Here is a 72,089-nt window from a genome sequence, read left to right on the forward strand (position 1 = left end):
TAACCCCTAGAAGTTTAGTGTGTTGATCTGGGAAGATAGTGGTACCATTGTTAGACATGACAGAGAAAGAAAGTGTGACAGATCTGTTAGTAGGGGTGAAGAGTAGAACTTTAGTTTTATTGGGGTTCAGCAGTAGGCATTGGTTGGCAAGCCAGTTCTCAATATTGTTGAATGTATTTTGGGTTAGGGCTTGCAGTTCGGATGGGGAGGTAGCTGAGCAGATCAGAGTGGAATCATCTGCATATTGAATGCAGGTAGCTTTAGGGATAGCAGTATGAAGGTTGTTGATAAAAATAGAGAAGAGTAGTGAAACCAGTATGGAGCCTTGAGGGACACCAAGTGTGAGAGGTAGCTGGCTGGAGAGTTTGCCCTGCCATAATACTGTCTGTTGTCTACCAGTCAGGTAGGAGTGGAACCACTGGATTTCATGCTTATTGAGGAAAATAGATTTGAGAGACATAATGAGAAGTTCATGGCTGACCATGTCAAAGGTTTTTGATAGGTCAAGAAAGAGGGTGGAGGATAGCCTATTGTTATTCCTATTTTGATTTATGGTGTTAGTAAAGGAAAGGAGGGCTGAGGTGGTGCTATGGTTTGGCCTGAAGCCATGCTGGGAGTTAGATAGTAAGTCATTTCATATAAGCTATTGAATTAGTTGCTTGTGTACACATTTCTTCATTATTTTGGCTAGGGAGGAAAGAACGGCAATGGGTCTATAGTTGGATATGTCTGTAGAACTTCCACCTTTGTGGAGTGGGATGACATGGGATATTTTCCAGAGGGAGGGGATAGCGCTTTCGGATAAGGTTCTGTTGACTAGGATAGATATGAGATATGCAATGGCATCTGCCGCTATTTGTAGGTATTCTGCAGGGAGGAGGTCAGCAGCGAGGGTGGTAGGTTTTAGTTTTTTTATAAGTGTTTTGATAAAACTAGTGGATACCGGTTGGAAACTAAATTGGGGGTAATTGGTGGGTTGGTTAGGGGAGTGGTTTAATTTTGTGGGGGTTAGTTGATTTGCTAGGGATTGTATTGTTTCAGTAAAAAAGTTATTATAAGTGGTCTCAGGGGAGCTATGGGTGTGGCTGGCTGGGGTTGGGGTGGTAGAATGACCTGGATATAGAAGTTGATTTAGGCCTGCCCAGAACTTTTGAGGGTGGTTTTGGTGTTTTTGTAAGAGATTTTGGTAAAAGCTTTTTTTTGTCTAGTAAAACAGATTTTTTAGTATCGTTCCTGAGTTGACGATATTTTAAATGGTAAAGTAGGTCTTTAGTTGATCTCCAGTTGGCCCGAACTTTGTTCCTAGTTTTGATTTTAGATTTGATATCCTTTGTGAGCCATGGCTGTATTAGATCTAGATTTTATCGTACATGCTGGAGCATGGGAATCAAGGGGGCTTAGGAATTTAGTGTTGAAGTAAGCATTAGCCTCTTCTAGTGGTAGATTTTTTTTAGTTTTGACCAGTCAACTGTTTTTAGTTCATTTAGGAAAGTTGGAGTATCAAAGTTTTTCCTGTTTCTAAGTGTTTTATATTTGGTCTGGTGGGGGTTTCCTGGCTTATGTTTAATGATATAGGTTAGTAGATGGTCACTAAGGTCATCAAGGTAAGTGCCAGCTGTGTATTGTTGGAGTTGATTATTAACTAGGATCCAGTTTAGGATGCTTTCCCTGTTGGTCAGTTTGTTTATCCTGGTGGGAGAGGTTATGGTCTGTTTAAACCCAGATACGTTTATTGGGGTGTGGGGGGTTCAGTGGAGCAGGGGTACCAGTTGGTGTTGAAGTAACCAAGAACAATTGTTTCTTGGGGATAGGTATTGGATAACCAGTGAAGGATATCCTCCAGAGTATTTAAGTTGTTGCCTGGCAGAATATATGTACAGACGATGTTCAAGCATTTATTATGATTGATCAGTAGTTTGGTTATGAGGAGTTCTGTATTATTGAATTGAAGTGGTTGAATAGCTTCTCTATTAACAGTTAGAGTATTTTTGTATAGGACTGCTATCCCACCTATCTCACTGTTGGTAATAGTAGGTTTTAGCCAGGTTTCCATAAGGCACATAATGTCTGGGGAGTGGGTTGCTAGGAGGGCATGTAGGTTGTGAATCTTATTGTTAATACTTCTAATATTCAGGTGAAATGCTAGGAGGGAACTAGTGGAAGTAGAAAATGGTAGCATGACTGTGGGGGTTGTGGTAGGGGAGTGAGGGTTATTGGGTGTGGGTAGGCCAGGGTGGGCCAGAGTGGATGGGCCGGCATTGGGATGAATGTCTCCGTGCATTATAAGGTTATAGTGACAGGATACTCTTAGCTTTAGGAGTTTATTTATAAGTTTTATATAGTCTTTGTCTTTGGGTTTAAGTTTAGTGGCTCTACAGGGGTGATATTTTGTTGATGGTGGTAGATTTGGTGTGTTGGGGATGGTAAAGTAATTGGTGTTATGTGTAAAGTTGTGGGTGGCTGTTTGACCATTTGGATAGTGAATACTATGGACAACTTCATTCCTTGCAATCAATGTCAAAGTCTTCCCTACCAGTATGTCTAAAATTCCTCTCTCTCTGTTATTTCTTACTTATTTACCAGAATTGCCCCCTTTAAACTAAGCGTCACCTGCAGACACAAATATTTAAATTATTTTTTTCAGAAGAGCCAACCCTCCCAGTCCTGTTAGGGAACATGCCAAGTTGGTGGTTAGTTTCTCGGAGTGTAAAATGTTCAAACACTGTTGCCTTTTTCTCCACTATTGTACAACCGCAAAGTTTTTATATATATATATATATATATATATATATATATATATATATATATATATATATATATATATATATATATAAGTTCTGGGGATGTGGAGACTGTCTCTCCAATGTGAGGTAGGTACAAAGGGCTCAGTGAAGGTAGTTATGTTGAGTAGTTTTCAAAATACTTTCCATTGCCAAAAGTACCTTCTACAAGTGAACATGATTCTTCCTGTTAACACCCCCAATCTCATATCTAGATATCCCTGCCTTCACTATACAAAACATAAATTCTGACTTTTTCCTAAACTGTTTGAAAATTTTCCTGCTTAAGAAACTCCGGGACCCCAGGGCACTTCAGTACTGAACTGAAAAAAACAGCACTGAGAACAGCCACAGATGTAATTTTTTTGTGTTATTGTTTACTTGTTATTCTGGAATAAACAAAATTGTCTTTCTGCTATCATATTAGGCAAAATGGGGAGATACACTATCACTTAGGACAGAGACAATTGGTCTGTAACCTGCATTTTATTTATAAAGTTGCAGATTGAATCTAATAAGTTTTAACAATCAAAACAACACAAAAATATTGTGCCTTCCACTTCCCCCTACTAACTAAATATACCAGCTCCAAGACTGCACAACAGCAAGGAAAGGTGCAAATTCCCAAACCCCACTGTACCATAATCACACACACAAAGCAGCCAGCTGGTTGACAAAGAAGTAAAAAGACAATGCCCCAATACAGCCAAATACTCAAACAAAACAAATAAAATAAAACACTCAAGAGTATATATTGCAGGAAATAAAACATTTTAATATTAAGTGCTTTCATTCATAGTTAGAAAGGACTTCATAAGAATGACAGACAACAAATGCACATTTCAAAAACATATGCAAAATGTCAAATGACCTTGGTTAACAAATAAACTACATACATCATTATACCTTGTTATATTTATCAGATAAAAAATGGTTAATAGATAAAAAATCATTTAAACCAGATTCCTTGTCAACTACAAGAAATAACTGCCAGTGTAATTCTTTGTTTAGTAAATAATTTCCCATATCCCCACCACATTCAGAATCTAACACTTTTTCCAAAAAAAAGAAAAATAATAGCAATAGTTTATTAAAATTAGGGCAGACAATCGTATATTTAGCCAAGGTATTACATTTCATAGCATACAGATGTTAATAAATTGTGTTTTTGACCTATTGAGAGTTTTGCTCACAAAAAAAACTGGGACAAGTGGTGAAAACAGCTAAATAAATTAAGTTGTAAATGGTAGTACAGATTTTTTAGTTTTCTTTTAAATACTCCTTCACTTCCATATATTTTAGATGTTTCTATTTATAAGAATAACTTTGACCAAATTTGAATCTAATATATTCAGAAAACTGACTTTTTCTAATTCTTATGCTCATTATGACACTGGTCATCCTTTACGAATGAAATGCAATGCTGTCAAGAAACATTTTGCTCATTTGTCCTATTTGATTTCTGACGATGATGATGATGATTTCTTTAAATTACAAATGGTTGTTCTAAACAAATTATTTTTTAAGTAGGTCACATCTGGCTGACTTGCTAGGTGGTATTACATAGAACATTTTAGATAGAAAATTTGAACCTTTTGCCCCAGTATTAAGGAAAGCTGTTTATTTACTTAGTTTATTTATTTATTTATTAACATCTGATTACCAGGAAAGTTCTCCTAGGTAGACACCCATTTTCAGAGGAGGCCTGAGTTGGAAAGCTACAAATTATTACAAAACATTTTAGGAACAATAATTTTACAGTCTTCAAAAATAAAACAAAACATCTGCAGTTTAAGTAATTGTAACAAATTAGACATAATATAAAAACATTGGTTAAGAATCGATAAAAGATATATGACAATCATTTAATATTTCGAGAAACTTTACACAGTTTGTAGAGAAATTAAAGATAAGTTAGTCTAATATTCATTTGGGGATATAGTTTAGCCTGGTTTTGAGCAAGAACAGAGCCAGATTTTAGCTAGGAAGTCTTTCAGAGAGGTTTTGAAAGATGGGAGGGAAGGTATAGACAAGAGGGATACAGGTAAGGAGTTCCAGGCCTCAGCAACCTTGTATGAGTACAGACAATTGGCAGCAGATTTGCTAGGTTTAGAGATGGGAATTTCTGGTCACTTGATCACAATGACCAACTGGGAACATAGTTGTGTAGAATGTTTTTTTAGTGCTGGACAGGCAGATGGATGCTGGATAATTTTATAGGTAGTAAGAAGATGAGTATATAGGATGTTACTAGGCTACTGACCCAAGGGTCTTTACAAGCCTAGCCATTAAATCCCAGTATAATACTAGATGAGAGATACAATCTATGCCCAAGATTTTTCTAGCAAGGACTACCCATGTCCAGGAGAAAAGCCGGGGCAATCCCCAGCAGAAATTTATGGTTTTCCATCCAGTCATCCAGGTTGTGCTTAAACAGGGTCATGGAGGTGCTCTGCTTGATATGGATTGGAAGCCTATTCCAGAGGAGTGGCAACTGTGAGAGATATATCTGTCTCTCCAGCAGGTCCTGTTTATGTTGCAGGCTAGATTGAAGTCCCTAGAATGGGTGACCCTAATCCCATTTGAGTTATGGATGTACAGCATTTCCATTAGATTTGGGTCAGAGATAGCCCTGTAAACCAGACATAAGTTGCCTCTAAGTAGTCTATGCGCTAAGTACAGTCACAGCAAATTCAGTCTGTCTATATAAGATGTGCTGGAGATGCTGAATTTTCTTAGAAATCTCTGAGATCTCTCAAGTTGCTGCAGATGTCTGGTATGGTACATACCAATGAGAGCATTATATTCAATAATAGGTCTAATGAGGGATGAGTGCAGGGGAGGTATAAATTCTTTTGCTCTTGTGCTGATGCCTTTGCTAATCAGGTGTGCAATGTAGAATGCCTTCCTCATCACAGTAAGCACATGGTAGTCAAAGCTGAGGCCACAGTCAACTTGTATTCCCAGGTCTCTCACTACTGAATTGTTACTTAGGGTATTATTGTTTATTTTATAATCAGCAGGGACATTGTTTTTAATGAGGGGAATGATGATGCATTTTTTAGGATTTAGTTTAAGAGCATGGCTTTGACACCAATCATTGGTCTGAGTAATCCCCTTTTGAAGTACCCTGACATCACTAGGGGATTCAATAATAGCACCTAATTTACAGTTATCCGCAAACTTGGTTAGCCACAGCCTCTCCATTTTGGCCTGGACTTCGGAGAAGTATATGCCAAACAAGTGGGGGCCCAGCACTGACCCTTGTGGGACCCAACTGGTGACAGGTCTGCTGGTAGAGTTAAAGTCTCTCACTTTGACTGAATGTCATCAATCTGTGAGCCAGTTTGCAACTCACCTGACAACATATGGGTTGATATTCAACTTGGTTAATTTGTTAATGATGCCAGAATATGGGATAGTGTCAAAGGCCTTGGCCAGGTCAAGACAGGCTATTTGCACAGCTTTTCTCTTGTCTATGGCTCTGGTCATGTTCTTGAAGAAGTCCACTATGTTTAGCAGGCATGACCTGCCCTTGACAAAACTGAAGTGGGATGGATCCAGGTTTTGGAGGTTACCTATATCCTTATTTATGAGGTCCATGATGTTTTGTTCCATTGCATTACAGATGAGGCTGGTTAAACTTATGGGTCTATAGTTACCTGGGTCTGTTGCCAAGCCGCCCTTGTGGAGGGGGATAACAGATGCTGTTTTCCATTCAATGGGAACAAAGCCACTACTCAGGCTGCGGTTGAATAGAACATTAAGAGCACAGCCCGGAATGCCATCTCGTCCCATGGAGGTTGTGTTCTTAGCCTTGGAAAAATCACTGATGACATGCTCATTGGAGATACATGGAAGAGGAAATGATGAAGGCATGGTTTGTGGTATGCTTGGGGGAGATAGAGGGGTGAAATTTTTGCCAAAACTGTCGGCTAGCAGGTTTGAAATTTCCACAGGGTAAGTGTGTGTGATGTGATCCACAATTAGTTCAGCACACATCTGAGTCCTACCTTTTAGGTTGCGGACATAGCTGAAGAAAGCCTTATGGTTCTCCTTGGCTATGGTTGTTAAATTTTTCTAATCATTGCTCTTGGAAGATTTTATGAGTTGTCTTACGTGCTTGTTTAGGCTGAGGAGGGTACTCTTCTAGTTCTGGCATCTCACTTTTGTGTTTCTAGACAGCAGTTTCTTTCAGTTATTGTATAATTTATTAATGCTAGACATCCACCATGATGGTTTGTTTTTTTCTTGAGGATCTTGCTTTAATCCTATCTGGCACAGTTGTGTCTATACATTTGTGTAGATGCTTATACAGGGCATTAGTGTATACCTTAGTATAGCCGTCGATGCCATCTGTGGAAACTGGAGCTTGGAAGTCAATTATTCCTTCCCTTAGGAGGGTATAGTTAGGTTTGGTGAAGTTTTTTAGCCTGACTTCTCCTTTGGGGAGTTCTGGTGTTATTGCTACTTCAAAAATGACTGATTTATGGTTGTATTTAACCAGTGCACTACACTTGAGGTGTTGCATCTGTCACTCATATTGGTAAGGACCAGGTCTAGAATATTGTAGCCCCTTGTGACTGCTGCACTATTTGTTCCAGGGCATTTGAGTTAACAACAGATGCTGCATTCTAAAGACATGCTTCTGGAGAATTTCTCCCCGGGCCTCCACTGAAAACAGGATCCGTGGAACCTATTCGGACTTTCCCGGTCAACAAATGTTAAATAAATAAAATAAAATAAAAATAAACAATGTCCAGGAACTTTTGTGTATTTGAGTTTAGGCTCATATAAGTTTCCCAATTAATGGAAGGATAGGTGAAGTCACCCATGACTAGGGTGTTAGTTTATCTTAATTGTCCCAAGTAGGTCTAAATAAGCTATAACTGACAATGACCTGAAAGGGGGGGGGGTCATACCTATAGTAATTTGGACTTGGAGTAGCTCCATAGAGTTTTTTTTATCTAACCAGTCTAGAGATATAATTATCTTTAATGAAGATAGATACTACACTTCCTTTGGTTCTCACCCCTTCAATTTGTGGTCTGAAAGTGTGGAAGGTATTGTAGCTTGCAAGGTTGGGGTACTTTCTGCGGCATTGAGCCAGGTTTCTGTGACTGCACAGCCATAAACATCTTCCAGGGAGTGGAGTGCTTCCAGAGAGTGCAGTTTCTGATTTAAAATCCTAGCATTTAGCAGCATGATCCTTAGTTTCTTTGTGTTTGATACCTTCACTTCAGGAATATTATTGTTGTGACCATACCTAAAAAGGCATTATGGGAGTCGCAAATGCCTTAGCCAGCAACCGAAAGCCTAGAGGTGCCAAATGAAGAACATCTCTGGCAAAGCAGCGTGGTCTACCCACCATGTCGTCCCAGGCTGACAGGAACTAGATCCCCTTAGAATGACACCAGAAACTAAGCCAATTATTGAAGTCAGTCATTTTCTGTTTATATTGTGGTATCATCCTAAGTGAGGGTAAAATTCTGCTCAAACCTAGGGACATACCCACCTGGACACATATTCAGAGAGTTCAATCATGTCTGTATTCATATAGTCCAGAGATGTACATCTTAAGTCATTCACACCAACATGAACTATGACAGAGTCATAACGATAATTGTTGAGAGACTGGAGTGCATGTGTAATCTGGTGAATCCTTGCACCAGACAGGCAGCTGACTGTAACCTTCTCCTCGTTCAACCTGGTGGGTGGGCCATCTGTATGTCTCACTATAGAGTTACCTATAACTAAAACATTTGGAATAGTTGTGCATTGGCTTAAGGGTTTATTTGGTGAGACACAGGTGCTAGTGCTTTTATGTGTATTGGGTGCCTTGGGTGTTGTGTTAGGTGTAGCATGTTTGTATTTTGGAGGTCTCTGGTGTTTAGGTAGGTTTCTGGAGAGTATCTCTGCATATGAAGGTTTATGTCTTGAATGCATATTACAAATAGGAGTAGCAGTGTGTGGGTTGAAAACCTGTTTAGTGATGCTGTTCTGGGCATGAGAGAGCAGTGATTCTGGATTCTTAGTGTAGCAGCATCTCTCGCAAATTGTACTTGAGTGATTTAGGAGTAAGGGGTTGTCAGTGTACATGAGGCAGTTGCTACACTGCCTCAAAAAACCCATGTCCACCAAGTTGGCAGGAAAAACAGAGGGAAACTGACAGTCCATAATGTAAGGTTTGAAGCTGGTATCACAACAGATAAGGAGAAAGAGATGGTGGTACGAGGCAAACAGCTATTTTAGGGTGACTAACCTATGGGGTGTACATACCAACTATGTGTTAGTTGGTGTGGCAGTTCTAACCAATTTAGGCTTTTCAGTGCTATACAATGGTGGGTTCTGGAAGGGGTATGTGCTGCAGATTTAGCTACTTTGTTATTGCATTGTTCAAGTTTTCAGTTTTGGGAAGGCTAGAGGTTAGTAAGGATGGGAGTGCCATAAAGAAGAGTGGGGATGAGATAAGTAGTGACAAGTGTAGTTTTAGTTACATTGGTGAGAAAGTTTTGGGCTCTGTAAAGCATCCCTTCTTTTTGATGAGTTTTTCTTATGTAATTTTGAATATGCAGCTCTAACATAAGATTATCATCCACAAACACCTCTAATAGTTTGATATGAGAAGTGACTTCTGACTTTAGTGGTTGTATTATCAAGAGAAAGGACTTTACACTTTGTTTTTTCATGAGAGAGAAATTTTGGGGAAAAAAGTAGTAGTTTCATCTTTTTTGGGTTGGACATGAGTTGTAAATTATGAAGCCATGTTTCGATACCTGTTAAAGCTTCCTGAGTAATTTTTTGGAGGTGTATCATGTTATCAGATGTGCAAATGAGAATAGAATCATCTGCATATTGTATTAGGGTGGCCTGTTGTGTGGAAGTATAGCGGGTGTTGGTGAAAATGTTAAAGAGGAGGGGACCAAGGATAGAGCCTTGTGGTATACTAGTGGTGACTGGACGGTAAGAAGAGAACGTGGAGTGTCATTTTACTGACTGATACCTATTGGACAGGTAGCTTTTGAACCACGGAAGGGTGGGCTTGGAGAGACATAGTGAGGACATTTAAAGTAGAGGTTTGCTGTGACAAACTGTGTCGAAGGTTTTAGACAGGTCTAGAAATAAGGAGGAGATTCATTTTCCATTATCTATAGCTTTATTGACAGTATCTATATAGGTTAGAAGGGCAGTGCTAATACTATGGGAAGGATGAAAGCCAAGTTATGTAGAGGATAGGAGCTCTTAGGTTCATAGGTTCATAGGTTCATAGGTTCATAGGTTAGTTCTCTTCTTACAGGAGATAGTCTAACATTTGTTTTCGAATAAATTTTTCAAGTATGTTGGTGAGGGGAGATGAGATTGCTGTACGTCTAAGGTTATCAATGTCTGTTGAATTTCCTTCTTTGCTCAAAGGGAAATTTGTGTGACTTTTTACAGAAAGAGGGAACGTGGGATTCCTGGATTGACATAATTATAAGGACTGAGACATAATAGGCAATTTATTTATTTATTTTACATTTTTTTGACCGGGATAGTCTGACTGGATATATGTCCATTTTCAGCGGAGGCCCAGGGAGAAAAGCTCCAAACATGACAACATTTACATAGAAATTCTTCATGATCATTATCAAAATAAACTTATTAACAGACATAGCTAACAACATCTTTTGTTGTTGTTCTTCCTTTTCTTTCAGCTTTTCCTGGTTAGGGGTCACCACAGCGGAACTCCGGTCCGCTAATGATTGGCATTTGATTTTTTACGGGCGCTGAGGTGCCAGCTCAACGCCCAACCTTAAGCGAAGGCATGCCCTTTCTATGCATGTCTTTCGAACGCGACTCAACCACGGGGAGGACATGCAGACTCCACACAGAAGGCGCTCCAGCCGAGAATTGAACGAGAGAACCTCTTGCTGTGAGGCAACAAAGCTACCACTGCACCACCGCGGCTTCTAACAATACCTTTTGTATACAGATTAATTCCACTGTACAGTGACCGTACATAGAAATGGGTAGTGATTCTAATGTAGAAGTACTGAATAAATATTTAAGTATAAACATGTTTTTTCCCCATAGGCAGTGTATTGCTTTAGTAGAACTCATAGGGAAAAAGAAAGCAACAGAAATAAATGTTATAGACATTAAAGGTGGTCAGGCAATGTTATAGACATTAAAGGTGGTCAGGCAATGTTATAGACATTAAAGGTGGTCAGGCAATGTTATAGACATTAAAGGTGATCAGGCAAGAGGAGACAGTATCAGTCTGGACTGGTGCATGGGCATAGCCATTGTGATTTTAGGAAGATTCTTAGTTGTTTCTTGAAAAGTGGGGTGGATGTAAGGGATGTTAGTTCACTTGGAAGTTTGCTCCAAATGTTACCAACAGAGTTAGTAAACAGACAATTCCCAGATTTGTTATTAGATTTTAGGGTAGATACTAGTACCCTATTGGCAGATCTTAGGGTTGTAAGATTTTTATATGGGCTGATAAGGTTAGCTAGTATGGGAATATTTGTGGGATGCTGCAAGATCTTGTGAATGATAGTAAGCTGCTGGAAAAGAAGTTGGCTTTGCAATTCCAGCCATCAGTTTAAGATTTTGGCAGTGGTGGGTTCGAAATGGGGCACCAGTGGCAAATCTGGTTATGTTGTTATATGATGTTGCCAATTTATTGATATTGCTTTTAGAGAGGTTTGTATAAATTATAGAGGCATAAAGGAGGGTGGAGATTAAGTGAGTTTGGGCAATAGCAGTCCTAGCTGAAGCTGTGAGAAAGGGTTTAAGTCTATAAAGGAAACCAAGTTTTCTATTAACTGATTTAATAGTTAGGTTAATATGTGAGTCAAAGTTAAGATTATGATCAACTGTTACACCTAAAAGTTTAGTGGTTGTGTCAGGTGCTATTACAGTACCATTATTAGATGTAACTGTGAAGTTAATAGCGGGGGGCTTCTGAGTTGGAGTGAACAATAATAATTTGTTTTTTTTGGGTGGGTTAAGGAGGAGACAGCATTGATGGAACCAGTTTTCAACTAAGGCAAATACTTTTTGGGTATTGGATTGAAGTTCAGCAGGAGAGGAGGTGGCACATATTAATGCTCAGTCATCGGCATATTGTATACAGGTGGTTTGCGGAAGGGATGTATTCAGATCATTAATGAAAATAATAAATAGAAGAGGTCCCAGGATAGAGCCTTGTGGGACTCCAAGAGTGATAGGGAGCAAAGTAGATAGTTTATTGTTCCAGAGGACAGCTTGTTGTCTATTTCCTAGATAGGACTTGAACCATTTAACTGTCTGCGTATCTAATGAAAGAGATGTAAGTATATCTGACAGTAGTTGATGGTTCACCATGTTAAATGCTTTGTAACGGTCAATAAAGAGGGCAGAGGATAGCAAGTTGTTGTTATGATTTTTATTAATACAGTCTGAAAAGGATAGGAGTGCAGTCGTAGTACTATGGAATGGCCTAAAGCCATGTTGGCAGTCCACTAGTAGGTGATTTTGGAGGAGATGATCAAGCAGTTGACGATGAATACATCTCTCCGTAATTTTTGCTAAGGGGGAAAGTAGGGCTATGGGGTGGAAGTTTGAGAGTTCATTTGAGTTACCTCCCTTATGGAGTAGGATAATATGTGAGACTTTCCAGAGATTTGGGATGGAGCATTCTGTAATGGTTCTGTTAATTAAGATGTAAATATGGTAGGCAAGTACTCCAGCTGCCATTTGCAGATATTCAGCTGAGAGGAGGTCAGCTGGTGGAGTGCAAGTTTTAAGTTTCAGTAGCAGGGTGTGCATGAGAGATGTTGGAATAGGCTGTAGATGCAACGGGTGGGGTAAATTGGTTGGCAAGGGTAGCTTGGTGGGAGTAACAGGAGGTAAGGTATTAGCTAAAGTTTGGACAGTTTCAATGAAAAATTTGTAAAAAGTATCAGCAATTTGGTTGGGAGAATGTTGAGGCAAATTAGAGGGGGTAGGTGTTTTGGAGTGTCCGGGATGAAGCAATTTATTAATTCCTGACCAGAATTTTGTGGGTTTTGATGTTGGGTTTGTTGGAATTTAAGGTAGTAGTTTTTTTATCAAGGAATATGGATTTTTTGTAGCATTTCTAAGATGTCTAAAGTGTAAATGATCATTTGGATGTTTTGAATTTCTCCATTTGGTTCAGATTTTATTTGTCAGACACATTTTATGCCTTGTCTCTTTTGAAAGCTAAGGAGCAGGTTTTTTCCTAATTCTAACAGTCCGAGAGGGGGCGTAGTGTTCTAGGATTTGCAAGAATTTGTTGTTAAAATATGAGACTGCTTCATCAAGAGGTAGGTATTTTAGGAGTGACCAATTGCAAGCTTTAAGCTCTTCTTGAAAGTTAACTGGGTTTAGATTTTTCTTGTTCAGGGTAGTTCTGGAGTTTATTTGATTGGGAAGTGAGGTTTTTAGTCTAGTTATAAAGGTAAGAGAATGGTCACTAATATCATCAGGAAGTATGCCTGTTTTATATGATTGGGGATTACTGTTAACTAGAATCCAGTCTAAGGTGGTTTGTTTGTTGCTAGGTTTATGGGTTCTTGTAGGGTAGGTGATAGTTTGATAAAAGGCATAAAGATTTATGTGAGTAGTAGGTTTGTTAGAAGTACAGCAATTCCAGTCAATATTAAAATCACCAAGGAGTATGGTTTCTTGTGGGAAGGATGTGGAGAACCACCTAAGGGTGTTTTCCAGGGTATTAATGTTGTTACCTGGGAGGATGTAAGAACAAATAATGTGTATGGATTTATTAGCATTAATATGAAGCTTGGACATTAGTATCTTGGCATTACTAGGTGGGGAAGGTTGAATATCTAGTGAGGTGACTTGCCACTCAGATTTAAACAATATTGCCACCCCACCACCCTTTTTGTTTAGATGAACTGATCTCAGGATATTATAGCCTGGTGGGATTATATCATTGTCCTTAGTAACTGGTTTGAGCCAGGTTTCTGTTACACATAGGATGTTAAAATAATGTATATTTAACAGGGCATGAAGCTGGGTAATTTTATTATTTAAGCTACATATATTGAGGTGGGCTATGAGAAGAGAGTTTTTGGTAGTAGTGGGAGTACAAGAAGTGGAGGGTTGGGAAGATTGGGAATCATGGATAATAATGGTAAGATCTGGGTTTGGATGAATGTCACCATGTAGTAGTAGGTACTGTTGAGGAACCTGTGGTAGTTTCATGAGTTTATATAGAATATGGTCAATTTATCTGGTTTGGACATACTTAATATGAGTTAATTAATCTGTGAAACTGTGGTAGAAGGTAGGATGATGAGGATGTTATGTTACTATGGGTTGGTGAAGTTAAAAGAGAGAAAGGGGTTGTTTGTTTTAAGGGGTGATGGTACTGCAATGCTGTTGGCTTCTATTTTTAGGTACTCACTTGGAAGGTCATCAGCTGAAGAAGAGCATGGTTTAAGTTTGTTTGTAGTTTTATATAGGATGTGAGCACAGGTTTGAAGGAGAAAGTGGATGTGGTGATATGAGGCTGGTGGGCAGGGATGGGATTAGATGTTGAGGAATCTTTGGCTAAAGATGCTATACTATCTATAAAAAAGAGTTGAACCGTATTGCAATTTTGAGTGGGGGAGTTATTGGAAGTGGGGTTTGGGTTGAATTTTTGGCCAGGATGCAAGATTTCTTAAATGAATGTCCAACATTTTTAGGGCATTTTTTTATTCTGAATGTTATTATAGTATAGTTTTTTGTATTCATTTATTTGATTTGTAGTACAATTGTGAAGCATTCTGAAGTTTTCATTGCTATTGTGTTTTTGCCATTCTTTTCATGTTTTTTCTCTGTCGTGCATTAGCATTCTACTCTTTTTTGGATAGCCAAATTGCATTATTTGTTTTCAATCTCTTCCTTCCAGAAGGTGTAAGGCTATTTAGGATATCTAGAAAGGTTGTAGTGATCAATCACAGCATTGTCTAAAGGGACAATTTTTAGAAAATCCACTTAATATATGATAGCGTAGTAATTAGCATTTCTGGGTTAAACTTGGAATGGTTATATGTTGTTTTATAAATATGCTGTTTAACTGGATGTTGAAATGTCTAGATGTATAGATTGGGATCACTGAGAGAGTCTGATGTTGTACTATGATGGAGTATTTGCTAGGGTCTGATACTAGGATCCAGTCTAATAGAGATTTTGCTGTCTTGCTATAATTTATGGGGCTATTAATTAGCTGTGTGAAACCATATCTGTTCATACGAAATGTAGGGGAGTTGGAGTTTATGACCAACAAACTGACATTCAGATCACCTACTAATATTTTTCTTGTGGAAATATTGTGGATATCCAATGTAGGATATCTTCTAGTATAGCTGTATTGTTGCAGGAGGGATATAAGGGACAGTAATACATATGTGTTTATAATTGTTTCTTTTGAGGAAAGCAGTAAGAAGCTCTGCTGAACTGAATTTTGGTATTGATTTTTTATAAGGAGAAATGTGGTAGGTATTGGGAAATATTAAAGCAATTCCACTACTGTTTCTCTTTATATGGTCATTACAGATGATATTATAGCCAGAAGGTATAACGTCTGAGTCGTTTATGCTGTGCTTCAGCCAAGTTTCAGTTATACTGAGAACATCGGGCTTATGTTGGGTAATCTTGGCACGTAGTTCAGAAGTTTTATTTCTTATACTTCTAACATTTATTGAAGCAAAAATTAGATCACCAAGGTTGGGGATTGGCTGTTTTTGGGTTACAGATGTGTGTGAGAGAGAATTATCTTTGTATTCATTGTGATAGGTGGGGCCAGGCTTACAGTATATATCACCTGGAAGGATTTTAGTTGTTGTTGTTTGTCTTTTCGGCTTTTCCCAGTTAGGGGTTGCCACAGCGGAACTCCAGTCCACTAGTGATTGGCAGTAGTTTTTTTATAGTGCCGAGTTGCCAGCCTGACGCCCAACCTTCAGCGAAGGCACGCCCATTCACGCATGTCTTTCAGAGGCCACTCCACCGTGGGGAGGACATGCAGAATCTACACAGAAGGCACTCCAGCCAAGAATTGAACAGGAGAACCTCTTGCTGTGAGGCAACAATGCTACTGCTTTACCACAGCGGCTTCTATATTGAGGAATTATGCATACTTAACTTTTGGAGAGGATTATTGCACTTAATTTTGTTTTGGTTTGAGTTGAAGTGTAATTATTCAGCCTATATTTGGAATAAAGGTAAGAGGCAATATTAAATATGTTTGGTACAATGTGTAAGAGTGTAAAGTGGAAGTATAGATAGGTGTTTGGGACAGATCTGGAGAGATGTGATATATTATTGAGTCATGGCAGGATGAAAGATGGCAGAGTGGAAGGAGAAGAATCAAGGATAAGCTGAAGCGTAGCATAATTAAGTACAGGAATCTGTATTTTATAAATGTTAGGTAGTGGGGAAGTAGCAATGAAGAAGGAAATGTGAAGTTGCAGGACAGTAGAAAAATCAGTGATGGTGGATTCTGAAAGCTGGAAGAGGATAGGTAAGGAGAGAAGTATTTTCTATAAAATAAAGGAGGTAGGTTGTCCTGGTATCTTCTCTGGAATGTAAGGAATAGGGGTATTAAGGGCTAGAGTATAATAATGTAGTCAAAATAAGAACATATGAAGGTTTATTTGGGAAAAGAAAAAGATAAAATGTGGAATAGATAGGTACTCTTAGGGAAGGTTGTGATTATAAATGGATATAGTGCAAAGCAGAATGGGAGGGAGAGAGATAATTGGGAATGGAGCTAAAATTAAATAGAGATAGGGAAGTAGGAAATAAGAAACAGAAGTGCATGAATAGAAGTAGTAAGGTCATTTGGGGAGGGTTTTAGAATAAGAGTCACAAGTGAAATGTGTATGTAGGAAGTATATTATCAGAGTAAGGGATGGGTGGGAATTGGGGGTAGGGTAGTGGAGTAAAGCAAACTTGAGCATAGTAAGCTTTCTACCCTCAGGGCAATTTACAAAAGACAGCAATCAGTTTATAGCCAGAAAAAAGCAATTAACAAAGAGATGCAAGTAAAACAGGTTGTTTGTCATTTCCTGATAAATAACTGGCATATGCAGAAAAGTCTACTGGTCAAGCAAAAGGGGACAGTGGCCAACATAATGAGAAGTCCTTTGAGTGCATTGATTATTTCACAGAGACTTTGAATCACAGAACAGGCATGTATTTAACTACTTAAACTTAATACACAGCAAGGTTCTTCATTATAAATATGCTTACATTAAGCATTGACAAAATTCTCAAGAAACTTGTAGGTGTAGGACCTTATGGCATAGCACCTGCAATACTAAGATCAGATGTAGTGACCTCAGGATATTAAACATTGACAACATTCTCAGTAAACTTGTAGGTATAGAGCCTTGTGGCAGTGCTCCTGCAATATCAAGGTCAGATGTAGTGACTGCAGGCCATTAAAAACTGACAAAATTCTCAGCAAATTTGTAGGTGTAAGGCTTTGTGGCAGAGCTCCTGGAATATCAAGGCCAGATGTAGTGACAGCAGGCTATTAAAACTAACAAAATTCTCAGTAAACTTGTAGGTGTAGGGCCTTGTGGCAGAGCTTCTGGAATATCGAGGCCAGATGTAGTAACAGCAGGCTATTTGACAAAATTCTCAGTAAACTTGTAGGTGTAGGGCCTTGTGGCAGAGTTTCTGAATTATTGAGGCCAGATGTAGTAACATTAGGCTATTAATGACTGACAAAATTCTCAGTAAACTTGTAGGTGTAGGATTGTGTGGCATAGCTCCTGCAATATTAAGTTTAGATGTAGTGACTGCAGGCTATTGTACTTTTGATTATAGGTAGACCATCAAAACACTTTTTAAAGCTGTGTGTGTGTATACCTACGTCTGTTGAAAATTGACTGAATAGTAACACTGGTGACAAATATTGGTACATATTTAAATGTTTTGATGGTTGTTTGAATAAGCTGGGTTCAAAACCAAATTTCTATTTTAGAAAGGGTGGGAATATTAAACAAAAACTTGTAAATGGTAGTAATATATAACTAATGTAGGTAGACCTCTTGGTATGTTTTGTTGTGGGAGATGTAAACAGTGTAGTTATGTTTATTATAATGGGTAAAAAAGTTTTAAATGCTAGATCATATTTTGACTGTAACACTACTGGAGTAGTTTATTTAGCCTTTTGTACCTCTTACCAAGTTTTCACATGGGCAAAGCTATAAATAAGTTAAAAAATAGAATTTATCAACTTCTGTATGGTATGAAACATAAGGATAATATTAATGCCTTGGCTAAGCAATGAGCACCTGCCCTAATTTTAATAAGTTCATAATTTTTTTATTTTGAAGAAAGTGTTAGCATCTGAATGTGGTGGGATATGAGAAATTATTTACTGAATAGAAAATTACGTTGGCAGTTATTTCTTGAAGCTAACAATGAACTTGGCTTAAATGAATTTTATCCATTAATTGTGTTGTATGTGATAAATATAATAAGGTATAATGATGCACATTTTGCCTTTGGTTTATTGGTTAACCAAAGTCATCTGATGTTTTAAGTACATTTTTTTTGTCTGACATTCTGATGAAGTTCTTTCTAATTTGGCAGTACAGTGGCACACCGGATAGTGCTGTCTCCTCACCGCAAGAGGATCCCTTGTTTGATTCTTAGCTGTGTGGTATCTGCATGTCCTCCATGTATCCAAGTTGGTTTCCTCCAGGTGCTTCATTTTCCTCCAACATTCCAAAGACATGTATAAGGTGGAATGGACACTCTAAATTGGCCATAGGTGTGAGTTTGTTTTGTGGGAGAACTAAAACAGAAGGGCTAGCCATGCGGCAGTGCAAACCTTGGCTTTGGATGATTGCCATTGTTGAAGTAACACCCCCAACTCCATGTGCAAAAATGGGAAAAAGGGGTTGTGGATGGATGGATTCTGATGAAGTCCTTTCTAACTATGGAAGAAAGCACTTAATATTAAAAGTTTTTGTTTCCTATGTTTTTCCACTTCCCATCCACAATTTTTGTTCTGACTAGCTGTGTTCTGCTGGACTTATTATGCTTTATAACAGGCATGCATATTCCTGTTGCTGATCAACATCAGGCTTTTGAATCTTTATAACTTCACATTATATAATACTTATTACTACAGAATAGGTGCCATTGCCTGGAATATAATACAGAATATGGTGCAGTTATAGAATTTTTGCAAAGTAGATTCATGTCAGCCTAATGAACCAAAATGTCCTGAATCACTGGAATCATACAGCTACTTTATACCACACCTGCAAAATATTGCTCTACTGGTGACCTGGGCTCAAACAGTGGCTCAGGCATCAATAGACCACTAGGAGATATCCAAAAGCCTGCTATCATTCATTGGGGGGGGGGGTTGAGGAGATCCTACTTTGGGAGTCACACCTAGCAGCAGCTGCCAACTCCTGAGGTGTATGCTGTTGGAGGAACACAGAAAGCTTATCAGGATGTTATTGGAGGAGAACACATTCCTACTTCTTGCTCAACAGCATGCCACCCACATGCTGCCTACCACAAAAAGTGAGGGTAGTCCACAGAAACTTAATTCAGGATGATGGCTCAGCACCATTTGAGTAATATCACTACTGGCAGTGGATACACCCAAATGAGACAGGTAAACAAACAGATGTATATGTCAGTGTGACAGGCTAGACAGTCAGATGGGGAGAACCCAAAAGTGTACAAAAATAAAGAAAAAAATGAAGTGTTAAACACAAGAAATCAAAGTCTCCAGAGCTTTTCTTATTCTGTCAAACAAGAACATCTCAATAAACTACAGGGTGTAAGCATCTCATAGTCACCTACATCATGATATTGGATATAGTCCTCATGCTGCCAGACACAGAACGTGGGAGGGTATGAAACTTTTTAACAGAAAAAGTATCAGTCCATAAGCAGTTAGCTTCTGTGCATTGCAAATGCCAACATATGACAGCCTATGTTAGATACAGTGGGAATCCATGAGATGCATTCATATGACAAATGAGTGAAGTGTGTTAAGCATTTACACAAGAGATGAAGCCAGATGGGTATCATACAAGGGAATATGACACAGCCTACATAGTTAGAAGAACTTTCATTATGTATCCTGGAAGTAATAATGCTAATGTCGAATGCATGGTAGTATTATCTTGAAGAAACACATTCTTATAACAATAATGAGTGAAACAGTCCATTTAAAATATTAACATTTATTTTACAGGTGAGCAAGCTCATCTGCACCTCATGCCCCCCACACACATCTAATTATTTATACTAATTTCAATAGCACACTGACTTGGAAAAACAACAAAATGTACTTTAAAGTCTATTTTTCCATTCCACTCTTTCTTTTGATCAGTGTGATCCTGAAATGCTCATACTCCATACTTGGACAAACGATGTCCAAGGAACTTCAAAACAAGTAAAAGGTGTACAGGCAGGTACACTCAAGCATCTTGCCTTATAAGGACTTGCAGGAAAACTACTAGGAGATGCAAACAGATGATGGTGCATAGGACAGAACAGCAAGAGTGAATTGGAGGCACAATAAGGGAAGTACAAAAAATGGAAGCAAGTAAATACAGTATAGATGGTGATGTATGTGTGCCAAGTAATATACCACCTTATGTGTCATAGTTGATGCCACTCACCTTCTAGAGCCATGGGTTATAATGATGCATTTGATGTGCCCCAAAACTGAGCAAGTGCAATAGTGAGCACAGCCAAAAATAGGTGTTAGTGCAGACAGTGCTTGACACCCTATAAAAATTGGATCATATGTGGTGCTGCGGTAGCGTTGTAGTGTTGTCGTCTCACAGTAAGATGCTGTCCGGTTCGATTCTCAGCTAGAGCGTCTTCTTTGTGGAGACATGCGTGAATGGGCATACCTTCATTAAAGGTTGTGCATCAGGGCTGGTAACTCGGCACGTAAAAATCAACTACCAATCATTAGCGGACCGGAGTTCTGCTGTGGCGACCCCTGACGAAAAGCCGAAAGACACAACAACATGTCTGGACAACTTTGGTGAAGAGTGAGTGCACAGCCCAGGCAAGGCCAGCAAAATGTAGTTCACTTGAGCAATACTGCATATCATGGTGATGTGCAGATAACTAGCAGCAGAACAGAAGTTTACCACTAAAGCCGATGAAACCATCCAGAATGATACATACAGTATGGGGATAAATCTATAGAATTTTGTTTTTCAGAGTAAAGACCACACTGGAAATATTTATAGACTTGGTAGTCACCCAAACGTTCTTCCATACTTACTGTAAAAAATATCTGCCTTCATTTCTAATAGTACTGCCAACCTGAGTATGTTCTAGTCTCTGCAAAATGTGACACATTATGCCTGCAAGTCCTTTGGATTTTTCTAAGTATATATATATATATATATATATATATATATATATATATGGAGAAAAGTAACCCTGAGAGAGAGTAAAGTTGTTTAATTCAGAAGCCTGAGTATGGCTTCAAACTGACAGTAATCAACCAAGTAAATTTTCAAAAGTGGTAGATGAACTGTGGCAAATATGAAAGAACAGAAACTTTAGGAAGTCTCATTGTAAGATGTTAGCAGTATTGTACCCAGTCAATTAAACTGCATTGCTCCATTTCATGCTTACAATTGCTGTTACTTTTCACATCCCAAATAACTGTGCAATCTGCCTGTACTAGCTCAACTTTCACTTAGTTCTGCACACAAACCTAGAACTGAAGGGTTCAGTAATTTATGGTTTGATGTGCATATCTACTTTGATCAATAATTTTATTCTGAAATAGGTTCCACTTTACCTCTCACATTGCACAGCCCGAGCTACTCAGTACTGCACGTGCTCAGGTTAGTTATCTCCTACTGATGCAGAACTGTATTTCCCTTCATTCTATTTCCATTTCTTTTCCCCAGCTACCCTGCCACACTTACCCCTACAAACATGTTGCCACTCCTCATTAAAGTTTGACATATACTGTTTGAACAACCTAAAATACCCTTTCACCATTATCAGTTAGAGTGACTATTTCCTTTTGCAAATCTTTACACAACCACAGCACTCTCCACATAAGTCTGAGTACATAAGTCACCAACGGACCTCCATAGTATCGACATTGCTATGACATAACACATAATACTGATCACTATAAACATAACATGGCTACATTTTCCAAGCAATCCAGCAAACCTATATGATGTCTTACAGCTGACCAAAAAGTAGCGCTCACTATTGTGCACCTCACAATCACCTACTCTCTACTCTTACTGCATGAATACCTACCAAAAGCAAATATGACTTCACCACATTACCAACTTACAAAGCCGTTATTCTAACCCATTTAATCCGTACCACCATCTGTCAAAACCAAACCTCAATGCTGTTTAAAATTCACTCAACATAACCAGAATCATTGAATCTTGGATGAAAGAGGGCTGCTTGGCTTACAACATTCTTTCCTAACTACAAATATATCTGCAACTTCAAGCTTAATAAACTTTCTGGAGGCAGTACAATGCTGCAGTATAAAACAACTACACCTACTACCACAATTAGTCAGTCTATTAACATTAATTCAACAGATCACAGCTGGCTTATTACAAAAATATATATCATTTGACTCCCCAACTCTCTATCTGCATAGCTATAGCTTACCTCCCCTACTGCAATGCAGAGAAATTTCAAGACCTGCAAGCCCTAATATTATAATATTACAAATACTTGCAGCTGCCACCACTTCCATAACATTATTATCCCCAAGAGACTTTAACCCAGATATACTAGGAAAATACAACACAAACTATAACTTCTAGCAGAAAAGTGCTTACTCTGTTAATCAAAAGACCAACTAGACAAAACCTAAGGACAAATAACCATTCTTTACTACATCCGATAACAACAAATATACCTAATCACATACATAATTTAGCTATTCTTGCCCCATATAATTTTCCCTTATCTATCTAACTACACATAATACTTCAGCTCATTAAATTTAAACTTAGGTCTGAGCAAAACATCTCCAGACTTCATAATTACCCTTTCTGTCTCAATTTTAGCACTATTCTGCAATTTTAAATTCTATAAAAAGCAAAAAAAAAAAATCAAAATATCCTCAATAACAAATACTTAATCCCCCTATGAGCTACAGTGTCTCCTCAAAGTTAAATAGTTAGCTCATTGCATTTAGAAAAAAATAACATGCAGAACTCCTCTCAAAATAATGAAGCTCCATAACCTAGCATATAAAGCTATACAATGGCAAAAATAAAACCATTCCATACAATAACAGTCTTCCCTCCTTAGCAAACCAAAAGAGTTTTGGAACCATGTTAATAACCTCCTAGAATGCAAAAAAAAAAAAGAAAAAGGCAACATAAACTCACCCACCTACCTCCAAATAATACCTCTTCCCCTAGAACTTAGTAAAATAATTCTCCTATTCATGTAACTCACATCTCTGTAATACTTACCACAATCATTACAAAAAACACACTCCACTAGAAGCATAGCTCATTCAACCAGTGCACTGGGTTGGTATTATGAACCAGCGTCCCACTCCCTCAGCCCTTCAAGTAAACAGCAACAAAACAAAGCATTTCACTGTAATAAACCATATACATTCTAAGCAATCAGCTTACTACAGTTAGCTCTATGTCCCCCAAGCTCTTCCACTGAAGAACAAAAAAAAAATGACACACCCCTGCCTCAGCCATTCAGGTCCCATTTCTATCCATTGCTTCAATCTTACTTCAACATGTTTAATTAAAAAAAAGTTTTTTTTTCTTCTTTTAAACTGTAGCAAACTGTTTGCTATAAGTGTAGCAAACAGTTGCTACAGATTATACCCTGCCTGGACAGAGTGCTACTTATGTTTCAGTTTAAAAATATATCCTTTTTAAACTGTAGCAAACTGCTTACTACAAGCATAGCAAGCAGTTACTACAGTTTATACCATGCCTGCATGGAACACTACAGTGCTCAGGTTTTAATTAAAACAAAAATATATTTTTTTAAACAGTAGCAAATTGAATGCTGGTATATAGCAAGCAGTTTGCTACAGTTTAGACAACACACAGAGTGCTATAGCACTCTGGATTGACTACAAATGCAGTACCGGCTTTTAAGAGCTGATATTGCACTAAATAAAGATCTAGATCAGCTGATCACCCACCAGCACTTTGCACCTGGGGCACGTGTCCCACTTGCCTTGGCCTAGCTATGTTACTGCACTCCACCCTTCACTCTACCCTTGTAATTTCAACAAATTCTATGGAAACATTACAAAAATTAGATAAATTATGCCCAGATGCCTTTCTAGGTACAGATGTGTTTCACCCTTGGTTCATTTACCTTTACAGAGGATATAATTTACACAGTCTGTTTATCACATCTACGACATCTCACTGCCAAGATATCTCTACTCCATATGGAAAAAAGCCCTTATCCCATACACCCTAACTCCTCTTCTAACTTTAAACACATCCAATACTTCCCACATTCAGTAAAATATCTGAAAAAATATACATTTATCTCACAACTAATTACCAAAAAAAAAAAAGTCATGCTCTCTCTCAACCAATATGTACTCTGGTCAGTTAGGAGCACAATGACAGCTAAATGGATATTCACAGACTACATGCTAGTAAAGATGGATAATGGCAACCTGACTGACAGGGATGATGTTAGCAATTGTGGGGCCTGATTTTGACTGTTTTAGAGAGGCTCCAACACCTGATCCCCTTACCCACTGCCCCAGTTCCCCACCATCACTAAATTCCTAGACATAAGATTATTTATATTAGGTATCAGTAATATATGCTATTACTGTGTATTAAAAGCAAAACATATTTATTTATTTATTAGGTTAGATTTTGTTATGAAACAAGTTAAAACAAAAATATGCTATTGGATTCCTACATTACCCCAAGACCCAACATCTCCTGCAATTTGTCTCTCAAGGTTAGCTGAACTCACTCGGGGACCCTTTTTGATGGGCCTCTGAGGCCATAGTGCTTCACCAGATGCACATACCATGGCTTGCCAATAGATGCATTCCCAAACTCCTATAATACAGTCCAGGTCTTCCGAATGTGAGAAGGTGATAGCCTCTGTGAAAGCACCCTCCACACACTTCCTCCCTTCTCCCCTTCACCACTTTTCTTTTTTACTTTATCTCTTTTTTCTGTCTTCATGCTTTCAATCTTCCCCTTATTTAACTCACACCTTACTGTCCTTCATTTTCCATGACCAGTAACTGTATATATTGTAAAGACTTTGTTCATTATATGTTATTCTTTCCATGGCAATATGATACTATATGATGTTATGACAATGTGAAGATATTTTTCTTAGTTATTTTGCTAAATTAATTATTGTAGTGTGTCTATTTATGGTTGTGTTCACTGATGTTGTATACCATACTATCTGCATGACTGCTCGTACATTATAACTGTTGCACTGATATTGATTAAAGTTTATTTCTTTGGTTGTATTTCCACCAGCTGATCCTGAAGGTAGTGAAAATGGATCAGTACTGTACTTTGATTAGCAAAATCTAAATAAATAATATAATAAATAAAAACAAAAATCTTTATAAGTCAAGTATTCTATATACACAAGTGTCATTAGGAGTTGCTGCAGACAACACTAAGCAGGCCATCCTCCTGCAAAATAAGCTCACTTGAAACATGAAACTTGATAAAAAATTATTTGAGTCATCAGAGTTCCCAGCTCTTGCCTCCTTTTCCCTTGTGCTTGAACACAAGAAACTGTGGGACAAATGACTCAGTGGTGATGGGATTAATGTTTGTGGAACAATGTAAGGCCAAAAAGTACGTGAAAAGTTTTTAAACTCCATTATACATTTTCTTTTCATAGTATCTTTTTTTTTACCTCAGGGGCTTTCAATCACCTCTAGTACATGCTCTGAACAGAAGGAGTTCCTTGTCTTGTTAGTCTCACACCCTGTTACAAGTTAGGGTGTTTCCTCAAATCTACATAAAAACTCTTGAATTTTCTCAATGTGCTTAATAATAATTTAATAATTTCAGACCTCCTCTTACAGGCAGCATTGTTAGCACAACATCCCAGTTATAATATTTATTGATTAGAGTAAAGCATGCTGGCCTTTTCTAGCCATGTTTCAGGTCACAAAGGTAACACTAAAGACTATATGCAGGCATAATTCACAATAGTAACTAAGAATATCTAAGCATTATGTATTTAAACCTCACCCCACTTAAATATGTTAATCAAGGGTCTATCCTTGTACCTCTCCTCTCCTCAGTATCTGTTAATCAACGTCTCTCCAAATCTTAGTTTAACAATCTCTTACTGTAGGCTAACACAATCATATAGCATTTGTTAGATAAACAAATGATCTTGCCTTGAACAAGACTCAATTACACCTACTGACAGTTCCTAATAAAAGAAGACTATAAGTGAGCTATACATAACTGACAATTTCTAATAAAGATAAACAATTATGTCATGTTTCTCTTATTTTACACATTTGGTAACAGCATTGTGACACATTTGGCACCATGCAGTTTTGCTTTAAGCATAGCTCATTTGCTTTATTTTGTGGAATCTGTATATATATTTCTCCCTAGTGATTTCCAGTATGGAATATCTGCAGCTTCATCTTTTAAGTTTTGCTTTACAGCCAGCACCTTTACAGGGTAAATCCTCTCTCAGAATATTTTCCCTCTGCTTTTGTTTTTTTTTTTTTGTTTTTTTTAACTGTATATTTTCATTCTCCATTAAACTTTACCGGGAAGACTTTGTAGTACTTAGTGTTTAACGGAGTTTTCTGGATGTTCCAGTGAAGCATATTTTTTTATCAATGTTGCCATTTCCTCTTCTAGTTTCTTTGTTGCTTGACTATTTTTTGAAGAACTATTGACCGGAATCCCTTTTGTTGTTCTGTGTTGCAGCCACTGACTTCAGTGTGTGACATGCAAACCATTTCCTCTTTATTCTGTCTCTGCTTGACCCTGGTGTACCATAAGGAACTTAACATATATGCTGTGTCATGTAGACAATTACAGAACTTTAAACTGCAATAAAACACATTTAAATTTAAAATTAAAATTAAAAACTTTCACTATGCATTTATGTATGTATGTATGTAATGTATATCTTAGTGGATTTGTGATTATTGTATGTTATGTTTAGGTCATACAATTAAATTCACCACACAAGACATTTTTGTTTAACTGCTATCATTTTCCTCCATCTCACTGTGGTTAATTTCATATTTACAATTAATGCAAAAAATACTGTGCATTCAAAACCTTAAAATGCAGCATTTTTATTCAGTTTGTTTGAACACCTACTTCTCACAAATTACTAAAATCAGGTCTGACAAAACAGGGTTCACCAAATTCTTTTTGTCAATTTTTTGACATCAAAAACTATCTGAGTAGAAAAAAACCCTCCGTTGGGCTAGAGAATAACACCCCATACCCCCAACTAAGTGTAATTTATGCTTGTAGAATCTTAAGGTAAGCTATAATTATTTAGCAGTTACTTTTCATATGTAAAAGATGTTGAATCTATCTTCAGTGTCATACTGCTCCAGGCAATAATCTGGACAGTAGTGTCAGCACCTGAGTCAATGGTCAATGACCACCACACTTTAAATAATGTAATAGACTACACACACACACATAAATAAATCTATATGCACACACACACACACACACACACACACACACACACACACACACACACAGACACACACACACACACACACACACACACACACACATCAAGAAGCATAGCCAAGTTGCTATGCTGTACATGTTATTTGTCTCCCTGTTTGTCTATCTGACTTAATGCAAGACAAAAAATGGCTAAGTCACACTGTTGATGTGAAGTCTCACAAAGATGAAATGCTAGTTCAAGGTATTAAGATCCATATATACATCCCAGATAAACTTAGTACTGCAAGATTCAACAGTTCATGTAAAACATGTTATCAACTGGACTAGTATACATAATTGCAAACTATTCTCTTAGATATGCTGATCTTAGTCTGGTATCAGGAGGCTACATTCTGTTATGCAGTTAATAAAAAACAGTTCTATTCCATACTGAATTCACTTATTTTTAAACATTTTCACCTGATGTGTGAGGACTACAGACACAGAAGGTAGGCCTCTGCTACTTTAAAAGGATAATATACAATTAAAGTGATACGAAGAATAAAACATCTCATTTGCCAAAATACCACCCTGAACATTCAGAGCTCTCCTTTCATAGTGCTATTCTCAAAATGAAAATTACTATAAACATGAGACAGGTTCACAACAGGAATGTAACTACAGAGATTGTAACCACTAATGCAGTTTATTAAGCACAGGGACGTTTCCTCTTTAGGTTGGGAGGGTGGCCTAATGGTTGAGGTGTTTGCCTTACAAACACAAGGTGCAGGGTTTGAGTCTCACAAGGGATAATTGTCTAGGCTTAAAATGGATCGCAAGGGCAGTTAGCCTAGTATTAATGCATGAATCTTGTTCTGTGAATAAAGGAAATGAATGATTTTGCTAAGACTAAGTTGTACCTTGACAGCTTCTTATTTAAGAATTATTGCATGTTAAACCTGTCTATACCATTTCATTTATATTTATGATCACTGAGTTTTGATTACAGTTAGAACTGCTTTAATTTAGATTTGCATTTAATTAATTTAACAATTGTTCACTAGTGTACCAGAGTATGGCAAGTCATATCATCAGTATTTTCTTGCTGATCATTAGTTTGTTTAGTATTATATCTGTATTGGTTTACTAGCCAAGATCATGAATGAAAAAGATGCCCTGGATCAAGGCACATAAATGGGTAATAAAGAAGCAAATAGCAAATAAATTCACTTGTTTCTTTTGGGAACTATTTCATTCAGCATTTTGAGTTATGCAGAGAATTGTGAACCCTCTTTTTACCATAGACATGTATAAAATTTAAGTGCACTTCTTGGAAAGTGCAATGCAAAATATTGACAATGTGCACAGTTTCATTAGTTCCTCAAACATATTAATCTCAGAACTGGCAAATATGTAAATACTTTGCCAATAGGCAGTAGTCTGAATAATGTGTTCAGACTGATGAGGAATGTCAAATACCAATGTTTACAGAAAGTTTAACAATAGCTCATTGTAACAGGAAATCAGTATATCTGTACAAATGTCATCTTGCACATTATGTAATATGAGTAAAGAACAGGTTCTAAAACAATTCTATTTTGTTGAAAGCTGTTGTTTGAAAGGAAATGTCAAAGATTACGTTTCCCAACCAGAATAAGATGTACCAAGCCTGCACACCTTTCTAGTGGCAGATTTGTAATGCCAACAGATGGTTTTCAATGAGAAAAAGCAAAGCTCTAACCACTGCGATGATGCAAATACTGGATGGCACTAATGTTGCCACTGTTCAGCATATTAAATAAACTGGACAGATCTATTCTTAGCCATCCTCGATGGAATAAAATATAGCACAATGCTGTTTGCTGTGACTTCATCTATTAGAATTATTTTGCTAGATATGATACATCACTATGAACTCTGAAGTCCTACAGTGGGACATTGTCACTTTTTTTCTTTACCTCCCTGTTTTACAACAATATATATATATATATATATATATATATATATATATATATATATATAGATCTACCTGAAAACGCCAAGAGTGCACTACGCCAACGATGAGACCACAGACACTGGAAGATCAACAATGGAGAAGACCGACAGTTGAAAATCCTGATGCTGAGAACACCGACATGTTAAGATAAGTGTGCAATGGGGATGGACATTAGGGTCAGGATGTGGGTGAGGTAAGTGTGTGTTAGTGACGGATGTTAGGGTAGAGTGCGGGTCAGGTAAGTGTGCGATAGTGACGGACTTTAGGTTTAGGGGCAGGTTAAGTGAGTTATGGTTAGGGTGCGGGTAAGGTAAGTGTGCGATGGTGACGGACTTGAGGGTTAGGGGCAGATTAAGTGAGTTAGGATTAGGGTGCGGGTAAGGTAAGTGTGCGATAGTGATGGACCTTAGGGTTAGGGTTTGGGTTGAAGGCTAGTGCATAGATAGTTGTGTATATAAGATTTAGTGTAGGTTTGTAAGGTTTTTGGTGTGCTTGTGTTGTGTGTGTGTTTTTCGGGAAAGGTATTTGTTTTGTTGATTGTCAGGATTTTTGTTTGTCAGGCATGTGAAGTTTTGTGTTTTTGAACTTTCTTTTTTTGTCATTTTTTTTCGTGTTGGTTATTTCGTTGTCGGTGTTTTGGCAGCCATCAAAAATGAGTACCTTAGGGCAATTTAGCATGTAGTGGAGACAGTGATTCAAGTTAAGTGCACTTTATTCACAGTGGAACCTAAAGGTAAAATGAAAACAACTATAGATCTATAGTAGGAGATATCTGAAACAAATCAAATGCTTACATTTCTGGTTACACAGCCTCCAAAGGTTCTAAGTAGTCTTCAGCAAATGTTCTCTAAAAAAGATTCTTAGGCATCTTCCTGTTAGTCTATGTGCAGTTATCCCAAATCAATCTTCACTGCTGTTCATAGGATTATAGGATCATAGAAAATAGAAGGAAATTGAGACTCAAGACCATTTACACCATGCCAATACCCATACTTATGTTGTATCCCCCAACTTATTAAGCAAGGCATAGCAGGTAAGTAAAAGAGTAAATTTGTGAGGACCCATCCGATCATCCAGATTTAATATGAAGGATGTTAGGGGGTCATTTTATTTTACTTGCAGAGGACGTTGGTTCCAGAGTTGGGATCCATCTTGGATAATACATTTGTCTTTCTAGGGCACTTTAATTTAAGTTCCTAGTTCTAGTAGTAGTGAAGTTATTTGACTTGGAAACATACAGCAGATCAAGGAGGATGAGGTCCATAGTGGAGCAGAACAGAAGGCCTAGATGACATTGCAAATCCTATAAGAAATGTAGTAAAGACATAGTGTTACAAGCCTTTCCTCATAGCACATCAGCTTTAGACTAACAATGCTCTTGGTTAGGAACCTCTGGGGCCATTAAAATTGATAAATATGTCTAGAAAGTACATCCCAAAGAGGACATTACTCAACAACTGGTCTAATTAGCTTAATCTGAAGGGGTATTTCAGAGCTATACAGTCAAGACTGCTACACATAGCACAAGCAGAAAATTATAATTCAAAATGGAAAGGGGTGATGTTGAAACAGGGGAAAGGTCAAGAAACAAAGAGAGGCTGGGATTTTAGTTCCAGACCTTTAAGGAGAATGACAATAATCATACAGAATAGTATATCCATAAAGAAGCAGAAAGTATTATAAGAACTAAGCCAACATGGGAATGGAGAAAGGAGATTCTGCCAATAGGGATGACTGCAATTATGAATACAGACAATAGGTAAGAAAGGGCTGGAATTTATTGGAGAAAACTGGTAAAGGAACCAAGATATTGGGAGCAAATAGCTAAAGAAGGAAAGGTAATAGAATGAGGAAGAGGCCAAGAATTTATTTGGACTGCAGGTTGAAGATTGCCCTCCCTATCAAGGACTGATATCAGAGCATAGACAAAGAGAAAGAAATAGGTGGTCCTAAATGTAAGACCAGCACTGGTAGAGTTTTTAATAGAATGTAGAACAGAAGCTGCCATTAAAAAAGGAATAATTATTAGAGCATATAAAATATTCCATGATAACTATAAGAATCAATCAGAGGAGGTTAGAAAGGATTGGGAAGAGAACTTGGATAAGCAATTCACAAATAAACAATGGGAGGATATATATATGTCTCCCAAATATGCAACAAAATCTAGATGATTTAGGACTTTTGCTTGGAAATGTTTACATAGATATTTTTATACCCCAAGTAGACTCCAGAGAATTTTTACTCAGGTAGACAGCAAATGTTGGAGGTGTGATGGGGAAGAAAGAGGTACTTGGGAACATATGTGGAGGTCCTCAACAAAAACATACCCAAACAAAGGAGACATCTGAGGCAAAAACCTCCAAGGTAAAAACACGCAAAATCTCCACAGCTCTCCACACCACATACCATGCATAGTTCACACACCTGTGTCTCATAACCTCTAAGACTTAACCATAAACCCAACATATTAGTCACAGGAGACTCCATTGTGAGACACACAGATGTGCCACTCACCAGGCTGGATAAGGAGAAAGTCACAGTTAGTTGTGTGTCAGGGGCCAGAATTCACCATATCATGCATGCACTCAAGTCTCTCAACAACAGTTACTGTTATGACTCTGTCATAGTCCATGTTGGTGTGAATGAATTGAGACATACTTCCCTGGACCATATGAAGAGAAACATGATTGAACTCGCTGAATATATGTCCCAGGCAGGTATGTCTCTAGCCTTAAGCAGCATTCTACCATCACCCAGAATGATGCCTCAATACAAACAGAAAATGATTGACTTTAACAATTGGCTTAGTTTCTGGTGTCATTCCAGGGGGATCCAGTACCTGACAGCCTGGGAAGATATGATTGACAGACCACGATGCTTTGCCAGAGATGGCCTGCATCTGTCTCACTTGGGCTTCAGGCTTCTGACAAAGGCACTTGCCTCCATCATAGTGCCTTTTTTTTAGAAAAAGTGATGAGGTTAAAACTACCAACATAAAAATATCAACAAAACCCAAATTGAAGGTCATGCTGCTAAATGTTAGGAGTCTAAACATGAAACTGCACTTGTTGCAAGCATTCTTAACCCTGGAAAATGCTGACATCTGCGCAGTCAAATAAACCTGGTTCAAAGTTGCAGAGAGCACCCCAGCCATACCTGGTTACTCATCCTATCATACGTTCAGACTACAAACAGTGGGTAGTAAAGCCAAAGGAGGTGGAGTTTCAATATATATTAAAGACATACACACCTCCAGGCTGGTCAAACGTATGATGCACAGGAGACACTCCAGGTGCAGTTAACCATTGACAAGACCCCTATACAAATCATAGCTAGCTATTGGCCCCCAAATCTGACTCAAGATGCCCAAATTGCCTGTCTAGACCTCTTTGAATCGATCAAGATTCAACCCTTTACCCTAATCCTGGGTGATATTAACTACCCAAACATAGATTGGAAGAGCTACTCATGCTAGAAGACAAATGTCCATAGATTCCTCAATTTTGTCAATGCAAATGTTTTGGAACAACTAGTCGATACCCCCACAAGATAATATGTTGGACTTAGTATTAACCAACATGAGTAACCACTGCAGCATCCCTGCAGTATCATCCTCCCTTGTATGATCCGACCATCAAGTGGTCACATTCAAAGTCACCATCTCCCCGACCCCCCTCTAGCTAGAGTCCAACAAAAAAACTTCTCTGAAGCTTACAGCCTCCTGTGGGATGGTATAAACAGCTTCAGAGCCCCCTCCCCCTCTCTAGGAACTAGCACCAGTAACCAAAACTATACCAAATTACTATACGAACATTTATATAGATACACGGAATCTGGAATACCTGACAGGACTAAATCACCCTCCACAAGGAAGAGTAAACCTGTCTGGTGGACATCTGCAATAAATAAACTCTATAACAAAAGAAAAAAATGCTGTCCAGGACCAGGAAGGAGCAGGTGCCCAATTGGAAGGAATGTCTCCTTAGCCTAAACAAGCAAATAAGAGCACTAGTGAAATCCTCCAAAGCAAACTTTGAGTCCAAATTGGCCACATCTCCTACAGACAATCATAACGCCTTCTTTACATATGTCAATAATCTCAAAGGTAGCACCCAGATCTGTTCAGAACTGGTGGTCAAGAACATCACATATACAAATCCCGCGGATATAGCAAACTTGCTAGCTGACAGATTCAAACAAAAATTTCACTGATAGAACCCACCTGGTCAAAATAGGGGAAGACATCTCAAGCAGTAGACGCTTATCGAGTGGTGTACCCCAGGGTTCGGTCTTGGGGCCTCTGTTATTTGAGATATACCTTTCTGAGTTGCAGGCCAAAACCAGTGGGCTATGGCTGACCAAGTTTGCAGACATCAGCAAGCTGGGCGCTGTCATTAATTCCCCTAGTGACATGAATATCCTCTAAGAGGGTCTCACCCAAATCAAATGACTGGTGCCAGAAACATGGCCTCAAGCTGAATACAAAAAAAATGCATCATCATCCCCTTTGAGGAAAGTGATGTCCCCACAAACTATCATATTAATAACAATGTCCTAAGCACGCAGTCAGTTGTGAGGGAACCTGACTTTTGACCACCACGTTGCTTCCATTATATGGAAAGCTTTCTACATGGCCCACCTCATAAGTAAGGGTATCTCATCCAGGGACAAGGAGGTCATAACATCCCTGCTTTCTTCCCTTATAAGACCCATTATTGAGTACAATGCCCCATTCGGCATGTACCTTGCAAAGCACATGCAGCAGCTGGAGAGACCACAGAGTTCCTCACCAAGAGAATCCAGGGCCTCAAAAATCTTCCGTACACAGATAGGCTAAAAGCCCTATCCCTCTACTCTGTTTCATACAGACTCCTCAGATGTGACATCTGTCTGGCATATAAGGCAATCTTGGACCCCACCTTGATGGGACTGCTGCAAATCTGCAAGTCAAGCTCCACTCGAGTAACCCACACACGCAACCTCAACCTGGTCTGTGATATCAATAGGACTTGGTGGGACAGATCTGTGTCCCAGAGGCTTCCCTATCTGTGGAATAGACTCCCTCTCCATGTCAAGCAGAGTACCTCTTTACCCCTTTTTAAGTGCAACCTGGATAACTGGATGGAAAATAGAAAATACATCCCTGGGATTCCACCCGTGTCCCTGCTGGACAGGGGGCATCAGGTGCTGATTTGGCTATACATGAGCTAAACTCCTGGCTAGGCTTATAAGGGCCTCAGGGCCAATAACCTAGTAACTTCCTATGATCCTAAGTTCGGTGGGTTGGCAGACTTTGATTTTCTGCAGGATGCACAGTCAGAGATGCTGGGTGGATGGATTGGTGTGACAAGGGAGATGATTTTTCTGAGCTATGATACAGAATCAGAATTGCCTAGACAGGGTAAGGCCTTGCTGTGCCTAATTATGTTAGCTGCCAAAAAAGCAATTACTAGAAAATCAAAATCAAAATCTAAACCAACTATATTAGAAGTAGTGAATATAGTAACAGAGATAAAACAACTGGAATTGAGATCTGTAGAAAAAGGTCGGAGCAAACTATATAGAAAAAAATGGGAATTGTGGGAACAATACATACAGGGGAGCAATGAGGTTTAAAAGAAGGCAGGACTTAAATGAGCTATGTAATATTTGACTGAAAACGATTGGGTAGAGTATAAGTGATGTATAATGTTTGAAACTGTCAGTATGGTTTATGATGTAACATGCTTGAAACTAGGATTGTATTGGTGTAGTTTGTTTTCATTTATATAAATGTATGATTGTTTATGTCATAAGTGATGGTTTAATAAACATGTTTTTTGTTTAAAAAAAAGGGGCAGGAATTGAATAATGTATGCAATGTTGCTTAGCTTATATGATATATAGCAATATATGTAAGGTATAATGTTTGTTAATATTAATTTGTTAATACAGTTTGATTACTTTTGTATAAATGTAAAATTGCCTATGTCACAAGTCATAATTCAATAAAGGTGTGTTTTAAAAAAAACTGGTCTAATTAGGGTTGCATAAAGAGAGATGATTAACTTCTTTTGGCCAGGACGGTACGTCTTTAGACAGTAGTTCTGCTAAATAATCAGATTTTTAACTACTGCTGATGCATGGTGATCATAAAAAGGGGAATTATCAACTTAGGCTTCAAGATCCCTGACTATATTATTATTTTGGAATAGCTTACCAAAGGTGCAACACTATATTTTTCCCATTCAGTTTTACTCCTTTGTCTGTAAATAACATGTTTATGAGAGTTAGTTCATGATGTAATGTCTGGTATCAGAAGGAGATTCAGAAATAATGTTCAGTTTGCAGTCATCTTCAGATTTAGTTAAGAGCCCTGATTCTTTGCCTGGAAGTCAGATAAGTAAATGTCAAAAAGGAAGGGTCCCAGTACTGAGCCCCTAGGGCTCATCACTAGTACCCTAACCCTACATGCTTTCTGAGAAGGTGCCTGCCACCTTGACTGTGCATGTTTTATCTTTCACCAGCTGACTATCCACCTCACCATGTATGGATCTGCCTTTCAGACAATTTGTTCATGTTGCCAGTATGGGCCACAGTGTTAAATGTTTTGGCCAGGTCCAAATAAGGTTTGTGAACAGAAAGACCACTGTCAAGAAGTCACTGTAATCACAATCAAAGAAGTTAACTAAATTGAGTAGGCAGGTTCTCCATTTGACAAAGCCAAATTGATGTATGTCTTGCCTGATAAGGTTTTTGATATTGTAGTTTATGAGGTCAGATATGATATGCAAATCAGGCTTGTCAGGCTAATGGGTGCACAGTTTCTGGAGTCAGTAGCATGGCTATCCTTATGTAGAGACATCATCACTGCAGTTTGCCATACCTTGGGGACAAATCCTGCAGCTAACCTCAGGTTAAATAATTTAAGGAAAGGTTCCAAAAGGGCATGTTTGGCACTATTTATCAATGCCTCATTGGAGTTGCACTTTTGATTTTTGAGAGCACCTTGAGTAAACATTCCTTTGAGATATTAGGAAGTGGAAAGGATTCAGGAATTTGTGAAATTAAGATAGCTGTTTCAGGGATGACGTTTACATTAAATTTGTTACTATATCATCACAATAAACAAAACATGCTGGAGGGATAGGTTCCTGACCCAGAGAATCCCCAGACCCTGGAAAAGATTGCCCATACATGTCAAGCAGAGTGCCTCTTTGGCCCTCTTCAAAAGGAACCTTGACGATTGGATGGGAGAAAGGAAATTCACCCCGGGGATCACGTCAGTCGCCCTGCTAGACAGGGGACCAGGGAAGTAAATAGTGTGGGAAGAAATAGCCAGGGAATTGTTATGGCTAGGCTTGTATAGGTCCTAGGGCTGATAGCCTAGTACCAACCTATGAACCTATGAACCTAAATTTGCTATGTCTGCTGGGTTTTAGCAGGTGGTGTCATTTTGGATATGTTCAGAACACTGCTGGAGAACTTTCTGAATCTGCACCTGTTACTTTTGCTGGGTGTTTCCTAATGCAACTGAAGGACTTAGATGTATTCTTGGCTTGAGAACTAATTAAGTTTGTGATTTGCTGTACTAATTCTGATCCTGATATCAGCTATTAGTTTCTTTCTGATATTCTTATTGCAGTCTTTAATATGAGGAATTTTAGATCTGTTAACTATTGAAGAAGCTTTTTTTCTTGCTGTAGAGTTAATTTAGGGTTCTGGATCACAAGACTGGTTTGTGCTGAATCTTCTCATTATATTTCACTCTAGTAGGGCAGCGGTCATGTGGGTTTCCTCCAAGTGCTCCGGTTTCCTCCCACATCCCCAAAGACATGCTGCAAGTGGATTGGACATGCTAAAATTGGCTCTAGGTGTGAGTACATGCGTGTGTGTGCCTTCTGTGGAAGGTTGGGCACCAGGCTGGCAACTCGACACTGTAAAACTCCACTGCCAATCATGAGCGGACAAGGTGATCCACTGTGGCGACCCCTAACCAGGAAAGCCAAAAGAGAGAGAGAGAGAGAGAGAGAGAGGGACAGCTTGATCAAGGTACTTTGTGGGGATAGAATTCCTTTGTGTAACTAGCAGTCTGTGCTGAAAATGTGTTTGGTGATGTTCCAAGTAAAGTTGGATAGTTCATTACAGAATTTGTGAGAGTGTGTGTGTGTGTGTCTGTGTGTGTGTGTGTGTGTGTGTGTGTGTGTGTGTGTGTGTGTGTGTGTGTGTGTGTGTGTGTGTGTGTGTGTGTGTGTGTGTCTGTTTTAGGAACTATAGCATGAAGCTGGTGTATCTCTTTGCTGTAGCTTCTGAACAGACAGATAAAGAGCTATTATGCTCTTTACATAGAGAGTTGATTTTTTGTGGTCCTTATCTCTGCAACTCTGAGATGAGGGTGCTAATGGGGGGTGGATTACATAGGGTGCCAGTTCACCTAGCTACATCTCTGCTAAAAACAGTTACTGATGTTCCACAAATTCTTCTCCTCCATCCTCTCCCACCCAACCCCAAACCCATGGATTATTATGAAACATGTCGTTTTCCAAAGCTTTTAAATACCACCTCTATGGGCCTTAATAATAAACCTGGCTGCCTACTCAACAGCACCAGACATGACTTTTCTGAACCATTCCCAAAACTATTCAACTTGAGCTTAACCACAAAGTACGTCCCTGATGTATAGAAAGTGACTACATTATGCTGCTTCATAAAGGGGATCCACCTCAAATCCCAGGACATATACATCCATCGGCCTACAAAGCTTAATTTTCATAGCCATGCAATGTAATAATTTATATCTGATTTCATAAGCTTCAATATATAATAAATTACTGCTCTTGAAGCACAACAATATGATTTTGTCAAAAGGACAAGTAAACTTCTTTGAAAAAGTCACTGCAGCCATGCAGTTCAAACAGTTTACCAGGATCTAGCCAAGACCTCTGATACTATTCCTCATGCTTGTATTCCAGATAAGCTTAAAGGCCTAAACTTGGACGTTTTTTTGCTGTAAGACAAATAGCACACTGACTGACAGATTAAAGGTGTTAGCCTAGTAATCCCCTATGAACCTACAATCTGTGTGGCTTAGCTCTTGCAGATATCCGCTGCTGAGTGAATGACAACATTCAGCCTGCAGTCTTGGACAATTGTTGCTCGTAATAAGGCAGGGTTAGTGGTCTGGAGAGGCAAAAAGTGCATACTGAACAGAAGGGGTCGCAGTACTGAGCCCTGAGGAATGCCTCTAACAACTTTATTGCTTTCTGAAGTTGCACCTGTTACTTTATAATTTATTAGAAAGTGGGCTTAAATTAAATGAAAATAAGTGTATTGTTGTTACCTTTGGTAAACAATACATGAGAACAGCTTACATTATAGCAGGCACCCCACTCTAGAATGATACGGTCATTAGAGATCTCAACACCCCTGTAGACAGCTCCCTAACTTTTGATTATCATGTAGCAACAATAGTTAGGAAATCATTCTTTGTAGCCCAATTAATAAGTAAATGTATCGCATTTAAGTAAAAATCATTTTTTCCTCTATACTTTACTCTGTCAGACCAATTATAAAACATAATGCCTCCTTTTGTATTTATCTTAATAAAAACAAAGACCCCCAGAGATTCCTAATAAAAATATCATCAGACTAAAGTCCCTCAGTTATGAAGACAGGCTTTATTTATTTATGCAGTTTGTTTGCCAGGATGGTCCATTGGGCCACAAAGAGCCCATTTTTAACGGAGTCCTGGGGAGAAAAGCTCCAGGATAATACAAAAAATACTAAATACTAATACAAAATACAAATGCAATGATAGTTACAAGATTACAAATTAGAAAATAACAAAATATGGGAGAAATTGGAAAAGTACATAGTAATAACTTGAAGTGTAGTGGCATTAGAAGGACCAGTTGGTACAATGCAAGATAAATTCATTATAAGTCAGTACAGTTCTTGTACAATGTGATAGCTCCTACTGCTATTGCTAGGAGTTATAGAAACTATAGGAGTTTATTTACAGGTATAGTAGCTTGTGGAGAGTGAGAGGAAGGGGAAGCTATGTAGGATGAGAACAAGAGCATTCCCATTGTGAAGTTAGGTATGAGTGAAGTAAGGTTTTGAAGGCAGAGAGACTGTTAGTGGTAAGGATGAAAGGTGGAAGAGAATTCCAGTGGCGTGCTAGAGAGAATGACCTCTCTGCCTCCCCCCAGCATAAAATGTCTGCTTCTTTACTGCTTATAATGAGTAACAGAACCTGGATATCCATCTTCATTGGTTCTTGTGTAGCTTAGCCTGAATACATCTTGGTCAAATCCAGAGTGATCAGAAATGCTGCATTTCGTAGCCTGTCTGGGTTTTGGACAAGTGCCAAATCTGAACATCTCATCCAGCTTCCAACTTCCAGAAGATCCCATGGAGTCATCCAGTTTATGGACTGGACAGTTAATCTCACCTTTGATATTCTTCAACAATTCCCAGTTTAATTGAGAACAAGAAGAGGTGCAACTGCAGAGTGCTAAAGAGAAAATAATGGAGTACTTGGATAATATGCATGAGTTTAGAAAGATTGCTGTTAAGCAACTGTTTTTGTTTAGTAACTCCAGAGCACAAAAACTTTCAGCATTGACTGAGGCAAAAGAAAGTAGAAAAGGTTGTTGCCAAACTTAGAGAACCTATAACAAGAAAAATAACCAGAGACTCTGTAGAGGTATTAGAGCTATTTCAGAAATGTTATGAAAATTTGTGTAAAGCAGAGAAGTGTCGAAATCAAGAAAGAGCAGAAATGTAAATATTTATGGAAGACGTAAGTATGCCAAGGTTAGATGTAGATGGCGCTCAGTGATTAAAAGTTAAGATAGGAGGCGAAGAGTTAAAAAATGCTGATGTATAATCAGTCTGCAGGAAAGTCTCCAGGAATAGATTGTATTCCTGCGGAAGTTTGGAACATATAGTATGAGGAAGGAAAGTAATAAAGACTTGGAAGGTTTTGTTTAACAGTATTAAAAAGTAGGGGATGGACCAACATCCTGGAAGAAATATGTGGTGGCTGTAATACCGAATGATGGTAAAGACCCATCAGACTCAGCTTCATATAGGCCCATTTTGGTTCTAAAGCATGATTATAAAGTGTTTATGTCTCTAATAGCTAAAAGAATGGCAAAGGTGTTGACAAAATTAATAACTATGGACCAATGTGGTTTTGTGGAAGGGAAGCAAACATTTGACAACATTAACAGACAATGATAATCCAGACAGAAGTAGAATATAAGAAAATGTTGCTGGTGTTGGTGGGTCTTAATCTAAACAAAGCATTTGAAAGAGTATGCTGGGAATTTATGAGTAGGGCAATGGTAGCTTTTGCATTCCCTGATACAACAATGAGGTTCATTAGGAGGATATCTGAGGGATCAGAGGCAAAAATTAAACTTGGGAGGGCTTCTATCTGAAAAGTTGTGTCTGAACAGAGGAACCAGGCAGGGGTGACCTCTTTCTCCTATGTTATTTGCACTATATTTAGTGTCATTGGCAAAGAAAATAAGGGACTCAGAAATTCAAGAATATAATTGGTAAGGTAATCAAAAAAAGTTGGCTTTATTTACAGATGATATTGTTTTGTACCTGATAAAACCAAAAAAGGTCATCTTGGTGTTGTGGAACATTTTGAGACAGTTTCAAGTTTTTTTCTGGAAATAAAATTAATGAAGATAAAACAAAGACTATTGCTATAAACTATGTACCCGCATATGAATTGGTTCAGCAATGAGGACACAATAAAAGGAAGCATTTAGGAGTATGGATTAAGAATGATTCTATTATACAGTTAAGGTTCATCTACATAATTTGAGTGAAACATTTTCATTTAAAGTGGAAAGGGATGATGATGGTGATAATGAAGCAGGGGGAAATTTAAGAAATATGGAAAGAGTGTGATTTTGGATGCAGATTCTTAATGAGAATAGCAACACCCATGTAGAATATTAACTCATAAAAGTAGAAGAAAGAGTTTTTCCATTTAGGGATAACTGTAATTAGAGATACAGAGAACAGACAAGAGGGTACTGGTATTTACTGGAGAAAACTGGCAAAGGAACCATGGTATTGGTAGCAAATAACTAGAGAGGAAAAGGTAATGCAATGGGAAGAAGCCAAAAAGACATTTGGACTACAGTCTAGAGACTGCTTTCCATATCAGGGATTGATATCAAGGTATAGGCAAAGACAAAGAGCTAGGGAAATCCTAGGGGAAATACCTGATCTGGTATATATTTTAGTTGAATCTAGAATAAAAGATGTTATTAAAAAGGGATAATTAGTATGGCATATAAAATATTTCACAGTAACTATTACAATCAATCAGAGGAGGATATAAAAGATTTGAAAGAGAGACATAATAAGCAATCCACAAGAAAACAATGGAAGGATATATGTATGGCTCCCAGATATGCAGCAAAAGTCTAGAAGATTGAGGATTTTTGCTTGGAAGTGTTTGCATTGGTATTTTTATATAAGAATTCTTCCTCATGCAGATAGCAAATGTTGGCAAAGTGATGTTGAAAAAAAGAGGCAACTGGGAACATATGTTTTGGTATTGTAATGAATTGGCAAACTTTAAAAATTCCTTACAGAGTATACTGTCAGAAATATTGGGTAAGCAAATGGGTATAATCAAGGAAATGTTTTTTTGAGCTGAGATACACGATCTGAAATGCCTAGACATAGTAAATGCTTTGTTAAGTTTAATTCTAGTGGCTGCCAAAAAGCATTTACTAGAAAATGGAAATCAAAGTCTAAACCAACTGTATTTGAAGTACTGAATATTGTACCTGAGATAAACAAAACTTTAGAAAATGGTAGGAGGAAATTATATAGAAAAACTGGAAATTGTGGGAAAAATGCATGCACAATAATGTTTTAGAGGAAGAGTGAGGTTTAAGGGAAGGCAGGAATTGATCAATTTATGTAATGTTGGATTGATGATGATTGTACAAAAGAATATATGTGATGTATGATGTTTGCAACTGGAAATATGTTAATATAGTTTACTTTCAATTATATAAATACATGTTTGCCTGTGTCTTAAGTGATAATTTAATGAAGGTATTTAAAAAACAATTCCCAGTTTTAGAGGCTTTCTCACTTCCTTAATTATTCCTTTCTTTTTGGACTCCAGTACCCTATCTGGTTTTAGGTTTACATTCTTCATTGATATAGATTCTACTGGGAAACTCAGAATAAAAAATAACTACTTCTTACTAGGAACTCTATCTTGTTTTGTGCCCTCTTAGAAAGTTCTTTTTTTCTGTTTGTACAGCAAGAATAGAATCCCCCAGGTACCACTCTGATGGAAGACCAGAGAGGTTTTAGTCTCCCTCCAGGGTTTTAATACCTTTTAATACATTTTTGTGATAGACTGGTTCTTGTCTTCACTTTCCAGTTTGTCTTATTTTGTAGTCCACTTTGTTCCTTTTCTCTACCACCTCAACCAGTACTTGACATCTTACTAAGAATGTATTCTCAGCAGAGGGAACTAATGCTAGCACTGTGTTCCCTGTTTAAAACTCTCTGAAGCTGTCATTCTTGTTGTACACTTACTGTTGCATCTCTTATGCCCTTTTTATATGCTCTGTAACTATTTGCATAATATTTTTTGCCTGTATGAGAAGCTGTATGGCATGGAGTAGCAGTTTGGGTACATATAGCGCTGGCCAGGAGTGAGACTGAGTGGCCATTGCCAGCTCCCTTTCCTGGGTTGAGGATGTGGCTCTGACTTGCAACAAGTGTGACACCTAGTGGGAGCAAGAGATGTTACCCTCTGGAATTTGAGCTAGCTGAGCCCACTCTGTCATGATGCTTAGCACCATTAAAACTGAGGGGAATGTAGTGTGTGAAGGTATGCTTTACCTTGGAGGACAGAAATAGAAGGTTTTAAAGAGCCATAGAGAGGTGAGGCGAGGTGTAAAGAGGGTGGGTTGCATTCCAGGCTCAGAAAGCTGGCCTTCTCTCTACCATCCAAATGTCAGTGGAAATGGAAGGACTGATAGGGAATCCCTGGTGGGAACAAATGAGTCACATGACTCTTGCTCGGCCCAAGAATGCCTCTCTGTCACCAAATGAATGGGCTGATTGAGCATCAGTAGTGGAGCCATCCGGCAAAGTCTTGGGAAGGTGCAAAACATAACCTATCTTGAAAGTTTTGAAGTGTGCTATTACACTCTTAGATTTGGGGTTTCTCTTACTTTTTTTAATCTTCACTTCTCACAGAGGAATTTGTCTCTGCTTGCATGATACACCACAGAGTCAGAGAAATCTGCAGTTTACCTTGTCAGGTACTGCTGACAATATTATGCGAGCAATTAGTCCTGCTTATAACAGGAGCTCAGCAACTGCTATAAGACAGAGAGAGGTGTGAAGCTGTTTTCCACTGTTTTTATATACTGACTCACAGCTGCTTCCACTGTAGCCATGCTTTACATAGCAAAATAAAGCAATTAGATCAATCAAAAGTTCAAAGGCATTTGTCACCTCTTCTGATTAATTTACATAAGCAGCACCACAGTACTGAAATGTTTTAAATGTTAGTTGTTTATACTATTTATATATTAAAATGACTTACATGTAGTATCAAAAATGTGTGTGACATTTAGAGAAAAGTCAGAAAATATTTTTTCTAGTAATTCTTGTAAAGTATAAATCAACACATTTACCATATTCATGCCCCCCACCCCGGGCAGAACTGCCCAAATCAGGACTGCTCTGCAGGAAGAAAGATAGTGGCAACTCTATCAACTAGGTGTATTGATACTGTTTATAAGAATGTCTTTTATGCTTTCTTGTGACATCCTTCCATAGGGGGATGCATATCTGGTGCACAGATCCATAGGAAAAAACATTTTTCACTGACTTTTGAGTCAATCTTTACAGAGGTAGAGTGCATGAGCATTTTTTGACTACAAAGGAAATGTAGCCATTTATGGTGACAGTGATATACAGCTGAATTTACTTTAGCATGCATGTGTTATGTGCCCTTTCATTAAAATACATTAGGCATAGGAAATCTGAAGTACACTATCTGTCTATGTACTCTCTCTCTCTCTCTCTATATATATATATATATATATATATATATATATATATATATGAAGTATGTGTGTAGCACACATCTTACATGTATGTAGAGAAACATGGAATGTGTGTAAAAATAGAGAAATAGGGTGTGTGTGTGTGTGTGTGTGTGTGTGTGTGTATGTGTGTGCGCATATACAACTAGTGACACTTCAACTCCAAATCTACAGTTAGGTAACCTTTCAGCGTAAAAAACCCTTTAAAGTATCTGTACTATATAGTGTGACCACCAAAACCGTCTATTACTTTTGTATAAAAAAATCACTTTAATGTATGCATATTAACTTTATGGTCCTTGATTGTGGCATTCATACATTACATATGTAAGCAGTGCTATGCGAGGAAAACAACAGACGTATGACCTGAGTGGGAAGACTAAAGCACATCACAAAGAGCAGACAAAATGCGGTGCATGAAAGACTTGAGTCAAGTTGATGCAATAGTTCCTGTGCAACACTATAGAAAACAATGGGAGACAATGGGCTTGACAAAGTAAACTACAATGCTTCTTAAAAATATCAAGTGCATTAACAACATTCCATGCTTCGTAAGACTATGCAGTTGGTGGAGAAAATAGATGATGAGCAGACTTTCTTGAATTTGTGCTCTGCCTTTTTTCCCCAATATACAAGGGAAAATAAAGACATGCTTAACATCTTGTAAATGGAGCATGTTTATTTGAAAGCCATTTGTGCTTGCCTCATTGGCACTACCCATGTTCATATTGGTCATGAAACAGTTGTCTTCTACTCTGACAGCTGTGGAGTTTGCAGGGGTAGAGAGGCATATTAGTGGGTGGTCAGAAAACTGCCTGTCTTTAGTAGTAGTAAACACCTCTAAAGTAGTTATGCCATAATTTCACAAGAGGTGAGTACTAGGCAGTGAGTAAACTGTGGAGCTCTGTAAAGGGCAAAACATACACAGATAACAAACATGTAACAGAGTACATGAGCAGGAGAATACCACTTAAAATGTCATTTCTTTCAGTCAACTGTGAGGCAAGTGCACTGAAAACAGAGTCAAAGAGAGCAGGAAAAGACAATGTGGAAAGGAAATGTTTGGCTTTGTTTCTTTTCCTTTTTCTTCATCTACAAAGAGCAAGATGTGTCAGCGGTTTCCTTATGCTTTTGGTTTTCTGAATTCCTTAATATTGCCTCAGTAACTTCTGTTTCTCTTTTAGGTACCTGCTGCTGACAGCCGTTTTTCTGACCAGCTGTCTGTTTTCACCTTGCAGTGGAAAGCCTAGGGTTCTGCTCGATTTCCATTTCTCCTCTTAGTGAAATCATTATTATGGGTTATTCCTCTGCCTACATGCAGGCATTTTCCTTTACTTTAGCAGGAGGAATTTTTTACAAGGTTCCATATCATGCACTCTTGAGTTCTTCCCTTGCACGTTCTGCACTGACTTCTTTCACTAGCTTAACAACTGGGGGTTTCTGGGGGAACTCAGTAATACATTTCTGATATAATAGACTGTTATATGCCTTCAAGCCAAAGACAGATTTTAGTTCTTTTTGAAGCTTCAACACCTATAACCTTTTCTTTATGAGGAGAATATATTTTAACAATGTGCCAGGCTGCTGTTGTCCTTCCCCCTTCTGACTAGGAGTTTATTCAATACTGTGCGTCAGTCTGCTTATATATATATATATATATATATATATATATATATATATATATATACACACACACACACACACACACACACACACACACACACGCACGCACACACACACACACACACACACACACACACACACACACACACACACGAGAATATGTTTGCAATAGTGCATCATGCTGTTGTTACTGCCTTCTCCCATTTTTATTTGAGGTATATTCAGGCTACAGAGCATCTAGCTGTGCTCCATAGCACCTTAAATTAAGGCACATTGTGACCTGTTATAACACCATATGTTAGACTAATTAATGAAGCTACAGGATGAGGCTGTCAGAAACACTGTTTCCAGACCTAAGCATTTATTAAAGTAAAGTTTTCACCCAATAGCAGTCCGGAACATGTTTTGCCCCCCCCCCACCCACCCTCCCAACCAAGATGTGCTGCTAAAGTGCTTTACAGGCTATCAGAAATACTATTTCCTGAGCTAAGCATTTATTAAACTAAAGTGTATGTTCCACTTGTAACTTTTTTAGCCACTAATAGTCCCACTTACAGTAGTGTGCAGACGATTGCATTATCGCTGATATAACCTAATCCCCTTAGACTCTCAACCCTTCCCACACTTTCTTGCATTACTATTCAGTGGTCCCTGCTATAAAATCACAGTGCAGCCAGGGTAATTAGAACAGTGTTTGGTGTTACTTACCTTTGGGATCATACAGCTCTGACGGGTTTAGGTCTTGCCCTGTTTGCCTGTGCTATTCATGGGCTCACTCCGTACTCGTACCCTGCCTCCAACTCCCACCCACCCTCTCTACATCTACATTTATTTTACTCAATAATCCCACCCAAAAACCATCAAACCAATCAAACAGCCCTGGGTATTTTTCTCCTGTACCATCAACAACATGACACCCACTTTCTAACTGTTCAGCTGATACAATTTTGTTACTACTTAACGTACTAACACTCCTTACTTGCACTCTGCTTGCGCATCTTTCATCCTATCATGTCACCATAATAGATACACACAACTACTTTCATTGCACCATTACTCTCACGACTATCCATTACCCTCTTACTTATTACACTTGTTATAAAAGCACAATCTCCATTCCAATACACCCTCCATGCCTTCAGTCACCTATCACATATATCCAATTTATCCCTCAGTGGTGACATCCACCCTAACCCTGGTTCAACATTATCAACTCCTCATCTAATAACCTGCCTAATAATTGTTCCATCTTGCAACTAGCATCCAACAGAAAGTCATCTGACCTCTCCTCCTGAGTTTAAACATCAGAAGTATAACTAATAAAACCCAAGATCTCCATGCCAACATAGCATTATACTCTCCTGATATAATCATCCTGACTGAAATCTGGCTCAAACATCACATTAAAAGTGAGGAAATACTCCCAACAGGTTATAACATACTTTGTGTGGATAGACTATCTAAGAAATGGGGTGGTGTCACTTTAATGTTTAAACACCATCTCAACATCTAGTCCCTTAACACATCTGCCCACCAAATTGGCAATGAAGAAATCCTATATACCAACTTCAAATTAAAATATAACAAAAAGAAATTTGGCAGTAGGCAAGTGCACAGGCCAAAATGAATGCAAAACCAAAAAAATGGCCAGCACAAACAATGAGAGTATTAATAAATATTTATATCTACTACTCTCTCATTGTTTTTGCTGGCAGTTTTTTGGTTTAAATTCAAATTAAACCCAAAAAAACAATCAACATCATTGGATGCTACTTCCCACCTGGCAATAACATTCCACCGCTTGAAAACCTCCTGAGCTGGACAAGCCATTCCCTTCCCCATGAAACCATAATTCTAGGTAATTTTAACATCGACTGGCAATTTTGTAGCAACAATCACCCAGCCTACCACATAAACTTACATGGTTTCTCCCAACTAATATAGTCACATACCCAGATAAATAAAATCTCAGTTAAACATTCTACTCTTGACTGGATATTAGTCAATAAAGCCCCTCATACATACCTTGCTGGCTGTCTACCTGACTGCCTCAGTGACCACACTCCAATGTTCCTTCTGAAACATCATTTAGTGCAAAACCCATCATATACTGACAAATTCGAAACAAGCTAAACTTTAACCCTCTCACTTTTACCTCATCCTTCCAAAATTGTAATTGGTCACCACTAAAGTACCTCAATAGGTATGAAGCTGTCATGTTCTGAAATAGTACTTTCTTAAATATCTTAAACTCCCATGCCCTTGTAGGAAATGCCAGAGTCCAAACTCAGTACTCCACTTGGCAACAAAAAGGTACCAGGGGACAAATGAAAGAAAGAGACAGAGCCTGGGAACACTGGCACTTAACAAAAAACCCTGCCTCTAGAAAGTCATTCCTAGAATTGTGTAATAGGGTCAAAAAGAAAATAAAGGTAGACAAAACTCAATATTATCAGTCTATCCTAAACTCCTCCCACCACAACCCTAAGCAGTTCTGGTCCACCATTAACTCCATTCTCCACCCAGGTAAAGTTGGCATCCCCACCTACCACTCCCCCCCTTCTCCAACAGTATTGCCTCCTCATTCAATAAACACTTTACAGAATCTGTACTGTCAGTGGCTAAACAACATAACCCAATACCCAAATCTATTGCATTAACATTTTCACCAACCACTGATACACCATTTACACTGAAAGTAGAGTTGCAGCTTTCTACATGATCAGCTTGCTTTTTTGAGTGACCTTTCTTAAGATATGAATGAGGCTTGCTTGATTTACAAAGCTTTTGAAAATGGTTCCATTTCTTACACTTGTGGCATTGCTGACCAAATGCTAAACACTTTTCTCTTTTGGACTCATGATTGGCACCACAATTATGACAGTTAACAATGAGACTTGACTTGGGTTTTGCTGACTCACCCTTGTGCTGCACTGAGCATGTCCATTTTGCTGAGCTTGTCTTAGAACTTACTGAAAAGGTATGGGCTCTCCCTGTAAATCCTGCAGCAGCTGCAGTTGCTATGTGCTTAGATCTGTTTCTGCTAGCCATGTGCTGCATGCTGTCTACGTTTGCTCTAGAGGCTGCTGAAACCATGCTCTTATCACTTGCAAGCATATTTATGTGCCTTTCTGTAAGCTTGTGTATTTGACAAATCTTTAGGGCTTTGCTCAACATTAAATCACTGTCTCAAAGCAAAATCTTTCTCACTGCAGCATTATTAACACCACACACAAGTCTGTCCTTTATCAACTAATCTTTCAAATCACCAAATCTGCACATTTTGGCCTTGTTTCTCAAATAAGTAATGTAAGCTGCAAAAGTTTCTCCTGGCTTTTGGTCTCTTGTATAAAACAAGTGCCTCTCGAATGTAACATTCGTCTGGGGGTTACACATTTCTCTAAATTTACATTTCAAGCACTCAGGGTCCTCCATTGATTCAGCTTGTACAACAATATGATTGTTTTCCCCTTCTCCTGCATGTACTGCTGGTGCATACACAAATGAACGCTCTCTTTCAATGACTTCTGACCTTGCTAGATTAAGCAGAATAAATGCCCTCATACGTGCACCTTTATCAGAAAAATCTGCGTGTGTGAAAATATTGTATTTTTGCTCAAATACTCTCCAATTCTCTGCAATATTATAATCAAACACAAGTGGACTGGGTCTGTGAAATGCCTCTGCCATGCCAACACACAGTGATAAAGACCCTTGGAATTATGTACGAACATACACACATATATGTCAGAAATTTATGCCAGAAACTTGTAATTATGCTCAATAGCACAACAGACTCTTTGAAATAACTGCACTTTGTGAAATAAGTCTCTGTAGTAAAAGAACACTTTGAAATCACTGAACTTCATAAAACTACTGATACCAATGTAAGAAACACTTCAAACTGACTGCACTTTGCAAATGAACTGTACACAGCACAAGAAACTTCTCATTATGACTGTACTTTGCAAAATAACTCTGTACAGTGCAAGAAACACCTTGAAATGACTGTACTTTGCAAATAAACTGTACACACCACAAGAAACTTCTCGAAATGACTGGTTCATAGGTAGGTACTAGGCTATTGACCCTAAGGCCTATATAAGCCTAGCCAAAAAGGTACCCTGGCTTTCGCCACCAAAGAAAATTATTTTCCTGTGTCCCTGTCAAGCAGAGCCACAGAACTGATCCCAGGGTGATTTTCCTATTTCCCATCCAATCATCAAGATTTTTCTTGAAGAGTGCTAATGAGGAGCTTTGTTTGATATAGATAGGTAGTTTGTTCCAGAGTAAGGGAAGTCTCTGGGACAGGAATCTATCCCTCCAGCATGTTCTGTTTATTGTGGTGACAAGGTTTAGGTCCCTAGAGCATGTAGCTTGGAGGGATTTGGATTTCTTTAAGTGGAGCATGTCCAATAGCTCTGGGTTTGACATAGCTTTGTATGTTAGGCAGAGATCGCCTCTGAGTAGGCAATATGCGATGGAGTAAAGCTGGAGTTTTTTGAGACAGTCTGCATATGGCATCTGTTTGAGGCCAGTCATCCTCTTTGTGAGGTATTTCTGAGGCCTTTACAGTTGTTGTAGATGTCTTGTGAGGTACATACCAAAAGGGGTGTTGTACTCTATAATGGGTCTAATGAGTGATGAGTAGAGGGGAACAATTACCTCTTTTTCTTGGATGAGAAACCTTTTGTGATGAGGTGCCATGTAGAAGACTTTCCTGACTACTGTGGCGATGTAATTATCAAAGGAGGGACTACTGCCCACCTGTGTCCCAAGGTCTCTTATCACACTTTCGGTGTTAAGTAGACTACCGCCTATGTGGTAGTTCATGGGTACAGAGTGTTTGCCAAAAGGGATGACAATGCACTTTTTGGCATTGAGCTTGAGGCCATGGCTTTGACACCAGGCATCTGTCTCACTGAGGCCCTGTTGTAGGATGTCCACATCATTAGGAGTTTTGATTATGGCTCCTAGTTTGCAGTCATCAGCTAACTTCATTAGCCAAAAACCTTCTGTGTTAGCCTGTACTTCAGAGAAGTAGATACCAAACAGGAGAGAACCTAGGACTGAACCCTGGTACTCCACTTGTCACTGGTCTGAAGCTGGATTTGGAGTCTGCTACTTTCACAGTGTGGGTTCTGTCAGTGAGCCAGTTGGCAACCCATCTTGTGACATAGGGATTTATACCTAGTTTAGTGAGTTTATCTATAATTCCAGAGTGGGGGATGGTGTCGAAAGACTTGGCGAGAACTAGATGGGCTGTGTGAACCACCTTATCCTCATCTCTGGCTTTGGTGACTGCTTCAAAGAAGTCTATCAGGTTTAGGAGACATGATCTGCCTTTTACAAACCCGAACTGGGTGGGTTCCAGAGTTTGAAGATTACCAATGTCTTTGTTTACAAGTTCCATGATGATATGTTCCATGACCTTGCAGTCCAGGCTCGTCATATTAATGGGGTGGTAGTTCCTGGGGTCTGTGGTGGATCCCCCTTTGTGGAGTGGGATAACCGTTAATGTGCACCATTCAGTGGGCACAAAGCCTGAGGTAAGGCTATGACTGAACATGGTACTTAGGTGGGGTGCCGGTTCGTTCTGTAGTTCATGTAGAACGCAGCTTGGGATGTTGTCAGGTCCCATGGATGCTGTGTTCTTGGCTTTGGAGAGTGTGTTTTTTACCTGTGCAGCCGTAATTACAGGAACTTTGCATTCTTCTGTTATAGAGATGGGCCCTTTAGGGGGTGAGAGGGGGGGTAAAGTTAACACTGAACCTATCTGCCAGGATGTTGGCAATATCAGTTGGTTATGTATATTTAGTGATTAGTGTTTATCTGACATTACTTTGTGAAATAACTGTACTTTGCACACAGTAAACTCTTCAAAATAATTGTACTATAATAAAGCACACACTGCAAACACTTTGCACACTCTTGAGATACTTTGAACAACTCTAGTTATACTTTACTTATTTTTTTACTTACTTTTAACATGCTCATTATGCAAATCAGAAGTAATTCTGAATGCTCTCATAAGTATTTTGAATAATTCTATCAAATATCATGGTTTCAAACATTTCATTTAATCGATAGCGAGTTTTGTGTTTTTTGTTTGATTAATAATGTGTTTTGTAATTTGTGAATGCTGCATATTATTTTCTTTACAAAATAAATAATTTATGGGAGTTTTAATTACCTGAAATTCGTTTCTGACCTTTTTTTCAATCATTTGAGCAGGTTGGGTTGTCATTCCTCTATATACCTCCATTTCTAACTGTGCACCTCATGGCTTGATTTCTGGCTTCTTTTTGGCTCCTTGTAGCTCAGACATCCCATTTCCAACACCATGCCATTCAGGCATGCGTCTTCTAACACCATGTCGCTCATCTGATCAGGATAAAACAGGCAAACAGTTGTGGGCTCAATTGAAGCAGCTCTATTACATACAAACACATCAGAATTGAGGCTTAGTAATTTAAACTTAATTAAACATATAAACAGACTGACTACTGCACTCATACATGTCAACATGTCAACACTCTGGCTGTTCACTCAAAATGGCACTGCTGCCTGCACGTACTCTCAATTTATACACATGTGCTCTAACTTTGAAATTCTTTTTAAAGTCACATGACACACTCTGATCTACAAGGACATCTACTAAACCTAGTGCTGGAGCTACATCAGCCAGCCTGCTATTCAGTTACAACTTCAAAAAAAGATATATATATATATATATATATATATATATATATATATATATATATATATATATACACATACATATATATATATATATATATATATATATATATATATATATATACATGGATCTAGGACACTGTACCAAAAACACATTATCTTGAAACTGAAATGGGAGAGCACACTTATGCAAAAATGTGCAAAAACCCCCCAAAACATAACAAAATAAAAACAAAAACAACAATAATCATGTTTATGCAGAAGGGCAAGCCCCCCTGCACCCCCCATGTGGGAGGCTGTGCCCCCCACACCCCCCTACTTTTATATTCTCACTCCGAGATCACACTATAGTGGAGAAAAGGGAATATTCCCTTATCCCCACTCTGCCACGATCTCAGCAACAGCCATTTCCCCATGTTTTTTAGCACATTTTCACGAAAGTGCTTTTTCAGTGAGAAAGCACTTTCACAAAACTGTGCTTGCCCGTTTCAGTTTCGAGATAACGTGTTTTCGGTAGAGTGTCCTAGACCTATATATATATATATATATATATATATATATATATATATATATATATATATATATATATATATATATATATATATATGTATACATACATACACACACAAACACATACACAAATACATAGCATAACCAAGCCATGGAACAGAAAAGATTATGAAATTAGAAATGACCAGATGAACCACAACAACATGGAAGACATGCTGATACAAGAAGAAGGTCGAACAACGATAAGAAACAACACTAAAATGACTCTGTTCAGCTCAGAACCTTCAGATAATTGTCATAAAACTACTATAACAAATGGAAAGCACCCTATCACCAGCTATTATTTTTTCCTATAAGTCCTAACTGGACACTGGTAGTGGTTTGAGAAATAATTACAGTTTTAGATCTAGTCTTGAGATTCAGCCGGGAAGTGACAGCTCTGCTAGAAGATTACATGTCAAACTGATGCACATAAAATTCCAAAAGATTGCAAAAAAATCTTCTTACTTATATAGGTATATTTTTGTCAGTTACAAAATACAATGATGCTATTTATATTTTGATTTTGCAGATCATCTAAAAGGAATGCAGAAGCACAGTTGCCATTTGAAAAGAAAATATTTTCCCTTAACAAATTAACTTCTGTTTACAGGTGAGGCAGATTTTAAACTTATATATTGAGTTATTACCAGATGCAACAGTTGACATTCCTGTACAGAAAGTATTTTAAACCATTTTTTATTTAAAACATTGTAAATGTAACCATTGTTGAGAAAGTTAAGACTTAGTAGCCTTGGTTTATCCAGGAATCTATGAGGTTTATATAAGCAAAAAATGGTGTGACTTGGAAAATTCCGAGGACTGTATTGGCAAACCATATAAAAGCAAAAATGAAAGATTGCAACCACGGAATAGCATAAATGAAAGTGTAAATGTGGGCAAAGATGCACTAAATCTGTATTTGTGCTGTCTTGGAGAAACAGAAATCATGGAGTTTTGTGTGTGTATACACACACACACACACACACACACACACACACACATATATATATATATATATATATATATATATATATATATATATATATATATATATATATATACATTAATACAGCTAGTAATTTTGATTGAGTAGTCCATATATCAATAACATTAACCGCAAAAGCTCAGCAAACCAAATGTCAATGCATTAACATGCATGTACCAAGAAAAAACTCGGCTCGTGCAAAAAGTAACTAAAATGCGGTTCCCACACCTCCTTCTAATTTTATATATATAGATATATATATATATATATATATATATATATATATATATATATATATATATATATTTACTAACTCCAAGATCACATAATCCTCAGGGAAAGAGAATATTCCCCTACCTGGGGAGTCATAGGTTTATAGGACATTACTAGGCTAATGGCTTAAGAGCCCTTACAAGCCTAGCCAATATAATCTGATTTTACTCAATATGTTGCCCCTAGAGGCAAGAAGATGGCATAGGTTTGTGCATATGTCTTAAGTATTTTACAGATTACCCTTGTCCATAATGGACATAGGTGTTATGCCAGGTGTGAATTTGTGACTCCAAATCCATTAATCCAAACTGTGTTTGAAGAGGGCTAGGGAATGGCTTTTTTAAATGTGAATAGGAAGCCTGTTCCAAAGAAGGGGGTAACCTATGTGACACATATCTGTCTCAGCTCTTCATTGAACCTCACTTCATTGACTCACCTTATATCGAACTCCTGGAGCTACGAAAAGGAACCCCAGGAAAGGAACACTTGGCCACCATGGTGAGCTTTGCCCTTCCTCTACTGTAGTGCAATCTCGAAGTTGGTATATTTGGTTAGGGGAGTATGAAGGGTGAAGCCCCCCACTTGGAGGTTTTTTTTTTTGTTTTTTTGTTTGTTGTTTTGTCCTGGTGGTCGAGTGGTTCCATTACTGGGGTTTCCTTTTTGTAGTTCTGGGAGTTTGATATAATAACAGTCAATGAAGTGAGGTACGATGAAATGGGATTCGATAAAGTAAGTATTCGATAATTTGAAGTAAATCCGTACACACACACACACACACACACATATATATGTGTATATATATATATATATATATATATATATATATATATATATATATATATATATATATATGGGTCTACCTGAGTTAGTCGAAACGCCAGAAGACCGACAAGCGAATTGCGAGGCCCAGAAGATTGACAAGTCAGAAGACCGACGCGACGGATGAAAACACCGACGCCGAGGATGCCGACATGGGAAAAGGCTGTGTAAGTATGCGGTAGTGACGGACGTTTGGGTGCGAGTAAGGTAAGTGTGGATATTGACGGTGTGTGGGGATAAGGGTGGGTTAAGTGAGTTAGGGTTAGGGAGTGGGTCAGGTAAGTGTGCGGTAGTGATTGTGTTTGGGTTAGGGGCGGGTTAAGTGAGTTAGGGTTAGGGAGCGGGTCAGGTAAGTGTGCGGTAGTGATTGTGCTTGGGTTAGGGGCGGGTTAAGTGAGTTAGGGTTAGGGAGCGGGTCAGGTAAGTGTGCGGTAGTGATTGTGTTTGGGTTAGGGGCGGGTTAAGTGAGTTAGGGTTAGGGCGCGGGTTAGCTGAGTATGCGATAGTGACGGACCTTAGGGTTAGGGTTTGGGTTAGGGTTGTAGATAGTTGTGTATGTGAGGTTTAGTGTGGGTTTGTAGGGATTTTGGTGTGCTTGTGTTGTGTGTGTGGTTTTTGGACAGGGAATGGGTTTTGTTTGTTGATTGTTGTGATTGTGGTGTGTGCAGTGTATGAGGTTTCGTGTTTGTGTACCGTCGGTTATTTCGTTGTCGGGCATGTGGGGTTTCGTGTTTTTGCACTGTTGGTTATGTGGTTTCGGTGATTGCGTTGTCGGTCTTCTGGCGTGTCGATTATGTCAGGTAGAACCATATATATACATATATATATATATATATATATATATATATATATATATATATATATATGGTTTCCCTTCACAAAGTCAAATGTTCAGAAACTCGAAATGCATATGGTCGAAGCCATATGCTCGAGTTTCTGAAGCTCGACTTCATGAAAGGGAGCTAAAAAAGGAGAAACGTAACACAACAAAGTGTTTCTGCAGGGTGGCAACCCCCCCTGCACCCCCCAAACCCCCCACTACTTATTTATTCCAACTCCAAGATCGCACTACAGCACAGAAAGGGAAATCTCCTGTTCTATACTGTATGCCGTTCCCCAGTCACAGAGTCGAGCTTTCACAATTTCGAGAATATGGTCTCAGCCATATGACTTTTGAGATTGTGGCCATTTGGAGTCACTACAGTGGGAGTCATGGGATTGGGAATATATTATTAAAATTTGGGGCTCACAGGAATGGTTTTCACACATCTTACAGAGAGCAAAATGCCTCCTCTCGCTTCAAAAAGTCTAATGTAACATTATAAAGCATGAGTAAACAAAAAAGTCACCATTCACTGAAAGTATGGAAATTTAGAAATGAGTCCCATCACTGAAGAAAAACATTCTATGTTAATTGCACAAGCACTAACTGACTAAAATGAATAACTGAATGCATAAAATAGCACAGACACACACTCACATTCTTATTTAACTCTTTCACTATTTATTAATATATTTATTCAGCTGACAGGATTAACACTACTCCTTTAGTCTAGATATTTGGGTTGAATGAGTTAAGCAGGACTTGACATTTTATGCTGGGTGATGGTGGAATCATTAGGTCATAGTATGCTAACAAGCTGTGTTCCATGTCTTTGGGGGAAATAGAGATGTAGAAGATACAGCTGGGGGTATATAGAGAGGGGATTTCATAGACCATTCCATGCACAAATTGAATGGATAAGAATGGGTAATATTAAAATTGTATACCTGTAGCGAAGCAGTTCTTCCTGAAATAGTGCAGCAATGCGGAGATGCAGTATTTCATAGTCAGACTGAGTATTTGTTTTCTGGCTATGGCATTTTCAGTAGTGGTTTGGTGCCACACTGATGTGTTCCACTGAATTAGAGGTGGTACGTTTTCACATCTCATTTCATTTTCTGCAGTACCCTTTTGTTACCACTCTAAAAAATACATATATTTAAAACAAAATAATTTCAAACATCACAGAACTACTTTAGTGAACCATTTAAAAAAATATGTGGCATAGTAGCAGTGGGAAGCCACAAGTCCACAATTTTCATTTGCTAAATATGGTTCCAAAGTCTGTTTTATTTTCTATTATAGTGATAACATGTATTGATCTGAGTGAATTTTGAGATCTCTCTGAAAAGTTATGCAATGTGATATTCAGGTACAACACCATAATATATTCCTGGCATCTCTTTATACAATCATATATTCCTATAATAGCCATAAAGATCTCAAAATGGATGTAGTTTTATGGTCAGCCTGCTCCTCCTTTCATGAGTGAAGCATATTTTGGAATCCTACTGTATAAAATAAAAGACTTGCCCTATCACCACTACCTTCAGTTACTTCTGTACCATCTTCTTTGTGTCTCTTAAGGACTAGATATTGTTTGTCAGTGGATACTGTGCTTACTGCTTATGCAAAATCTCAACTCGTCCTAGTATTTTCACTTATTCTACTGAGGGAACTGAGATCCTTGTATTTCTTATGTAGGGCTATTTAAAGCGCAGTATTGTGGTGAGACTCTGATAGGATAGCTATACATGTTCCCTGTACTTCACTTTAGGATTGCGGCTGGCAGTGCAGGCTGCATGAGCAGGTGGATATAGTCATGACTATGATCTGGTTGATCTGAGGTCCATTATTGAGTCAGTAGCAGATGCGAAATGTGGGAATCAGTGACCAATCCCAGCTTAACCATCAAGGTGTTGTGGGGGGGTGAGGCAGCCCACTCCAAGGCAGTCTGACCATCAGCAGAGGTTAGGTGTTGAGAAGTAAATGGAACATGGGTCAAAACATAAATGTTTGCAAAGCAAGAATCCCTGTAGCTGGACATTAAGCTTGTGTGGGAACAGGAATGCATCAGTGGTCCCTGTACTGTAGATGATATTGCTCATCAAGCCTGACAATGGCTACAAGCAACCCCCCCCCCCCCAACTATCAAGGGTAATGCCACACTAGAGACACTCTATAATTCTCACAGCCTGAGAACACTTAGTTTGCATTTCTGCTTTGGCTCTCTCCCTGAGAGGACTCCTGCTCTGAGGTATGTCTAAGGCATGCTGGACTCTAGTGTCAAAGGGGCTCTGGGATATTGACTGATTGTCTGATTGCTACTGGTATGGAAATGACCAATAAAAAAGGATTACAGCTAGGAATCTGGAAGGTATTCTTTCTGTACCAGTGTAGTGCACTGCCTAACTATCTTACACCAAATATTTAAGTGATGACAGACTGTTCGGGTGCTTGCTTTGTTAGCTAATGTCTCCTTTGAGTATTGATTCAGTTCAGTTTGTTAAAATTTAAGGTCTGGGATATATCTCTTCATCAATTCATGTATAATACTGGGGGTCATTTATGTGATCGAATGGTGCGATTATCCCATAGAAAAAATCAGCTGATCGAACATTGCCAGCTTTGTTTCTGTGCATGATCGCAACCAGTGGTCATCAGGTAATTCACCCTCTCCCCACTGTAGAGCGATCTTGGAGTTGGTATATATATATATATATATATATATATATATATATATATATATATATATAATTAGAGTGTAGGGGGTACAGCCCCATATGTGACTTTTAGGGGAGTTTGCCCCCTCTAAAATTGCTTTTTTTTTTTTTTTGTATCCACCAGTTTTTGTTGATCTTCTGCATTTTGATTATATGAGTGTATGACTAAGTGTCACATACTCACAATACCACACAGATAAGAATGCAAAGGACAGAAGTGTAGCACAGGGTGCTTGTGGTGACTTGAGATATAGAAATCTCCTGTTTTTCTGTGTTGGCATATCCCTTTATATCATTCCCAAAAAGGAAATGTTGAGCCCTACCATTTCAGAAGCCTCAGGCTCAGAATGTAGTTCCCAAACTTAGATTGTGTTTATGTTACGTAAGTACTTATGTATTCATTTATTATTGCCCTTCAACACCTCCATATTCCACCAACTACAGATCAATCTTCCAAGTTACCCAACAGTTTGATGAATAGTACTGGTAAATCCAATTATTATAAAGATAGGTAGTTACACCATATGAGTGTTCTAAACCATGTAGTCATACATAACCACTCATTTTTTAATAGTTCACTATATATGACGGTATGGCCCATGAATCCATTCATATTTAGCCTACACTGATTATATTCCAGATATCTAGAGAACTTACATAGTTGTGGCACTGCACAAGTGCAGCTAATCACATACCCTGGGCACTACAGACCTATTCGGCATACCAGGACCATTTTTGAGGCTATAGAATGCATCATGCTCAAAGTAACAAATAATGGAAAAGGTGAATGACAGTCCCTTGATACTAATCAATCTGGTTTCATGAAAGGTAGATCCTGTATATTCAACCTGGTCATCTGTTTTGAAAGTGTTAGTGACGTTCGCCATAGGTGTGCTCTCCTATCATATTCTTGCTAGCTACAGATCCCCTAAAATGTGTCTGGAAAATCACACCTACTACCTAAGCCTACTGGAATCCTGGAATCTCTTAATATTCAGAATAACACCATACTTATGGGTGACTTCAATTACCCCTCCATAAACTGGGGGACTTATACAACCCATAATTCACTTGCTCAGAGGTTTTTGGACCTCATCAATGCAAACACCCTGGAGCAACTAGTTTGCTCCCCAACTTTAGGTACAAATATCCTAGACATAGTACTCATGAACATGGGGGGATGCTGCTCACTCCCATGCATTAACTCCTCCCTGGTAAGATCTGACCACAAAATGTTAATATTATAACTAACCTAGAGTCCCCATCAAACTTCAGACCTGTTAAGAACGTTGCTATGGCCAATTACTTCAAACTAAGTGACAGCTTATTAAACTTCCAAGCCCCTCTGAACCCAGATGTCACTGAAGCCTACTCTGAACTGTACACAAAAGCACTGTACAACCACATTCATAGCTTCATAAAGGAGGCATTACCTGTCCCAGTCAAACCTATATTTACTGGCAGAAATAAACTACCTGGTGGACCCCTAGCATAAATAGGCTATTCAACAAAAGGGAAAAAAATATCCTCTCCAAAGCCAAGGAAGAGACAAAACAGTGCAAAAAGACACTCACCAGTCTAAACAAACAAATTAGAGAGCTGGTCAAATCTGACAAAGCAAACTAGGAGGCAAAGATAACCTCCCAGGTGAAAGATAACCATATGTTTGTAAGCCCAGGGAAAATGCTCAGCAATATGCCAAGTTTAACCGTGAATGGAAACACTTACACTCAGTCTGAAACTATAGCAAACCTGTTGGCTGACAAGTTCAGTTCACCCCCCCCCCCCCCCCACACACACACACACACACACTATATTGCACAGCTAATAAACAAAGGTATTTGTCTTGACCTAGGGACATCATTGTTCCCCGTTACTCAGCTCTCATTAAAGTAATCATTGACTGTAATGCCTCATTTGGCATGTATCCATCCAGACACATGCAACAACTGCAATGCCTACAGAGACAACTTACTAAAAGGATACAAGGCCTAAACAACATCACCTACATGGACCAACTGAAAGCCCTGCCACTATACTTGATAACCTTCAGACTAAAAAGAAATGACCTGTGTCTGGCATAAAAGGCATTTTCCAACTTATTATTGATGAATTTACTGCACATCAGCAAGTCAAATGACAACAGAAATACTCTAGGGGTCTAAACCTCTTCTGCAATACTAACTGGATGGTTTGATGGGAGAGGTACATTTCACAGAATAGACTCCCCAACCACATAAAATAAAGTTCATCCTTTTCCATTCTGGGAACATAACTGGGATCATACCATAGATAATTTTACGGGATCCATGCATGGGATAAAGAATGCAAGAGCTTCATCTGTCCATTAGTAGTAGAGGGGGAAGTCCTGGGGTAAATTTTCTGTTTCTCATCCATAGATCTAAGTTGCACTTGAAAATGGACAGGGATGAAGTTTGTTTTGTGATTGTAGTACAATTTGTTGATCTTAAAAGAAGACTATCCAAATGAATAAGGGCACCCCATTAAAACTGACACAGTTATTAGAGATCTAGGTATATTCATCAGCATGCACTATCCTTTGATTATTGTGTATAAATCATAGTTAGGAAATCATTCTATATTGTTTACTTAATTCCTAAAGGACTTCCTTCTTGCACTGAAGAAGTCATAATTTTCACTGTACTCTTCCCTCATTTGGTCCAGCCAAAGCCCCCTTCAACAAGTACCTTTCCAAACATCTTGACCCCCTTGAAAGGATCCAATGACTCCTAACTAAAAATTCACATAAATTAACTCCTTAAGGTACCTAAATAGATCAATCCCATATAAATGCACTTATTTTCATACATGATGACCTTTGCTTATCCTTCAGTGCTATGAAAGACACTACCCTACTACTAGACCTTCTTTACCTTCAGAAAACAAGTCATGTTATGAATATCAACTCCAAATATCTCAGTCTTCCTCATAACCCAAATAGGACCTGCATCAGATATCTGAGGCAGCATATCCCCAACTGAAGGGTTATGAACAGGGACTATGTAATAGTCTGAAGACACTCACTAACTGGGAGTATTCTAATCTGGTATTAATCCAAGGCACTTCAAATTAGTACTGAGCAGTGACCCTCTTAGCTATACACGGTACTTGCGAGATTTGGTGATTAAGGGAACTGTGAATAAAAGAGTGGAATTTCAGACAGAGATAGGCAAATGTGCCATGTAGAGGCTCTTAGAAGTAAGAGTGCAACAGCTATGAATTGTACAAACTGAGGTGTGACATTTTTGCTGCTGTTTTAAGGATGTATTCAGAAAATATCAGTTGGTCAAGATGGACTTGGGTATTTATAGAAGGTCATCACTTCACTGGGGGCACCAGTTTAAGGAGAGAACGCCAATTTAGCAGAGGTTTATGAAATCCAAAATTAATTGTTTCAGCCATCATTAAATTAAGAATTACTTGTTTGCCTCTGAGCCAGTTTTATAAGGAAAAGAATCCTCCAAAAATTCACTTTTGCCTTATCTGGGTATTATAAGTGAAGTGGTAAGTGACAATGTCATTTGCATACTGAATGATCTGGTAGTCTCAATAATACAGTGCAGTGGTATACAAGTTTATAAGACAAGGATCAGGGTAAGAGCCTCACAGGAGTCTTCTGGTAACTGAAAAAGGTTGGTTCTGACAGTGTTAGTGCCTAATTTCATTTTTTGGTTTCTTCTGCGGAGGTTACTAAAAAGCCAATCAATGGTGTTTCATAGCAGGTTTACATCTGATAGAAAAATTCAATATATATTTTTTGTGCTGGGGTCCATTTTTGTTCACAACTTTTGTCTGTTACGCCAATAATTTTAATAAGAAGTCATTTTGCTTGCTCTTTTATGTCTATTATAGTCTGTAGATCTCATCAGTAAGCCCAATAAACTCAAAACCCTTTTTCAGAAGAGAACCAGTGGGCAGAGGAAGGTCTACTGTACACATTTTAGAAGCATTACTAAATTTCTACCAGAAATGTGCTCCTTGATTATAATTACAGTTCTAGTCATATTGTGCAATGGAAGTCATAGCTAGTAAAACATGATTTAGAAACAAGATAAGGTTGGTTTAGTGTCTACTGTCGGGAAGCAACTGCAGAAGCTTCATAAGTTACAGCCCCCACAGTCGCAGAAAGTCGTTACTTCTTCCCACCCTCAGACAAATAAGAAGAGCTGAATGGTATGCCAGCCCATCTTTGTTATTTGTAAAGGAAATGATGGGTTTTTATAACCACTTAGGTGGTCTAGGGTATTACAGACCCTCACATGGTACTGGGGTACAGTTATCAAACTTGATCATGATTACTAGAGTACTGTGTGGTAGCCGATCAGATGTTTGTCATTTTCCAAAGTTATGTCGGCTCATGTTTTTGATAGTTGCTGGTCAGCTATGTCCACTTGTTCAGGGTAGCTCCATTAATGTACATATTATATAATACTATGAACACTCCGACAAAGATGGATGCACATTATCTTTATCTACAGCGTACAACTGTAGTGGTAATTCATAAGCACTAGTCTTAGGATAGCCTTACTAATAATGATTCATCCAGAGGAAGTAAAGTCACTTCCTGTGCCTACATTCTGTTCAACTTCTGTGTTTGTAGTTTTGCAAAAGTTATACATTTCATTTCAAACTTTGAACAATACACCATCAGTAGGGATTTCCAACATAAAAGGCTTCACTGTGGTGAGTATGTGTTAAGAGGATACTTCATGGGTGTGATGCATCAGGCAGAAAAAAAAATACCTGATTGATGAGAAAGATATGAAAAAGTAAAACTGAAAAATGGAGCTCATTGAATAAAATGAAATATTTGAGTTATTTCTACACATTGTAAAAATTCTAGGTCTTGAATATAAGATATTATGCACTGGTTGTCTTAAATTTAAACCCTTTTCAATGATAAACAAGTCTACGTGGCAGTCAGATGCCCCACCGTCGAATAATAACATGCAGATATTTTATTCCTCTTCAGCTGACTGCTTTCTTAAAGTGACTAAGGATGAAAACCTACATTTTAAAAGAGTGAAAATGATGAAATAAAAATAACGTGAAAATATTTTTTATAAACAGGATGTATGCTAGGTTTGGCTGGTTTTAGTACAACAGTGAAAAGGGAACTACTCTCCCAGTCAGATATAATATAAATCAATATATATTATATATATACTCTCCCAGTCAGATATAATATAAATCAATATATATTATATATATACTCTCCCAGTCAGATATAATATAAATCAATATATATTATATATATACTCTCCCAGTCAGATATAATATAAATCAATATATATTATATATATACTCTCCCAGTCAGATATAATATAAATCAATATATATTATATATATATACTCTCCCATTCAGATATAATATAAACTACATCTTGTCTTTTCTCAGGCTATTTCCCTTTTTGGTTTTGAAACTGCCTGAAAAACATCACTAATCATTTCACAACATGAGATCATATGTGAACTTCCTATAAATGAATTCAGTTTCATCTTGCAGCTATCATGTGGATGTGATAAGAAAACACTTTTATTGTACACTTGAAGAGAGAGCTTATGGTTTTGACATGGTGAGTTGAATTCAACATACTATATTCTTTTTCTCACAGTCACAGGTTTCAGTTTAACAATTTGTTCTGATCACCATCCAATAATATCTTACTAGAAGAATGCTGGAACACTCTCATATCTTAGCTGCAACCATTTGAGTAAGATTAGGACCAGAAGCATTTTGTTTGACGCTTATTACATTATATTAGTCTTTATCACCTCAACAAAATGGTGTTTTTTTTTTCCTTTATCCATTTCTGAATATAACAAATGTTCATTAAATCAACAAACACTGTGCTTGCCCTTTCATGAATATTACATTTTGTAAGGCTGTACTGATATATAATAATTATGAATGTGAGGTAATATTAGTTATTCCCTAGTCACATTATAAATGGTGCATTTTAAGCCATTAAGGTCAGAATGAAGAGATGATAAATCAGCAACCAAAGGACTAGTATTGTGGGACTTGAACTCATCCTCAAGTCTTAGTGAGTACCTTCATGAGGTGGACCCTGTTTTTCACAGAATCTCACCAAGATGACACTAATATATAAAGCGTATTTTATATAGCATACATCATGGACAGAAGTAAGTTGCTGGGTTCACAAGTCCCAGGATAAAAAAAAAGTCCCCAACCCTGGTAGGTGCACTGGTGCCAGGAGTGAAAAAAATGACAGTGTAGAATCCTTAAGACACGGAAACATTCCAACAATGAGGCTAGGCCAGGGCCAGGGGAGGATGGCCCCCCTGTTGTAGAAGGAAGAAGTTGTCAAAAAAAATCACAAAAACCTGACAGGCCAAAAAACAGCCATAAAAATGATAAGAGTAGATAATATTGAGAACAAGAAAGAATCCAGAAAGAAGGTATACAAAAAGATTAAGACAGAGAAATTAGAGGAAAGAAAAATACTTGCCCAAGAATAATTGTCAAAAGCTTCAAATGCAAATTTCTGTTTATTAATACAACGGATTTATGAAAAGCATTATATAGACCAAAAATCTGAGTCTATTTGGAAAAAGAAGTGAATGAGGAAGTGTGAAAATATAAAGAACGAAATCTAGAGAATTTTGAAAGGTATAAAAAATAAATATGGACATGGTAAAAAAGAGAGATCTGATATGTTGCAATATTTACGCAAATGAGAAAGCCAAAATAATCTATACAAAGATATTCAAAGAGAAATATAGGCAAAGGCATCCAAATATGGAAAATTTCACAATACAAAAAATAAGATCACAAAGAGGGAGCACAGAACAGAAGATTAGTAAAGTAGAAGTAAAAAAAAAATAGAAGCTAAACTTATGGAATACCTGCAAAGTGAAGGATTTAGTGTAGAAATTCTAACGCAGGTTATATCACAGCATGATAGAACAACAAGCCTCCTAAGTAAGGAGAAACAATAGGAGCAGGAGACATCTTGGACAGAAATATGGGCATGGGAAAAAAATAGCTTTAATATGGTACAATATTTATGCAAAGGAGAAAACAAAACTAATCAATAAAAAAAGAGCAGCACCAAATATATTTGAAGAGAAATACAGGCAAAGGCATCCATATATGGAAATTTTACAATACAAAACTAAGAAAACAAAGAGGAAAAGTAGAAAGGAGGATTAGTAATGGAGAAGTTAAAGAAATAGAAACTGAGGTTATGGATTACCTGCGAAGTGAAGGATTTATGTAGAAAATCTAACTATAACACTACAGCAGGATAGAATAATGGATCACAAATTAAGGCGAAACCAGTGAAACTGAAAACATCTGATGAGCTGGTATATGAAGATATTTTGGAGTCTTCCACAGGAATCCAGTACAAAAATTCTGTTGGAGTTACACAGCAAGGGAAGGAACAAGAAACTGTGTCAACTCTGACTCAGTCAATGTTGAGGAGTGATAGGCCAGTGAGTTCCCACATGAAAGAGCAATGGATAACACAGGATGAAACTGAAGAGAATGTGACACAGTAAGATGCTCTGGAACTTTGTGTAGAATGCCTGCAGGAAATGGAGAACAAAGAATGTGCCCTCAGTTTAGACGAAAATGATGGAAGAGAAGAGTTGCTTGATTTAATAAAGATGGACAGACATATTAGGACCAATCAAAGAAATAGACTACAGAAAGTCAGTAAAATCCCAAAAGTTAGAAGTCTGAAAAAACAAATGAACAGAGTAATTAGGATTGTTCATAGAAATTCATGAACACAGTAATTAGGACTGTTCATAGAAATTCATGCAATATAACAGAAGTAAATAGGCTATATTATTGTGCAGCTAAATTAATAACAGATAAAGACTTACCAGAAAAAACACAGGGCAGTAAGGGAAAGGAAGGGGAGAAATCAAATGCCATCATGGAATACAGAAAAATATAAAGCAATTAAGACAAGAAGTTTCACTGTTAGAAGAGTACAAAAGAGGGAACAGATCATCAAAAATACTCAGAAAGTCAGACGTGATAAAGGAATGAGCAGTATCAGAACAGATCCGGATCTGCTGTGCACTATCACAAATAATAAACTAAAAATATCAGCACAGGCAGGAAAAACTTAGAAGATATGCAGATAAATATAAAGGAAAAGTACAAAAATAAGCAATGTATTGATGACCCAGAAAAAAGTTTATAGAGAATTGGGAAACAAGGCAAAAGGAACTGAAACACCACAAAAAAAAAAAAAGAAGAAGAAATAGATACATTTTGGAGAAATATCTATGAAGATCCTCTGGAACATGACAAAGATGCTGAATGGATAAAAGAAGTAAGAGAAATAATAATAAGTTCAAATGTACAGGATATAAAATGGGATGAAGTAACAGCCACATAAATTGAAACAAAATTAAGAAAAGCCTCTAAGTGGAAAACCCCAGGCTGAGATGCAGCAACTAACTGTTCAATTACATTACAGCAACCATGAAAAAGTGGCAAACCACTCTGCAGCTAAGCCATGATAAAGGACAAATTATTATTCCAGGGTTAGAAATTCAAAGGGAGATATTCCACGGTGACTCTTTGTCACCACTGCTCTTTTGTCTTGCTCTTAACCCATTAAGCTATCTACTTAACAGATTAGCTCATGGCTACCATCTGGCTTCCAGAAAAAAAACAAAGTGTAAAAACTTTTCATCTTCTTTTTGAGGATGATTTAAAACTGCATAGTTCATTACGTAAGGACCTGAAACCACAACTACAAGTGGTCAAACACTTTTTCAGATGATACAAGAATGTGATTTGGGCTTGACAAATGTGCAAAAACAACCTTTAAAGCCTGAAAGCTGCAGCACCAAGAAAACATCAGCCTGGGTCAAGAATGTGATATAAAAGAACTTGAGCAAGAGGAAGTGTATAAATGTTTAAGAATTGATGAAGGATCAACAATAAAACATGAACAAATGTGAATAAAGCTTAGTAAGGAATATTTTAGAAGACTAAAATTAATACTGAGAACAGCACTGCCATCTAGAAACAAAGTCCAAGCTATAAACCAATTTGCTCTTCTGTCCTAACTTACAGTTTTGGAGTGATTGACTGGGCACAAAAGGTGTTGGATCAGTTGGACAGATAGACAACAAAGATGCTTCATGCTGATCAAATGATTTACAAAAATCAGTGTATACCAAGCTCTATATTTCTGATTGTGAAGGAGGTATGGGCCTCCTTAAAAATGATTACATGTATAAATATGCAGTCTTAGGACTGCATACATATCTGCTGACCTCACAAGACCCAAAGACCCAAATGTAGTGAATGTTTTAAAACATAATGAGAATAAGTCTAAGATGACTTCACTGCTTAGTGTAGCAGAAGCATATCGGTGTCAAGCAAGATTGGAAACCAAACCAGAAGTAGATAAAAATCAAGAAGCAACTGAATGTGCCAAAAACAAAAGGAAGACTATAAGATGAAGGATCAGATGTGAAGGCAAGAAATGTGGAAAATGTATAAATATAGTTGCAAGTACAGAAAACCCTTGGAACAACCTCATGTTGATCAGGATCAAAAGCAGGAATGGTTAAGGAGAGGTGAATTTAAACCAAGAGACAAAAGTTTAATATTGGTGGCCCAAGATAGTGGACTACATATATGATGGTTTACAAAGTCCATTGAACATGTGGGATGCATGGCTAGGCTTAAAAAGGCCCTTGTGTTCATTATCCTAGTAAACACCTATGAACCTATAAGAAACAGATATGCAGGTTTTGTAAAACAGAATTGGAAATAGTAATACATCTTGTTGCTGGTTGTACCATACTAATGGCAGAAGGACTGTATACTGAAAGGCATAATAATGTAGCAAGACTGTTGCACTGGGGATTGTGCAAACATTATAATATTGAAGTAGCTGAAAAACATAGGAAACATGAGCCACAAAGCATTATAGAAAATAATGAAGTTTATATCACACGGGATCATCGATTACCAACAGTTCAAAAAATAGATGTGAGAAAACCAGATGTAGTAGTCCATGAAATGAAGACAAAAGTAGCAATGATCATTGGAATTGCTATACTCAGTGACTACAGTGTCTTATGTACAGAGAGACACAAAGTCATAAAATACCAGGATTTGCAGAAAGGAATGGGGACAATGTGAAAGAAGGATACCCAGATAGTTCCAATAGTAGAAGGAGCAACAGGTCTTATAAAAAAGAATTTACAGTCATACTTAGATGTGTTACCAATACATGCAAATCCATATGAATTGCAGGAGGAGTCAATTCTGAGCACACTGTGGGTGCTGCAAAGAGCAGTTCTAGCTAACATCAAAGATTGAAACAATACTAATTTCATGAACTTTAATCATACTTTGACTTATGAACGGGGTCCTTTCCCATCATGATATTATAAAGCCAAAATATATGGAGAAATTAAAATGACAAAAGCCATTACTTTAGTGCTCCTACAACTCTGTTAACCACTACACTAATTTATGGTAGGGGGAGTCATCATACGGATTTACTAATTGATTACACTGCAGTGCATCAAGAAAGACTTACTGGATCAATATAACATTTGATCTCCAGAGGAACAGAAGTAATAAGAGGTTAATATTATCAGAAATAACAGATGCATATAAACATACACAGAATGGGATATCAGATGTGAAAGGCTAGGTCTACTCAGTCTGTTAAATCTCTCTTTTATGCATTTTTAAATGTCACCAAGCCACAGAGACAGAAGTGCAAAGTGTCTGTCTCATTGCGGTGGTCAGCTAGCAGACAGGAGAATGGCTACAGCTCTGCTGTCATCAGTCATCTGCACACCACTGGCTCTCATATTCCATGATACTTTCTATTCACACATGCATTATTCTCCAGTGCTAACAGCCAAAAATGGTCATTTTCCAACCTCCCACCTCTCTTAAGAGGGATTCAGATAATTGTATTCTTGACCTGATGCACCCCAGTAATAAAGACAAGCTGTTTTTGCTGCTACATTGTTATTTTATATGCTGTGTTTAAATGGAAAAGCCGTTCTTATGACTGCAGTGTGATCTCCATTCAGAAGAGTGCTGTCTGACATGCACAATAGCTGCTTCAATGTTATAAGTTTTGGCATTGTAAACATTTGCTGATGTGGTGGGCTTCCGATCTTCTCACCTCGATTATTTGAATTTCAGCATTGTGGCATTTTGATCTTTTCAAGGTAATCCAGATATATAGATATATATAGATAGATACACACACATACATACATACATAAATGAATGAATAACAACTCAAAGAAAGACTGATTTTTCTTAAAATACAACAATGAACACCATTTCTCTCCTACCAGTCAATTTAAAGAATTAACATCAATACTTCAAGTCTAAACTCATTGCTACAGTAAATAGTGAAAAACATCTCAATCAAACAGCAAAACAGGACATGTAACCTGAACAAGTCAAGAAGGACCCTCTAGAAAACATACATATTTTATATGGAAGACGGTATTACTTATTCACACTGTACAGTAAGAGTCTTGTTGCCCATCCCAGTAAATAAAGGCATTAAGAAGGCATAGATAAGGCAATTGCTATGACACCAGGGACAAATAATATTTTAACTGCACAGGCAGGCATCACTCTGAGTTGAGGTCTGCAGTGACTATAATTACAGACTGTAGGCTATGCTATATGTTAAAAAACATTCTTTATGAAGCCTATGTATGTGCTTTATATGTTTTGACATTTATTTCTCCTATAACCACAAATGCCCAAATTAATGGAACATTTCTGTACAAGGGATTTGATAAATACTAGCATACTTTGTGGTTCTCATCAGCACAGTGGCAGATTTATTAATCTTTAGGGAGGAACTACTGTGACAGCTACTATTCTTAGTGTAACCTGTAATACATAAAGACTACATATATTCATTTTATTTTGTTTACTGGGATAGTTCAGCTTGGCAGAGGCAATTTATAATGCAGTGTTTATAAAAATCTCCATTTTTTTCAAAGAGAGAAAAAAAATACCTGATAAATAATCTGGGATTAGAAGAATATAATCAGCGTATCAGTAGCACAGCATATTAAGGCATCTATATGGAATTATACAAGTCACGTAATAAACCAAATTATATAATATTTACAAGCACAATCTGGTTGCTAGTTATGTAAAAGACATTACCTTTAGAATATTCATAAGATAACAGGATATGTACAATATAAGTACTTGTACAATTGGTTGTTAATTATGAAGAAAATACTGGCATTAGCAACTTGACAAAATATGAGTGAGACACTAGAGCATTAGATCTGAGAAGTAAGGAGGTGTGATGATATCAGTGGGGAAAGAAGTAAAGGCTGCACTAAAGTGTTTAATGACATGGATGTGTGGCTGTGTATTACATCAAATGCTATTTTATTGCTGTGTTGTTGCTGACAGTTTTAATTACATGGGGGAAGATGCATGACATTTTGAAATGATTTTAGACTTTTAACCACTATTACTTTGTGGGTTTATGATAAGAGTATAGATGTTCTAGATGTTCATCTACATCTTGATGAAGGTTGGCAGATAACCACCAGCATTTGTAGGATAAGGTTAATAGTCACCTGCATCATACAAGTATATATCTGAGACACATACTCTATAGTCATAAAATAAGGACCTCAAGATGAACTATAAATAAGGAAATAAATGAAGGTTTAGGGAAGGCTAAGTAAAGAATTGAATGACAGAGGCTATGAGAAAGAGATTTTTGAAGGAAGCAATGGATAAAATAAAAAAATGAGAGAATGACTAGGATGCAGTCAGTCCTACATGAGACATCTGATGGAATGGATGTTTAATCAAGGTAAAAGGGAAAGGAACATTCCATTGTTGGAACTGTTCACAGTATAAGTATATAGATACTAAAAGGAAATGTACACCTCCAGTAAGTAAGAAGATATACAACAGCAACATATATGTAAGTTGGGGAATGCTGAGTGTTAAGTTATTTGGTCCAGTGCAAATCGTATACATTTTGTACAGAAAAATGATATAGATAATTTCAAGAA

The sequence above is a fragment of the Protopterus annectens genome, chromosome 8.part1 (assembly GCF_019279795.1).
Source record: "Protopterus annectens isolate FY-2018-M chromosome 8.part1, PAN1.0, whole genome shotgun sequence".
NCBI classification, from domain to species: Eukaryota; Metazoa; Chordata; order Ceratodontiformes; family Protopteridae; genus Protopterus; species Protopterus annectens.